This window comes from Petromyzon marinus, unplaced genomic scaffold (genome assembly GCF_048934315.1).
Source record: "Petromyzon marinus isolate PM22_M1 ecotype Great Lakes invasive population unplaced genomic scaffold, UKy_Petmar_22M1.pri1.0 PM_G_Scaffold_34, whole genome shotgun sequence".
Taxonomy (NCBI): Eukaryota; Metazoa; Chordata; class Hyperoartia; order Petromyzontiformes; family Petromyzontidae; genus Petromyzon; species Petromyzon marinus.
Genome location: NW_027422917.1, coordinates 304,270 through 375,749, shown reverse-complemented (window position 1 = coordinate 375,749; position 71,480 = coordinate 304,270). Strand labels below are relative to the sequence as shown.

At 50.6% G+C, this 71,480-nt stretch overlaps 3 protein-coding genes and 1 long non-coding RNA gene across 4 annotated transcripts in view; 2 read left to right on the top strand and 2 right to left on the bottom strand.

Moving 5' to 3' along the window:
• Positions 1 to 1,340: 1,340 nt before the first annotated feature.
• Positions 1,341 to 14,095, top strand: LOC142915720 (volume-regulated anion channel subunit LRRC8E-like). Its single transcript, XM_076061414.1, has 9 exons — positions 1,341 to 1,684; positions 3,594 to 3,751; positions 4,212 to 4,325; positions 7,599 to 7,903; positions 9,182 to 9,691; positions 9,948 to 10,095; positions 10,839 to 10,997; positions 11,648 to 11,797; positions 11,990 to 14,095. Exons 2-9 carry the CDS (start codon positions 3,608 to 3,610, stop codon positions 12,998 to 13,000), a joined length of 2,541 nt encoding a protein of 846 aa, XP_075917529.1. The 5' UTR covers positions 1,341 to 1,684; positions 3,594 to 3,607; the 3' UTR covers positions 13,001 to 14,095.
• Positions 14,096 to 24,190: 10,095 nt separating this feature from the next.
• Positions 24,191 to 35,545, bottom strand: LOC142915697 (uncharacterized). The gene is made up of 13 exons (XM_076061394.1): positions 35,445 to 35,545; positions 33,936 to 34,379; positions 33,648 to 33,845; positions 33,168 to 33,321; positions 32,349 to 32,537; positions 30,745 to 30,798; positions 28,717 to 28,854; positions 28,166 to 28,438; positions 27,480 to 27,635; positions 26,527 to 26,663; positions 26,252 to 26,394; positions 25,860 to 25,973; positions 24,191 to 25,526 (listed from the first exon to the last, which is right to left on the bottom strand). Exons 1-12 carry the CDS (start codon positions 35,543 to 35,545, stop codon positions 25,888 to 25,890), a joined length of 2,073 nt encoding a protein of 690 aa, XP_075917509.1. The 3' UTR covers positions 24,191 to 25,526; positions 25,860 to 25,887.
• Positions 35,546 to 48,145: 12,600 nt separating this feature from the next.
• LOC142915733 (uncharacterized) lies at positions 48,146 to 52,266 on the top strand. Its single transcript, XR_012936074.1, has 3 exons — positions 48,146 to 48,385; positions 48,834 to 48,993; positions 50,237 to 52,266. It is a non-coding gene; the product is annotated as an uncharacterized LOC142915733 (long non-coding RNA).
• Positions 52,267 to 69,429: 17,163 nt separating this feature from the next.
• Positions 69,430 to 71,480, bottom strand: part of LOC142915726 (uncharacterized) — a 5,597-nt gene continuing 3,546 nt past the window's right edge. The window contains exon 2 of the mRNA XM_076061422.1: positions 69,430 to 71,480. This exon is cut by the window's right edge and continues 117 nt beyond it. Within this exon, the coding sequence (XP_075917537.1) occupies positions 70,676 to 71,480 (805 nt within the window). The 3' untranslated portion in view covers positions 69,430 to 70,675.

The following is a 71,480-nucleotide window of genomic DNA, read 5'->3' as shown; positions in this document are numbered from 1 at the left end:
CGTTCATCCTATACATTATACTACACTATACACTACACAGCTGTCAACCCCTTATCAGTGCCCTACCTTATTACAGACCAATTCAGACCTTACTGATCACCCTGTGCCCCTTATAAATCTCAACGTTCATCCTATACATTATACTACACTATACACTACACAGCTGTCAACCCCTTATCAGTGCCCTACCTTATTACAGACCAATTCAGACCTTACTGATCACCCCGTGCCCCTTATAAATCTCAACGTTCATCCTATACATTATACTACACTATACACTACACAGCTGTCAACCCCTTATCAGTGCCCTACCTTATTACAGACCAATTCAGACCTTACTGATCACCCCGTGCCCCTTATAAATCTCAACGTTCATCCTATACATTATACTACACTATACACTACACAGCTGTCAACCCCTTATCAGTGCCCTACCTTATTACAGACCAATTCAGACCTTACTGATCACCCCGTGCCCCTTATAAATCTCAACGTTCATCCTATACATTATACTACACTATACACTACACAGCTGTCAACCCCTTATCAGTGCCCTACCTTATTACAGACCAATTCAGACCTTACTGATCACCCCGTGCCCCTTATAAATCTCAACGTTAATCCTACAAAGTCCCATCACAAAGAAGAAACACAAACAAATCGACACGGATTTGTATTGTTGTTTGCCCGTATTGAAACGGCTGTACGCCCCTACGGGCCTGAGAACTCACTTTGCCTGCGCAAAGACCACGACGGGGTAAAAGCGTGATGGGCTTCTACAGCTCCGCAATAGTCGAGTGTGAATAGTCGCCTAATAGTCGTTATTGGCTATCAGAGGTTCTCCCCAACAACCAGTCAAACAACGTGTGGGCGGTCACCTTGGGTAGGGGGGTGTGTGGTGGCTTCTCCCTTACCAAGATGGCAACCCCCCTCCCACCACGAGTCACGTAGTGTTGACATTTTGTGGGTGTTTTTTAATTGGTCAACTCCATTGTACGTGATATTGAACTTTATTTCATAGCCCGGATTAAGGCCCATGGTAAATAGCATAGACTAGATAAGGCGCTGCTGCGTTTCGGACTATACCAAACATAGCCCGGAAGAGGGGGAGGGGTATGAAAAGCATCAAAACTCAAGACGCGCTGAATAAATGTAGCGAATTTGTTTGATGTTTAATTATTTCATCCATAGCGACAAGAAGCAAGAGGGGCTCGCTAGCGTTAGTGAACGGTGGGGTTTGCTGTGTACCCCCCTAAATTAAAACAATTTAAGTTCGCCAGTTACATTCACCCCTTCCTCGCCCGCTGCTCGCGTTGGTTTCGCCCACGACCCTCTCCCTCCACCACCAAAGTGTCGCGTTTTGGCGGGAGAAGTCGGCTGTGTGTTCTGAGGAGACTAACAACCACCACCATCACAACATCTATAATCATAAGTATAACTACTACTATAATAACAACAACATCTACAATCATAACTATAACACTAATAATAACATCAACAACTTACAACAGCAATAATATAAACAATAATAACATCAACAACTTACAACAGCAATAATATAAACAATTACAATAGTAATAAAAACATGAACTGCTTTAATAACTAATACTGTAACATCAACAACTACTACGACTATAATAAAACAAAAACGTGAACGAGAGCGAGCGACACAACAACGAGGGCGGTGAGTGAGAGAGTGGAGCCGACCTCTCGCCCTCACAGCCTGAGGCCCACAAAGACGCGCGGGCTCTGTCAGCCTCACGCAGCCCGTCAGGGAGACTACACGGGGAGACATTTGTGTTGTGTCTCTGTGTGTGTTGTGTGTGTGTGTCTCTGTGTGTGTGTCTCTGTGTGTGTGTGTCTGTGTGTGTCTCTGTGTGTGTGTGTCTCTGTAAGCCTCACGCAGCCCGTCAGGGAGACTACACGGGGAGACATTTGTGTTGTGTCTCTGTGTGTGTTGTGTGTGTGTGTCTCTGTGTGTGTGTCTCTGTGTGTGTGTGTCTGTGTGTGTCTCTGTGTGTGTCTGTGTGTGTGTCTCTGTGTGTGTGTGTGTGTCTGTGTGTGTCTGTCAGCCTCACGCAGCCCGTCAGGGAGACTACACGGGGAGACATTTGTGTTGTGTCTGTGTGTGTATGTGTGTGTGTCTGTGTGTGTCTCTGTGTGTGTGTGTCTCTGTGTGTGTCTGTGTGTGTGTCTGTGTGTGTGTCTGTGTCTCTGTGTGTCTCTGTGTGTGTCTCTGTGTGTGTCTCTGTGTGTGCGTGTGTCTCTGTGTGTGCGTGTCTCTGTGTGTCTCTGTGCGAGTCTCTGTGCGAGTGTCTGTGTGCGTGTTTCTGTGCGTGTGTCTGTGTGTGTGTCTCTGTGTGTGTGTGTCTCTGTGTGCGTGTGTCTGTGTGTGTGTGTGTCTCTGTGTGCGCCTCTGTGTGTGTCTGCCTGTGTGTGCGTGTGTCTCTGTGTGTGCGTGTCTCTGTGTGCGTCTTTGTTGCCTGTGTGTGTCTGCCTCTGTGTGTGTCTCTGTGTGCGTGTCTGTGTGTGCGACTTTGTTGCCTTGTGGGGAGCGATAGTGTAGCGGTTAGCGCGCTGCGCTATGAACCTGGCGACCCGGGTTCGATTCCCGCTCACGGCCAACACCAGTGACGATTATCTGAACCGGTCCCGGGCCTCCCCTAGGTCGACTCAGCCTCAAATGAGTACCTGGTGCGGTGTGTAAACATTGCCACTAGGGAGACAAAGGCGGTCGGGCGTGGTGCTGGCCACCCACCCCCTCGTGTACCGTTCCGGCCTTCATAGTTGCTCGCTAACAGCACTTGCCCCTACAGTCTGTTAAGGCTACACAGGGGATCTTTGTCTTTGTTGCCTGTGTGTGTGTCTGTGCGAATGTCTCTGTTTGCGAGTGTCTCTGTGTGCGTGTCTCTGTGTGTGTGTCTCTGTTGCCTGTGTTGGTGTCTCTGTGTGCGTCTTTGTTGCCTGTGTGTGTCTCTGTGCGCGTGTCTCTGTGTGTGTTTCTGTGTGTGTGTCTGTGTGTGTGTGTCTCTGTGCGTGTCTCTGTGTGCGTGTCTCTGTGTGTGTGTCTCTGTGTGTGTGTGTGTCTGTGTGCGTGTCTCTGTGTGCGTGTCTCTGTGTGTGTGTCTCTGTTGCCTGTGTGCGTGTCTCTGTGTGTGTCTTTGTTGCCTGTGTGTGTGTCTCTGTGCGCGTGTCTCTGTGTGTGTCTCTGTGTGTGTGTTTCTGTGTGTGTGTTTCTGTGTGCGTGTCTCTGTGTGTGTGTTTCTGCGCGCCTGATGTCTGCGTGTGTGTCTCTGTGTGTGTCTCTGTGTATGTGTCTCTGTGTGCGTGTCTCTGTGTGTGTGTCTCTGTGTGTGTGTCTCTGTGTGTGTGTCTCTGTGTGCGCGCCTCTGTGCGAGTGTCTCTGTGTGCGTGTTTTTGCGCGCCTGATGTCTGCGTGTGTGTCTCTGTGTGTGTCTCTGTGTGTGTCTGTGTGTGTGTGTCTCTGTGTGTGTGTCTCTGTGTGTGTCTCTGTGTGCGTCTCTATGTGCGCGTCTCTGTGCGAGTGTCTCTCTGTGCGTGTTTCTGCGCGCCTGATGTCTGCTTGTGTGCAGTCTCGGCCCGAGTCATGATTCCCATCGGAGCCCTGACCTCCTCCTTCTCATTGGAGGGTCACCAGGACCTCAAGATCCTTCAGCCCTGGTGGGACGTGTTGTGCGACATGCTCTCCGTGCCCATGTTCATGATCGGCATCTTTGCCGGGATGCTGCAGGTGCGTCGTTCCAACAACGCTCCAGAGAGCCCCCCCACGCACATTCATCAATGTCGCCGCCTTGCTCATGGATATTGTATAACATCGCGCCACGGTGGCCGGGAGATATTGACGACCTCGCCTGGTATGTAGGAGGTCATAGGTTCCATCCCCGACCCCTGCTGCATATTCGGACTCTGCGTATGTCTCATCAGCACGGTGGCCGCGAGATGTTAACTACCTCGCCTGGCACGCAGGAGGTCGTGGGTTCCAACTCTGCGTGCGAGCTAACTCAAAGCGCTGGCTAGAGAGCGAATCTTGGGTCGATATGGGTTGCCCCCCCCCCCCGTACACACCGGGAATCGCGCAAAGTGAACCACCTGCGTGGAGCGGCGTCCTCCAGGAGACCACACAGCGTCACGTGACCATGACGACCGCTCCTCACGGTCACGCGGTACCCACTTCCCCCGCCTCCGCCCAGAACATGAACGAGCGCATCCTGTGTGTGCCGGTGCCGAGCGGCTTCGACGTGGATCTGAAGGAGTGGAACGAGACTGTGCTGAGGGACCTCGTGGCCAACCCCAGGGCCCACAGGGTGAGTGAGGGTCCCCCTCGGGCCGGCTCGGCACCACCGTGCAGGGGGGGAACCGCTGGTTGCCAGCGGAAAGGCCGGCTGCGCCACCGACAGTTGCCCGAGGAATAGTGTCATGTATAGTGTAGTGTATAGTGTAGTGTATAGTGTAATGTATAGTGTCTATAGTAGTGTAGTGTATAGTGTAGTGTATAGTGTAATGTATAGTTCATAATAAAGGTTTTTGGGTTAGATCGCGTTTATTTATAAATGTGTCGTAACCCTCCACCACCCGACACGGCCAATCAGCAAAAAAAAAAGTGTCACGTTGACAAAAGACAAATAATTCACTACTTTAGCCCACCGGTGTGTTGAAGAGTGAATCCACATTTACAGTTTGAGTACTGTGACGTTTCGCTGGTAGAGCTAATATTTACTTTTGGAACTTTGCTATTCCCAATTATTTTAGCAACCTCATGTCTAGTTATCTCTGCCTCATTATGTGGAAGGAGTCTAACTGCTGATTCTACCTCAGCAATTATCTCATCCACTGGAATTGTGCGTGGGGTAACGGCAAAAGCCTTAAGAGAGCTGCGTGTAAATAAGGATATCCAAATCCTAGCAGCTGATAAAGGCCGCACTACTGTAGTGATGTCACGAGCCGATTATGATAATAAAATTAGAAATTTACTAGAGGAAAGTACCTACATTAAAATTAAACGAGATCCAACTAATACTTTAGAACGTAAGACCACTGCAATAATTGCAAATTCATTAATCCCTAAAAAGGAGCAATACCTAATTAAGCCAAGGGCCTCAAAACCACCTAGACTCTATGGGCTACCAAAGATTCATAAAATCGGCATCCCATTACGACCCATAGTCAGTACAATTGGCTCTGCCACATATCAATTAGCAAAATATATAACCAAACAAATACAGCCCTACATCGGTAAGACATCTTCATTCATAAAAAATTCAGAACATCTTGTGAATGTGATTAAAGATATTAAACTTACTTCTGATGATATTCTGGTAAGTTTTGATGTGATTTCTCTATTCACTAAGGTTCCAGTGGACGAATCGCTTAAATTACTTGATACACTAGTAAAGAAAACCGGTTTACCAAAAGATATTCCGAAACTTGCTGGCCATTGTTTAAATAACACTTACTTCTTATGGAGAGGGGATTTCTTTAAACAAAAAGAAGGAGCAGTAATGGGTTCTCCTTTATCTCCTGCTATAGCAAATTTGTACATGGAAAACTTTGAAATAAGAGCACTTGCCTCGAGCACATTAAAACCATCCTTTTGGTTTAGATATGTGGATGACACTTTGGTTGTCTGGCCACATGGTAAAGATACACTTAATGATTTTCTAAATCATCTCAATGCACAAAACCCGGCCATCCAGTTCACCATGGAAATGGAGGTGAATAACACACTCCCATTCCTAGATATTTTGCTTGGACATGGCCTAAACGGTAAAATAACACACAGCGTTTACAGAAAGCAAACGCACACTGATGCCTATCTGAATGCAGAATCACATCATCATCCAGCTCAGAAATCCTCTCTTATCAAGACGCTCATACATCGGGCTAAAACAGTGTCAGATGGTGAGAGTCTAGTGAGAGAGATTAAACACGTTAAAGACGCACTACGACAGAATGGCTACAATAATGCTCAAATTAACAGAGCATTGAATGCCAAATCACGATCGCAAAGCAATACTGCTGAAAGCGACCAGATTGTTAAAACAATAAAAATTCCATATATCTCAGGAGTAACTGACAAATTAGCCCGTGTTTTGCAAAAGCAAAACATTACAGTAAGATTTGGTACAGTACACAATATTCAAAAACTAGTATCTTGCACTAAAGACGCATTACCTAAACTATCAACAGAAGGTGTATATCGGATTAATTGTTCATGTGGCAGCTGCTACATTGGGCAGACGGGACGTAACATCAGCGTAAGACTAAAAGAACATCAGAGAAATATTAAATTATCTCAAACACAACTGTCGGCAGTGGCAGAACATGCTTGTCAACAAGGACACTCAATTGATTTTGACAATGTTGCAGTGGTGTGTAAAACTAATTATTACTGGCAAAGACTAATTAGAGAATCCATTGAAATTGAGAGGAACAAGAATAACTTTAATCGCTCTGACAGCTACCGGCTTAGTGCGGCCTGGAAGCGTATTATTAAATAATACACATTACATTTTGATTTAAAGAATTACTAATCTACAACTCATTACTAATCATAACCAATGACTGATTACTAATCGATTATATAATTACAATACCCCCCCCCCTCCGCCTCTAATCACTGCACCTGATATGAGTTAAGTGATGACGTCATCCTGCTGCTCTATATAAAACCGGGAGCAAGCGAGGGCTTTACCATTCTGGCGAATTGCCCGATGATGCTGGATGTATTTACCAGCGAAACGTCGTACTCAATCTGTAAATGTGGATTCACTCTTCAACACACCGGTGGGCTAAAGTAGTGAATTATTTGTCTTTTGTCAACGTGACACTTTTTTTTGCTGATTGGCCGTGTCGGGTGGTGGAGGGTTACGACACATTAAAATAAACGCGATCTAACCCAAAAACCTTTATTAAGAATAATATTGGTCGCGAAAGCCTACGTGTTAAACTGTAATGTATAGTGTCTATAGTAGTGTAGTGTATAGTGTAATGTATAGTGCAGTGTATATTGTAATGTACATTATAGTGTAATGTATAGTGTAGTGTAATGTATAACGTGTGGTGTAATGTATAGTGTAGTGTAATGTATAGTGTAGTGTAATGTATAGTGTAATGTATAGTGTAGTGAATACTATAATGTGGTGTGTAGTGTATAGTGTAATGTATAGTGTATTGTAATATATAGTGTAGTGTATAGTGTAATGTATAGTGTAGTGTATAGTATAACGTGTGGTGTGTAGTGTATAGTGTAATGTATAGTGTAGTGTATAGTAGTGTAGTGTATAGTGTAATTTATAGTGTAGTGTATATTGTAATGTACGTGATAGTGTAATGTATAGTGTAATATATAGTGTAGTGTATAGTGTAATATCCTAGTACAGCACACCAGTGTGTTGGAGAGCAAAGCCACAACATTGACGATCTTGAGTACGGTGACGTTTTGCCAGTAATTACAACCGGCATCATCAGGCGAAAGCCAGATTTGAGCCAGCTCTGTCACCCTGCAAGGGAGGGGCATGCGATATCACCGCCACGCCAGTTCACTTTGCCCTTCTGCGTGCGTTCCCACACTCGCCCAGACCGGCTTCGACCAGTACCAGTACCGGTTGATCAACCAGTTCTGCTACGACAACGCGGTGCTGTGGATCAGCAAGTACTTCCCGCACCTCGTGGTGCTGCACACGCTCGTCCTGACGGCCACCAGAAACTTCTGGTTCAGGTTCCCGGAGACGAGCTCCAAGATTGAGCACTTTGTGTCCGTGCTGGGCAAGTGCATGGATTCGCAGTGGACCACGCACGCCGTCCACGAGGCCGCGCTTGATGGGGTGGCAACAACGGCGGCGGCGTTGCGGCCGTCGCTGCCCGCCACGGCGGGGAGCTGCAGGTCAGAAGGGGGCTGACGGAGAGACGGCCCACGGCTCCTTCCTGGTTATTATTATCCCCTCTCTTGCCTTTGTCATTCCTTCCCCCCTTAAGTAAAAAAAACCTAAAAAGTTCCCCTTTCTCCCTGCAGGGGGACCCCGCGTGGGTTTGGGGCAGCGAGCCCGTTCACACATATCTCTATCCCCCTGCGTTTCATAACCGGTTTGGCTTACGGTTGGCGGTGTGCGTGTGTGTGTACGTGTGTGTGACGTGTGTGTGGGGAGCGGTAGTATAGCGGTTAGCGCGCTGCTGTGGTATGAACCTGGCGACCCGGGTTCGATTCCCGCTCACGGCTAACACCAGTGACGATTATCTGAACCGGTCCTGGGCCTCCCCTAGGTCGACTCAGCCTCAAATGAGTACCTGGTGTGGTGAATAAAAACATTGCCACTGCGGAGACAAAGGCGGTCGGGCGTCGTGCTGGCTGCCCACCCCCTCGTATACCGTTCCAGCCTTCATAGGTGCTCGCTAACAGCACTTGCCCCTACAGTCTGTTAAGGCTATACGGGGGATCTTTGTTTTGTTTTTGTGGGGAGCGGTAGTGAAGCGGTTAGCGACCTGCGCTATGAACCCGGCGACCCAGGTTCGATTCCCGCTCACGGCCAAGACCAGCGACGATTATCTGAACCAGTTCTGGGCCTCCCCTAGGTCGACTCGGTCTCAAATGAGTACCTGGTAAACATCGCCACTGGGGAGACAAAGGCGACCAGGCGTGGTGCTGGCCACCCACCCCCTCTTGTACAATTCCAGCCTTCATAAGTGCTCGCTAACAGCACTTGCCCCTACCGTCTGTTAAGGCTATACAGGGGATCTTTGTGTGCGTGTGTGATGTGGGTGTCTGTGAGTCTGTATGGGTCTTTGTGGGTCTCTACGGGTCTCTGTGAGTCTCGATGGGTCTCTGCGGGTATCTGTGAGTCTCTATGGGTCTCTGTGGGTCTCTATGGGTCTCTGTGGGTCTCTGTGGGTCTCTGTGAGTCTCTATGGGTCTCTGAGTCTCTAAGGATCTCTGTGAGTCTCCATGGGTCTCTGTGAGTCTCTATGGGTCTCATTGAGTCTCTATGGGTCGCTGAGTCTCTATGGGTCTCTGTGAGTCTCTATGGGTCTCTGTGGGTCTCTGCGGGTCTCTGTGAGTCTCTATGGGTCTCTGAGTCTCTAAGGGTCTCTGTGAGTCTCTATGGGTCTCTGTGCTTCTCTGCGTCATGACGCGTTGCCCGATGTCCACGCAATCCCACGTACGCAGCGACCCGAGATCCGGCGAAATCCCCATGGAGAAGCTGCCTCCTGAGTCTCCGCCGGGACCGCCCCGGCCCTCCGTCCAGTTTGTCGACCCCGGCGAGGCCGCACCACCCGACCGGTCCCCCCCGGGGCAGAGCGAGGACCGGCGGACGCCATCGGATGATCGCATCCTGGACAAGAAGGAGGGCGAGCAGGCCAAGGCTCTCTTCGAGAAGGTGAAGAAACTCCGCGCTCACACGGAGGCGGGCGGCGGGCTCCACAGGATATACGTGTTGCAGACGGCGGCCCGCTTGCTGCAGGCGCTGGTGGTGCTCGCGTACACCGGCTACGCCTGCCCCAATATGCGCTACCACATCCACTGCGTGGAAGGCGAGTACATCACGGGCTACGGGAACTTCTACTGCGTCCACGGGCTGTGGCGCATCTTCCGCATGATGTGGATGGCCTACGCGACCACGATGTGTGTTTACGCGCTCACCTGTGCCTACGTCGTCTACTGGGTGGTGACCTGCAGGTGAGAGGGGGGGGGCGGCGGTGCTGCCGCAGAGCGGTTGTGTGGCACCGGATCGCCGTCTGGCAGCCTTCTGGCTTTGGCCTACGGGCTTTTCGGCGATCGTGGAGACGCGGTTAGCGCGGACGGCGACACTGCAACAAAGATCTAAATGTAACGTTTTACTATTGGCTTCGTGGGAGATCTTCCGCGTCGGGACAAGGGTCGACGGGCACTGAGTTCTCTGTGCTGGGGGGTGGGGGGGGCGCTGACACTGCAGGCTCAAGGAGTACAGCTTCGCGGAGACGCGCCAGGAGACGGGGGTGGACGACATTCCGGATGTGCGCAACGACTTCGCCTTCCTCCTGCACCTAGTGGACAAGTACGACCCCTGCTACGCATCCAAGTTCTCCGTCTTCCTGTCCGAGGTGAGGAGAAGCCGCTCGCAGAGCACGCTGTGCGCTGCACGCACGCCGTACACTGGACGGAGCCGACCGCGCTGATCTGAGATGCGGGGTTAGGACAACAAACTGTGGGTCTCTGTGTGGTGAGCGTGGTGCTGGCCACCCACCCCCTCGTGTGCCGTTCTGGCCTGGCCTGCATCGGTGCTCGCTAACAGCACTTGCCCCAACAGTCCATCGAGGCTATACGGGGGGATGTTGAGTCTTTGGGTCTCTGTCTGAGTCTATGGGCCGTGTTAGTCTATGTGTAATGACAGGGTGCCACCTGTCGGCCTGGAGGGGTAATTATAGTTATGGGCAAGTTATGTAATGACTAATTATAAGGGGGGGGGCGTATCGGTAGTAAAGGTCAAAGGCTGAGTCAGACCGCAAGCTCCGGGAACCTGCTTGAAGATTCTGGAAGGGGACGTGGCCGGAGGCGGGGCTTGGCCGCACCGGGGTGTACATGAGGGGGTCCTGAGTCCTGGCTGCGCTAAGTCAAGTAACTGTGTAGTTGGACGCCGACGATGGGGTTGTGTAGCTACGTAGAGATGTTTACATATACGTATCGTCCAGTGTGAGAATAAATAAGAAGGCCTCTACGCGATGTGTCTCGGAAGCTGCTCACTACATATGTATAACATGGGGCGGTACGGCTCATTGGGCCCTCGCTGCTGAAACAAATAAAATCCATCCACGCTTGGCTGCTGGTGCTGTTGCTGCTGCTGCAGGTGAGCGAAAATAAGCTGAGGCAGGTCAACGTGGATCAAGCGTGGACCCTGTCGCATCTGACGGGGCTACTGGAGATCAACGCGCAGGGCGAGAGCGAGCTACGCCTCTGCAAGCTGGCAGCGGTGCCAGTGGACACATACCGCCTCACTCAGATACAGGTGCCCGTGGACACACCCATGCACCCACCCACCCACCCACCTGCTCACTCACCCACCAATTCACTCACCTAGACACCCACTTACCCACCAACTCGCCCACACACCCACCCAACCACTCTCGCACACACCCACCCACTTGCTCACTCACCCACTCGCTTGCCAACACACCCACTCATGCACACACCCACCCACACACCCACTCACTCACTCACCAACCCACTCACCCACACACCCACCCACTCACCCATACACCCACCAACTCACACACCCACTGACCCACTAACTCACCCACACACCCACCCACTCATCCAGACACCCACTTACCCACCAACTCACCCACACACCCACCCAACCACTCGCGCACACACCCACCCACTTGCTCACTCACCCACTCACTCGCCAACACACCCACCCACGCACACACCCACCCACACACCCACTCACTCACTAACCCACTCACCCACACACCCATCCACTCACCCATACACCCACCAACTCACACACCCACTCACCCACCAACTCACTCACCCACACATCCACTCGTCTACCAACTCACCCACTCGCCCAACCAACTCACCCACATACCCACTGACCCACACACCCACTCACCCACCAACTCACTCACCCTCATACCCAATCCCCCACCGAAGGTGCTGACGCTGGACTCGATGCACGGGGTGGCGCTGGGGGCGGCGGTGGTGCAGTTGGTGAACCTGCACCAACTCCGGCTGCTGAACTGCACCGTGAGCGTTGACAATCGCGCACTCGCCTTCCTCAGCGAGGAGCTGCACCAGTTGGAGGTGCGTGGGTGGGTGGATGGGCGGGCGGGCGCGAGGGTGGGTCGGTCGGAGCGGTCCATTCGGCTCCACTGACCCGGCCATGACATCACCAAAAAGTCACCTCCCCCACCAAATGTATTTAAGTCGCAGTGTCGGGGACCGATATTCACCGTTGCCGTTCGCGGCGTCCGCCCCCCCCGCGCCCTCTTGCAGGTGAAGTTTGCGGTCAAGGCGGAGGTCCCGGGCTGGCTGCGTGAAATGCGCCACCTGGAGGAGCTGTCCCTGGAGGGGCCCCTGACGCCCGCGCTCCTTAAGCCGCTGGGCGGCCTCAGGCGCCTGCGGGGCCTGCGCCTGACGACAAGCGTCGCCCGCCTCCCGCCCGGCCTGGCCGCCGTCGCTGGCGGCGGCCTGCGCTCGTTCGCCCTCGACAACGGCGGCGTGCGCCTCGAGTCGCCGGCGCCCCTGAGCAAGCTGCGCGGCTTGGAGACGCTGCGGCTGACGCGCTGCGGCCTGGAGCCCGCCGAGCTTCCGCGGCCCCTGCTGGCGCTGGGACGCTTGAGCGACCTCGACCTGTCCCGCAACGGCCTCCGCTCGCTGGGCGACGGCGATGACGCGTCGCTGCCGGCGGCCGCCTGGGAGCGCCTCGCCGTCCTGCGCCTTTCGGACAACGCCCTCGTGAGCGTCCCACGGTTCGCGGCGGGGGCGGGGTCGCCGGCCCTGCGCTCGCTCTTCCTCGACGGAAATCTCATCGAGGGCGAGCTGCCCGCGGGGCTGCTCCGCCTGCACGACCTGCGCGTCCTCGACCTGAGCCGCAACGCCATCGCTGCCCTGCCGCCCGACGTGTGGCTGCTGACTCAGCTGAGCACCCTCCTTCTGTCGGGCAACGCCCTGCGGCGTCTGCCCGATGAGTTGTTCCGGTGCGAGGGATTGCGGACGCTGGCGCTCGCCAACAACGAGCTGTGCGAACTCAGCGGCCTGGTGGGGAGGCTGAGGAGGCTGCGCAGGTTGGAGCTGGTGGGGAACCGGCTGACGGAGCTGCCGGCCGAGCTGGGGGAGTGCGCGGAGCTGAGGCGCGGGGGGCTGGTGGTGGAGGAAGAGCTCTTCGAGTCGCTGCCCGCGCGGGTGAAGGAGGCGATGCGGGGCGAGCCCAGCAGAACGACGCAGAGCCCCTCTGGAAGCCGGGAGAGAAACGCAAGAAACTGGGAGGGAACCCCAAGACACTGAGATGCTTTTACCAGTAATTACAACCACGACCTCCTGTATATCAGGTAAGGTAGTTAACGTCTCAATTACCAAGGCGTAGACACCAATGAAGGTCCAGACGACCAGCGGACTGAGTTTGGGCCGAGTGGGTCGCACACGTCCAGTAAGTCTAGGGTGGGCCTAATAATACACGGTCTTGTGTCTGTGTTTTATTGATCGAACAGTTGGTTCATGTAGCCGCAAACTACAGTTATGCGCATTGAATAATCCGTGGCTGAAAGTCACGTGAAGTAGCTTGTCTGATAATTTGTATAATCTCCCCCTGTTCTATCTCCCCCTATTCTACAGTGAGAGTGAGTGGAGTTTGTATGATTAGGGGTTGACAGGTCTGGGTGTAGGCACTGAATAGGGATTGACAGGTCTGGGTGTAGGCACTGATAAGGGGTTGACAGGTCAGGGTTTAGGCATTGATTAGAGATTGACAGATCTGGGTGTAGGCATTGATTAGAGATTGACAGTCTGGGTGTAGGCATTGATTATAGATTGACAGGTCTGGGTGTAGGCACTGATAAGGGGTTGACAGGTCTGGGTGTAGGCATTGATTAGAGATTGACAGGTCTGGGTGTAGGCATTGATTAGAGATTTACAGGTCTGGGTGTAGGCACTGATAAGGGGTTGACAGGTCTGGGTGTAGGCATTGATTAGAGATTGACAGGTCTGGGTGTAGGCATTGATTAGAGATTGACAGGTCTGGGTGTAGGCACTGATAAGGGGTTGACAGGTCTGGGTGTAGCCATTGATTAGAGATTGTTAGGTCTGGGTGTAGGCATTGATAGGGGGTTGACAGGTCTGAGTGTAGTCACTGATAAGGGGTTGACAGGTCTGAGTGTAGTCACTGATAAGGGATCTAACACCAAAATAAATACAAAACCTGTATTAGGGGAAGCCACCGTTGACCAATTTGGACCCCCGGTTTTTTGTTTTTCTCCGTTGGCTCCAAGCGCTTGATCATAACCCCCAGCTTTTAAGGGCGGTCCGTGAATCGCTTCTTCTCGCCGCTTCCGCCGGGATGCTCGAGAGCGTGAATGCAAACATTAAAACGCTTCCCCATCTTGACCAGGCTGTCTTTGTTTGCTGCGTCCTGTTGATTTCGTTGCCTTGGGTGTTCTGATTGTCTCTGCGAGGCCATGCCGCCAGGACCCTCCTTGAAGAGACGCGCGGCCAAAGGAGATGCTGATACACATGGACCCAGAGCTGGAAACCCAGCATCTCGATGTCTCCGTCTTAACCATTGCAAATCCCCAGAGAGACACAGCCATTATGAATCCATTGAGAAAGAGAGAGAGCGCTATTATGAATCCCCTGAGAGAGAGAGAGACAACCATTATAAATCCTCTGTGTGTGTCAGTGTGTGTCAGTTTGTGTGTGTGATTTAATCCCATCTGTAAAGGATGTGATTCCTGACATGCAATAGCCTGTTGTCTAGAAACGGAGTTATGGTTGCGGCAGCAGTTACATTGGGGAAACGAAATGACATGTCTCGGACCGTGTTCGTGAACACAAGGCAGATCTGAAACACGGTAGGACCAATACCTCTGCCATTGCCGATCATTGTTTTAACGCTGTGGGCTCACACGAAATATATTTTTCCAATACGGAGTTACTCTGCAAACCTACCGGCTACCTTCAGAGATTTGCTCATGAAGCCATCCAGATATATAAACACAAACAACTTCAACCGAGAAGATGGGTACAAACTGAGCAATCATTGGAAGGACTTTATTAACCAAGTAAATTCTTAACTGACTGTGATCTTTCCCTCCTACCAGCCTATGTCAGCTGTTATTCCGACTCTCTGTGTGTCTCTCATCATGTGTACCTCTTGCTCTTAGGGGTTTTTGTTCCTGTTGCCCGGCTCTCTGACATTGGGCCATCTCACGTTGACATGCTAATCTCCCACATTTACATTTAGGTACAAATTCCTTCTCTAGCTCCACCCACTTATCAGTGGGTTGGGCCCACCAATATCCTATATAACCTCTTGTTGCAGCGGCTCTTTCTCCTACGTCAGCAGTCCGCCTGTGTTTGTTTCACACCTGAAGATGGTCGCTTGTGTTGCGATCGAAACGTCGTGATCTATTATATTTTTTCTACCTACGTGACTTTACCGAAAGAACCAAAGAATATGAATTCCTGCAGTCACGAAAGCTATAATACATGGACATGGCCGATATATAAACATAATATATAGATGATGGTTCTGTTGTTGGCGGCGTTTTAGACAATATAATACATGGACGTGGCCGATATATAGTAATAATAGATATATGATGGTTTTATTGTTGGCGGCGTTTTAGACAATATAATACATGGAAGTAGCCGATATATAGTAATAATAGATAGATGATCGTTCTGTTGTTAGCGGCGTTTTAGACAGATTTAATACATGGACATGGCCGATATATAGTAATATATATGATGGTTCCGTTGTTGGCGGCGTTTTAGACAATTTAATACATGGACATGGCCGATATATAGTAATAATGGATATATGATGGTTCTGTTGTTGGCGGCGTTTTAGACAGACAATACATGACATGGCCAATATATAGTAATAATAGATATATGATGGATCTGTTGTTGGCGGCGTTTTAGACAGATAATGGTTCTGTTGTTGGCGGCGTTTTAGACATATAATACATGGAGGATGCTGAAATATAGTAATAATAGACAGATGATGGGCGGCGTTTTAGACAGATATGATACATGGACATGGCCGATATATAGTAATAATAGAAAGATGATGGTTCTGTTGTTGGCGGCGTTTTAGACAGATATAATACATGGATATGGCCGATATATAGTAATATTAGATATATGATGGTTCTGTTGTTGGCGGCGTTTTAGACAATATAATACATGAAAGTGGCCGAAATATAGTAATAATAGATAGATGATGGTTATGTTGTTGGCGGCGTTTTAGACAGATATATTACATGGATATGGCCGATATATAGTAATATTAGATATATGATGGTTCTGTTGTTGGCGGCGTTTTAGACAATATAATACATGAAAGTGGCCGAAATATAGTAATAATAGATAGATGATGGTTATGTTGTTGGCGGCGTTTTAGACAATATAATACATGGACGTGGCCGATATATAGTACTAATAGATAGATGATGGTTCTGTTGTTGGCGGCGTTTTAGACAGATATAATACTTGTACATGGCCGATATATAGACATAATATATAGATGATGGTTCCGTTGTTGGCGGCGTTTTAGACAGCTATAATACATGGAAGTGGCCGATATATAGTAATAATAGATAGGTGATGGTTCTGTTGTTGGCGGCGTTTTTGACAGATATAATGTATGAACATGGCCGATATATAGTAATAATAGATATATGATGGTTCTGTTGTTGGGGGCGTTTTGAACAGATATAATGCATGGACGTGGCCGATATATAGTAATAATAGATATATAATGGTTCTGTTGTTGGCGGCGTTTTAGACAGATATAATACATGGACATGGCCGATATATAGTAATAATAGATAGATGATGGTTGTGTTGTTAGTGGCGTTTTAGACAGATATAATACTTGTACATGGCCGATATATAGACATAATATATAGATGATGGTTCTGTTGTTGGCGGCGTTTTAGACAGACATAATACATGGACATGGCCGATATATAGTAAAAATAGATATATGATGGATCTGTTGTTGGCGGCGTTTTAGACAGATGTAATACATGGACATGGTCGATATATAGTTATAATATATAGATGATGGTTCCGTTGTTGGCGGCGTTTTAGACAGCTATAATACATGGACATGGCCGATGTATAGACGTAATATTTAGATTATGGTTCTGTTGTTTGCGGCGGTTTAGACAGATATAATACATGGACGATGCCGATATATAGTAATATATAGATGATGGTTCTGTTGTTGGCGGCGTTTTAGACAATATAATACATGAAAGTGGCCGAAATATAGTAATAATAGATAGATGATGGTTATGTTGTTGGCGGCGTTTTAGACAGATATATTACATGGATATGGCCGATATATAGTAATATTAGATATATGATGGTTCTGTTGTTGGCGGCGTTTTAGACAATATAATACATGAAAGTGGCCGAAATATAGTAATAATAGATAGATGATGGTTATGTTGTTGGCGGCGTTTTAGACAATATAATACATGGACGTGGCCGATATATAGTACTAATAGATAGATGATGGTTCTGTTGTTGGCGGCGTTTTAGACAGATATAATACTTGTACATGGCCGATATATAGACATAATATATAGATGATGGTTCCGTTGTTGGCGGCGTTTTAGACAGCTATAATACATGGAAGTGGCCGATATATAGTAATAATAGATAGGTGATGGTTCTGTTGTTGGCGGCGTTTTTGACAGATATAATGTATGAACATGGCCGATATATAGTAATAATAGATATATGATGGTTCTGTTGTTGGGGGCGTTTTGAACAGATATAATGCATGGACGTGGCCGATATATAGTAATAATAGATATATAATGGTTCTGTTGTTGGCGGCGTTTTAGACAGATATAATACATGGACATGGCCGATATATAGTAATAATAGATAGATGATGGTTGTGTTGTTAGTGGCGTTTTAGACAGATATAATACTTGTACATGGCCGATATATAGACATAATATATAGATGATGGTTCTGTTGTTGGCGGCGTTTTAGACAGACATAATACATGGACATGGCCGATATATAGTAAAAATAGATATATGATGGATCTGTTGTTGGCGGCGTTTTAGACAGATGTAATACATGGACATGGTCGATATATAGTTATAATATATAGATGATGGTTCCGTTGTTGGCGGCGTTTTAGACAGCTATAATACATGGACATGGCCGATGTATAGACGTAATATTTAGATTATGGTTCTGTTGTTTGCGGCGGTTTAGACAGATATAATACATGGACGATGCCGATATATAGTAATATATAGATGATGGTTCTGTTGTTGGCGGCGTTTTAGACAATATAATACATGGACGTGGCCGAAATAAAGTAACAATAGATAGATGATGGTTCTGTTGTTGGCAGCGTTTTAGACAATATAATACATGGACGTGGCCGATATATGGTAATAATAGTTATATGATGGTTCTGTTGTTGGCGGCGTTTTAGACAATATAAGACATGGAACTGGCCGATTATATAGTAATAATAGATAGATGATGGTTCTGTTGTTGGCGGCATTTTAGACATATAATATATGGACATGGCTGATATATAGTAATAATAGATATATGATGGTTCTGTTGTTGGGGGAGTTTTAGACAGATATAATGCATGGACGTGGCCGATATACAGTAATATTAGATATATAATGGTTCTGTTGTTGGCAGCGTTTTAGACAGATATAATACATGGACATGGCCGATATATAGTAATAATAGATATATGATGGTTCTGTTGTTGGCGGCGTTTTAGAAAATATAATACGTGGACGTGGCCGATATATAGTACTAATAGATAGATGATGGTTCTGTTGTTGGCGGCGTTTTAGACAGATATAATACTTGTACATGGCCGATATATAGACATAATATATAGATGATGGTTCCGTTGTTGGCGGCGTTTTAGACAGCTATAATACATGGAAGTGGCCGATATATAGTAATAATAGATAGGTGATGGTTCTGTTGTTGGCGGCGTTTTTGACAGATATAATGTATGAACATGGCCGATATATAGTAATAATAGATATATGATGGTTCTGTTGTTGGGGGCGTTTTGAACAGATATAATGCATGGACGTGGCCGATATATAGTAATAATAGATAAATGATGGTTCTGTTGTTGGCGGCGTTTTAGACAGATATAATATATGGACATGGCCGATATATAGTAATAATAGATAGATGATGGTTGTGTTGTTGGCGGCGTTTTAGACATAATACTTGTACATGGCTGATATATAGACATAATATATAGATGATGGTTCTGTTGTTGGCGGCGTTTTAGACAGATATAATACATGGACATGGTCGATATATAGTTATAATATATAGATGATGGTCCCGTTTCGGCGGCGTTTTAGACAGATATAATACATGGACATGGCCGATATATAGTAAAAATAGATATATGATGGATCTGTTGTTGGCGGCGTTTTAGACAGATATAATACATGGACATGGCCGATATATAGTAAAAATAGATATATGATGGATCTGTTGTTGGCGGCGTTTTAGACAGATGAAATACATGGACATGGTCGATATATAGTTATAATATATAGATGATGGTTCCGTTGTTGGCGGCGTTTTAGACAGATATAATACATGGACATGGCCGTTATATAGTAAAAATAGATATATGATGGATCTGTTGTTGGCGGCGTTTTAGACAGATGTAATACATGGACATGGCCGATATATAGTAAAAATAGATATATGATGGATCTGTTGTTGGCGGCGTTTTAGACAGATGAAATACATGGACATGGGCGATATATAGTTATAATATATAGATGATGGTTCCGTTGTTGGCGGCGTTTTAGACAGCTATAATACATGGACATGGCCGATGTATAGACATAATATTTAGATTATGGTTCTGTTGTTTGCGGCGGTTTAGACAGATATAATACATGGACGATGCCGATATATAGTAATAATAGATAGATGATGGTTCTGTTGTTGGCGGCGTTTTAGACAATATAATACATGGACGTGGCCGAAATAAAGTAATAATAGATAGATGATGGTTCAGTTGTTGGCAGCGTTTTAGACAATATAATACATGGACGTGGCCGATATATGGTAATAATAGTTATATGATGGTTCTGTTGTTGGCGGCGTTTTAGACAATATAAGACATGGAACTGGCCGATTATATAGTAATAATAGATAGATGATGGTTCTGTTGTTGGCGGCATTTTAGACATATAATATATGGACATGGCTGATATATAGTAATAATAGATATATGATGGTTCTGTTGTTGGGGGAGTTTTAGACAGATATAATGCATGGACGTGGCCGATATATAGTAATATTAGATATGTAATGGTTCTGTTGTTGGCAGCGTTTTAGACAGATATAATACATGGACATGGCCGATATATAGTAATAATAGATAGATGATGGTTCTGTTGTTGGTGGCGTTTTAGACAGAATACTATACTATATATCGGCCATGTCCATGAATTATATCTGTCTAAAACGCCGCCAACAACAGAACCATCATATATCTATTATAATTATTATATATCGGCCATGTCCTTGTATTATATCTGTCTAAAACGCCACCAACAACAGAACAATCATCTCTCTATTATTACTATATATCGGCCAAGTCCATGTATTATATCTGGTGTTTGCTGCGTCTTAGACAGATATAATACATGGGCATGGCCAAAATATAGTAATAATAGAGAGATGAAGGTTCTGTTGTTTGCGGCGTTTAAGACAGATATAATACATGGACATGGACGATATATAGTAATAATAGATATATGATGGTTCTGTTATTGACGGCGTTTTAGACAGATATAATGCTATATTTCTAGATATCGGCCATGTCCATGTATTATATCTGTCTAAAACGCCGCCAACAATAGAACCATCATCCATCTATTATACTATATATCGGCCATGTCCATATATTATGTCTGTCTAAAACGCCGCCACCAACAGAACCATCATCTCTCTATTATTACTATATATCGGCCAAGTCCATGTATTATATCTGTTGTTTACGGCGTTTTAGACAGATATAATCCATGGATATTGCCGATATATAGTAATAATAGAGAGATGATGGTTATGTTGTTGGCAGCGTGTTAGACAGATATAATACTATATTACTATATATCGGCCATGTCCATGTATTATATCTGTCTAAAACGCAGCCAACAATAGAACCATCATCTCTCCATTATTACGATATATCGGCCATGTCCTTGTATTATATGTCTAAAACGCCACCAACAACAGAACCATATATCTATTATTACTATATATCGGCCATGTCCATATATTATATCTGTCTAAAACGCCGCCAACAACAGAACCATCATTTATCTATTATTACTATATATCGGCCATGTCCAAATATTATATCTGTCTAAAACGCCACCAACAACAGAACCATCATATATCTATTATTACTATATATCGGCCATGTCCATGTATTAAGTCTCATAGTTGTGATATTCCACCTTACTTTGAAAGCTAATCACACAGTGAGCAAAGCTTAATGAACTGAGAGATGTAATGCAATAAAGTCTTGTCAACTGATGATAATGACGATAATGATGATGGCAGCATTCCTCCCCCCCAAAACAAGCTCATATTATGTTGGAAGCTCTGAAATAGTGGTCACACATTCCACATTCTTATGGATGGAGCAAGCATTTTTATTACATAACCACTGCTGATTTCCCATGAAATCAAACTCATTTTACCGATGAAGGATGGTTAATGGGCTGAGTTGAACCTCAGCTTAGGCTCGAACTCGCAACATTCCCATGCTTAGCTCAACGCTCCAACCTTCAGCACCACCCAGCTGGATAGGCAGTTGCTTTCACCCCAATGAATTAGGATGTACATCGCCCTGCATGATTCAGTGCTTCGTGTTAATTTGCTAATATTCACCCGGCAATGTCCTAGAAACTGCTGCAAGTTTAGAGGATTTAACAGCGACATACAGTCGGAAGTATAAAAATTGGTGATCTTGAGTTTGATTTGGACTAAAAGGTGCAAGTTTCGACTGTACTGACTTTGTTTTATTTAACCTATAAAACTCATTTTTTTGTCTGTCTGTGTACGCTCGCTTGCGAGGGATTTGGCTCTCGGACCGCGGGGTTCGCGTGGAAATTTTTTTGCCAGGCGGCACGCCCTGGGCCCCCCGCTTGGTATAGGCTATTTCGTTTTCCCGTCCGTCGCCTTTAAAGTGTTTTAATTAACGTTTTGGTGCGATTTATCTTTATTTATTTACTTTTGCCGACCGGCTCACTGCTGCGCATGCGCGAAACGCCGTTGCCCCTGGCAATGCACAGACGCCGTCGCCGCAGGGGGGACGCCATTTCTCATTCAAAATGCAAAAAATTTACACGTGACGCTGAGGTAAATTCATCAAAGTGTCACGTCCTCTTCTGTCCCCCTCCACCCCAATGTGTGCACTTACTATTATAGGGTCGTAGATACTAAAAATATAGCGATTAAATAGGATTATTGTGGGGTGGGGGGGGGGTAGCGGCCCAGCCCACAGCCACGGCCGGCCGGGCAATCTAGGCGAGGCCGGAGGCTTTGCACGGGACTAGGCCTCGTCACGGCAATCTGTCAGGTGAGTACTTTGTGCTATAGAGTCGATATATACTGCTACTAGCGGGGAAACATTTTAAAACGTCTGAAAACTTAAAAACTTAACATACAAATGAAAAGATAACTCATTAATTTAAAATAAAATCCGTTTAAAATAAAATCCGAGCGCGCCAAGAATCGATTATTTCAATCGCGCAAAGGAATCAAAGGTTGTAGATTCCTTTAGAATCGTCTTGAAGCGACGACGCTCGCTTGCGAGGGATTTGGCTTTCTAACCGCGGGGTTCGCGTAGAAAAATAACATTGCTGGGCGGCAAGCCCTAAGCCCCCTGCTTGGCATAGGCTATTCCGTTTTCCCATCCCTAAACTTTAAGGTAGTTTAATTCACGATTTAGTGAGATTTTTACTTATTATTTTACCGCTCAGCGTGCGACAGCACACATTTGCACATGCGCAAAACGCTTATATATTCACAGCTCCATTAAAACATAAATTTAATGTTTACTAATTTGATTACTCTTAATTATTAGGTCAGATGATAGAGGTTGAGCAATGTTTTTTGTTTGTTGTGGTTGCACCCGATTCAAGAGCCGAATGGCTCACAGGGCTATACCAAAATAAAAAAAAAACTGAAATAAATAAACCACGACAAGGCAAATGTCCATGGGCCCAAAAAGGGACCAACGACAAAACCCAGCAAACGGATCCTGGGACACATTGCCCGGGGCCCCGGGAGGGGGGAACCGGGGGATGACGTAACCTTCCAGAATGTTCCAGAAGGAAGGCGTGGCTAGGGCGGAGCAAGCCACGAACCAGTATATAAGCCGGACCTCTCAGAGGTCTGGCTCAGTCATCTGCAAGCTGAAGAACGAAGACCTGGGCTGAAGAGAGGACCCTGGACCCCAAGCTCTGATGTCCTTCTAAGGGCCGGAGCTCAGTGAGGCCAGTGGTCAGAACCCACGGACCGGGACGGTGGGGTCAGATAGCCTCCCCTAGGTCCCAGCCGGAGGACGATAGGGAGCGAGTTGCCCAGTGTTAGAGAGCGAGTTGCCCAGTGATAGAGAGCGAGTTGCCCAGTGATAAGGAGCGAGTTGCCCAGTGATAGGGAGCGAGTTGCCCAGTGATAGAGAGCGAGTTGCCCAGTGATAGAGAGCGAGTTGCCCAGTGATAGAGAGCGAGTTGCCCAGTGATAAGGAGCGAGTTGCCCAGTGATAGAGAGCGAGTTGCCCAGTGATAGGGAGCGGGTTGCCCAGTGATAGAGAGCGAGTTGCCCAGTGATAGGGAGCGAGTTGCTCAGTGATAGGGTGCGAGTTGCTCAGTGATAGGGAGCGAGTTGCCCAGTGATAGAGAGCGAGTTGCCCAGTGATAGAGAGCGAGTTGCCCAGTGATAAGGAGCGAGTTGCCCAGTGATAGAGAGTGAGTTGCCCAGTGATAGGGAGCGGGTTGCCCAGTGATAGAGAGCGAGTTGCCCAGTGATAGGGAGCGAGTTGCCCAGTGATAGGGAGCGAGTTGCCCAGTGATAGGGAGCGGGTTGCCCAGTGATAGGGAGCGAGTTGCCCAGTGATAGGGAGCGAGTTGCCCAGTGATAGAGAGCGAGTTGCCCACTGATAGAGAGCTAGTTGCCCAGTGATAGGGAGCGAGTTGCCCAGTGATAGGGAGCGAGTTGCCCTGTGATAGGGAGCGAGTTGCTCAGTGATAGGGAGCAAGTTGCCCAGTGATAGAGAGCGAGTTGCCCAGTGACAGGGCTCATAGAGGCCATACCTCCCCAGGCATCGGGTTAAGGGACTGATACACACACTCAACACCGATAAACCCTTTGTGTTAGGGACCTTGTATAAAAGATGATACATGTGTTGCCTGATCAGAAGTTTTATTCGTAAATTTATAACCACCACAAATGTAACGGGATAATTTACCAACGTGCTGTATTGAAGTGTCATGTTTTTTTGCGTGTTTTACATATTTTTGGCATCACTTCGTTTGTTTTTTTTATTAACTTTTAATACACCGCTAGTAGTTTATTTTTTTGCAGCAACTTTTGGGTGCAAATGCCACCCATCGGGTAAAAGGGGGTGCATTGCTTTGCCAAATGCGGCACGTCAATATATAGGCACCGAGATGCTGTCGCTTAAAGTCTAAAAACGCAACCTTGGGGGGGGGAGGGGGGGGGGTGACTCAAGGCGCGTGCGTGCGACGATGGATTTGATTGGCTGACGCCATTCGTCGTCACAATGGACCACGTCACAACGGGCCACGTCACAACGGACACGGGCGCGCTTGAGGTCGGGGTGCGGCACGCGCATGTTGGGAGAGGGCGCGCGTCGCTGGCCCAACAAACAACCAACAAACAACCAACAAACAAACAACAACCGCTGCTCGTTGTCGAGGTGGCGGCGACGTCCGCCACGGCGTTGTGCGCCAGACGAGGTGGCGGCCCTCCTGAGGCCGTGACGAAGGGGACAGACCCAGGTGCCGCGTGCGTGGGTCGACTCACCCAGAGCACCCAGGACGGCCATAGAGAGAGTTACCTTCGCCAACCTCCACATTAAAACCCAGACATCGATATGGGCGTTGGGGGGGGGCTAAAGTCTCTTGCAAAAAAGGATACCTGGGGGTAAGAATACAATCAAAGGCCATTTTCTCCCCGCAGCGAGAGCATTTGAACAAAATGCGTGCGTCTGGAAATCGTCACGTGTTGTTATCCTGTCTTTGACGGTTGAGCATCGTCGTCATCCTCATTAATATTCCAAACGCAAGTGTGGTTATAAAATCGTTTGGGGGTCATTTTAAAGTTATCACCATTTAACGTGGGCATACAAACAGTAGCTCCCTAGGGTCGCTAAATCTACTGTACACTTTTATAAAATCTGCTAAGAATGCCGATACAACTTTCCCTCTCCCTTCTACGAGAATCGAACACTTGAAGAAACTCTTTGTGAGCGGAGAAGGGGCACCGCCCACACCACCTGCACCGCCCGCACCGCCACTTCTTCATCCGGTAACGACGCCGCTCGTCATTGGGGCTCTGTAACGATCGTCGGGATGACGACGGCGACAGACGCACGGCCGTTCGCGGCGGCGTCCTGCATTCTCCCCCCGCCCCCTCCTCCCCGTGCGGCCGCGTTCTCGCGGACACCTCTTCTTGTTCCCTTAATCGTCGTCGTCCTCTTCCTTCACCTCTTCCGCCAGGTGTATGACACCTGGGGGTGGGGGGGGGGGGTAGGGGATTTCAAGAGCAACGGTGAAACTGAGGGTACCACCGGCAACACGAGTACTCATGCCGAGATGTCAACCACAGCGGTGGCCGTGAGCCCGAGATTGTTCCGAGTGGGTGAGCGAGTGAGTGAGCGAGTGCCTGAGCAAGCGAGCGAGTGGGTGAGAAAGTCCATGAGCGAGCAGGTTGAGCGATTGGGTGAGCGTGCAAGCGGGTTATCGAGTGGGTGAGTGAGCAAGCGAACGAGCGGGTGAGCGAGCAGATGAGCCAGTGGGTGAGCGAGCGGATGAGCCAGTGGGTGAGCGAGTGAGTCTCTCACCGCTGAGCTGAGCGGAAACCTTGGCGTTTTAAACAAGCGTAGAATGGCTGCCGTCGCCGGGCGCCGATGCATCCTGGGAAGGGGACGCCTCCTTCGTCGGGGAAGCGACTTTGTCTGTCGGGCGGGCGGCAGGAAACAAAACCAGAGAGCGGAGCGACGGGCGTGAGGAACGCGGAGACTCGCTTCGGCCGGGTTGGTCACCCGGAAAATATATCCCCGCTCCGGCACACCGCGTCCGGTATACCACGGAGTCGAGCGCCACCTACCGCAGTTTACCGGCGACCCGGTGAACAAATGGCGAGGCGCCAAACCCCGTGAGGGGGACCCCTGGAATACCGCGTGCCAGGTGCCGCCGACGCGCGGCCGAGCCGCCCACGGCGGTGGCGCCGTACCGGCCTTGCTGCGCTGGCACGCCTCCTCGGCGAGGGCGCACGACATGCTGACGATGCGCTCCAGCTCCTGCACGTGCACCTCCGCCTTGCCCCGCGTCGCCTCGCAGCTCGCCGGCGACGGCGGCGGCGCCGCGTTCTGCACGCTGGCAACGCGGAGGGGGCGGGGAAATGTGACGGCGGGCGGTCGCGGCGGTGCGAAACCGGAAGGCGGCCCCGGTTAATACCGCGACGCACCGTGACGCGTGCGTGACGACGCGAGCGTGACGACGCTGTACCTGGACTTGGCGAGCATCGCCTTGATCCACTCCGTGTTCTTCTGCCACGCCTCCATTCCCAGGGGGATCGGCGGCTCCTCGGGGTCCTCGTCCACGTGGAGCTCGGGCACCGTCACGTGGCGACGAGGGGGGGGCACCTGCGGGCCGGGGGGAGGGGGCATAACCGTGACCGGCTCGTCATCAACATCATCGCTCCCGTTATCATCGGTAAACATCGTCGTCATCGCTCGCTGTCATCGTCACCATCAAATGCCGTTGCAAACATCGTAACCATGGTCATGAATACTGACATCGTCATGGCTCTCTTTACCACTGTCATCGTCATGACAATCGTCGTCGTAACTACGGTTATCATTGCTGCCTTTGCCATCATCATATACATAATTAGCATTGCTATCATCAAAATCATTTTCTACATCACAACGCTACCATTGCCTTTATGGCTGTGATCACCAGCACCTAACAACAGACACAGAACAATGCTCAGATTTGGATCTCTCTCTCCGTGACCTCCTGCCCGGGTCCAGCTGTTTTCGCTCCTGACCTCCGACTCCTGATTGGAACCCAGGCCTCGTAAGCCCAAAATCCCAGAACTCTCAGCAGCATTTGAAACATCACCGCCAAGCGCCACATCTCTCACCATCCCAACACCCCCCCCACCTCTCACTCATCAACCGGATATAGCTCTCAATCCAGACCCGGATCTCTACCCACTGATCTCTAACCCTGGATCACCTCTGACCTTGGCTGTGTCTCACCTCTGACCTTGGCCGTCTCTCACCCCTGGCCCTAGTGTGTCTCACTCCTGACCCCGGCTGTGTCTCAACTCTGACCCAGGCTGTGTCCCACCCCTATGACCCTGCCATCTCACCTCCCACTTTCACCCAGGATTTGGCTGTCTCTCACCTCTGACCCTCACCGTCTCTCACCCCGAACCCCCGGCTGCATCTCACCTCTGACCCCGGATCGTAGCTGCCGTCGAGCTCCGTGAATGCGGTGCGGAGCCGCGCGATCTCCTGCGCCGGCGTCTCGGGCGCCGGCGCGTCCTGCACAGCGCGCTCCATCTCGGCGATGTCCAGGTCGTCTTGGCGCTGCCTCAACTTCGTGAGCTGCAATGACGCGGCGGCGGTGTTGGATAAGGCAGGCGGACACCACACCACCACGGCCTCATGGCCCATGGCCTCGTGGCCCAAAACCTCATGGCCCAAGGCATCGCCCACAGTCTCGCCACGGTGTCTCCCCCGCGATAAAATGCGCCACATCGGTTGACGCCAGGCCCACCGAGTGGTAATGACGCGGAAATGGCGGCACCTCAACGTAGCAACGGCGCGAAAAGCCACGGCTCGTGGAACGTGTCGACTGACTGGGATGGCCGTCCTCTCTGTGCTACTTTGTACGTGCCATGGGTTGACTGACTGAGATAGACTGGCAAATGCACCACCTGTGCCCCCCTACTGGTGCCAACAAACAAACCGTCGGGGCAAACGCTGCTAGCGAGTAGCAGCACCTATGAAGGCCGGCACGGCACACGAGGGGGTGGGCTGGCCAGCACCATGGTCGTGCCAACACACACACAGGGCACGTGCCATCTTCAACCCACACATACAGGGCACGTGCCAACCCCAACACACTCACACACCCGCGAGACGTCCACGGACGCGGGCCGTGTGGGCGACCGCGCCGCCAGGACGGTCCGGCGATCGAGCGTCATCGCGTGGCCGCATCGGCCCGATCCCCCCGGGGTCACCGTCGTCGCCGCGTCCCCCCCGACGCCGCTCCCGGCCGCCGCCGCCGCCTTTTGATTAAGCTTGAGCCGCTCCAGTTGCTCCTCCGCGGTCATCTTGCCCCGGGCGGCACCGCCCGCGGGACCGCCCGCCGGGTACAGCGCGTCCATCGCGCTCTTGGGCCGCTCCTAGCAATGACAAAAACGATGGCCACGATGACGATGGCGGCGACGATGGTGACGATGATGACGACGGCGGTGACAAACAATGGGCGACGCTCGCAACAACGAGCAAACGGTCACAACAACGAGTGACGGTCACAACATTTGTGGCCAGGTCGCCTCTGATTGGGTGGGGGATGAGAGGGATGGGGGGGGGGGTGATCGGGTGGGGGATGGGTGGGTGGGAGGATGGGAGGTTGAGGGGATGGGAGGGTGAGGGGATGGGGCATGGGGGTCCCTCTCACCCGGCTGAGCCGGGCGCCGTCTGCACGGAGGTGCACGAGGTCGGCCTGCAGCAGCAGCCGTTGCTGCTGCTGCTGCTCGTGCGAGCGTCGCTGAGCGATCTGCAGGTGCAGCACCTCCAGGGACGACTCGATGCACGCCTGCGCCGCCACGCACACACGCACGTACCCACACATGTACGCAACCACGTACCCACACATGCACCCACACACGTACCCACACACGCACGCACCCACATACACACGCACGCACCCACGCACCCACGCACGAACCCACGTACCCATGCACACACACACACACGCACGCACGCACGCACACACGCACGCACACACACACGCACAAAGATAAAGATGCCTTCCATCCACCCGGGTAGCCTTTGCAAGCTGTCGGGGCAAGTGCCGTCACGGCGAGTAGCGTCGCCACGTCCCCCCACTGCCGATGATTCCACTTCGCACAGAGCACTCATTTAAGTCCGAGTCGACCTCGGTGAGGACCAGGACTGGTTCAGATAATTGCCGTCACCGATGCAGGCCTTGAGCGGGAATTGAACTCGGGTAGATGGGGTTTCAGCGCAAGCGTGGCCCTAATCACTGCACCATCGCTCTCCAAAATCAAATAAAAGTGCCTTGACAGACTGTTGGGGCAAGTGCTGTCAGTGAGTAGCAGCAGCAGTGCCTATGAATGAGACAAAGATCCCCCATATAGCCTTAACAGACTGTTGGGGCAAGTGCTGTCAGCGAGTAGCAGCATCAGTGCGTATGAATGAGACAAAGACCCCCCGTATAGCCTTCACAGACTGATGGGGCAAGTGCTGTTAGCGAGTAGCAGCAGCAGTGTCTTTCCTGGTCTCAGACTCCGGATCGCCTTCTGTACTTCCTCAACAGATGGCACCTCAGCCAGCCACTCACAGGGGGTGACTTCTTCCAATATTTCGTGCCACGATGTTTTCATGGCTGAGGGATTTCCCATCCCCCAGGGGATTGGTGGGGGAGGTTTCATTTGTCGCCGAATATTTTTCCGCGCTTGCCGATAACACCGCGATTTCGGCGGCACGCAGCCTCAACGAGGGCGCTGGGGCGAGCGCCGCTGCAGCTGCTCGCTGCAGCGGCGCCTGCGAAGGCCGGCACTGTGGCGCACGAGCCGGGTGGGTGGGTGGCCGGCACTACCACCGCCACCATGCCCGGCCGCCTTTGTCTCTCCCCCTACCCCTCCAGTGAAATTATTTTCCAACCCAGCCAGACCCGGCGGGGGGCGGCGGCGCAATCGAGCTTGCGCGACCCCGCCGTTCGTGACCCTCTCGTGACGTAGGGCGGGGGGGTAACTAAACGACGGGGTAAAGGGATAACGCGGCCTCAGCAACGCGACGTCAGGCATGCGATGGGCCCCCGAGTGGCGTAGCGGCGCAGGTGGCGTGGACCCCCCTCCACCAACCCCTTCACTTCCTCCCTTCGTCAGCCTGGCACCTGGGCCTCACCAACGGTACGACTGCACCGCCTGCAGCACTCGCGACGTTTGCTCCCGCTGTGTGACCACTTGGGGCTCCCCCCCCCCCCCCCCGCGGTCGGCCCGCCCCGCACATGCCACCGGCAGCTACGCCGCTGGGCTACTGGGTAGCTAACGGGCAGGGGGAACGGGGGGGGGGGGGCGGAGGGGGGTTGGTGTGACGGCACTTGAAGAGGTACGTGACGAGGTCCGTGACGAGGCACGGGACGAGGGGGCACCGTGCGGGTAACGAGGTGACGATGGGGCTGGGGGGCGATGGATGGGGGGCTGGGGGTGTACTGGCTGCAACCATGGGGACGGTGGGGGCCATGCAGGTGAGAGATGATGATGGTGGTGGTGGTGAGGATGATGGTCGTGGTGAGGATGGTGGTGAGGATGATGCTGGTGGTGGTGGTGAGGATGATGCTGGTGGTGGTGATGATGGTGGTGGTGAGGATGGTGGTGAGGTTGATGCTGGTGGTGGTGGTGAGGATGGTGGTGGTGGTGGTGGTGAGGATGCTGGTGAGGATGATGCCATACTGCCTCACCTGGCTCTCAATCAAGCGCAGGTTCCTTTGCAGGTGCAGTGGTGGTGCCAACGACTGAGCAGGCAGCGGGGCACGGGGGAGTCGTGGGTGGCACAGCAAAGACACGGGATGGCGAGCGCGGTGAGCGTGGCCAGGGAGTGTGGTGAGAGTGGTGGGTGGTGGTGTGTGGGAGGATGGCAGGGTGGTGTGTGTGTGTGTTTTGGGTAGTGTGTGTGTGTGTGAAATACGATATAAGGGGTAGAGCATGTGTTGTGAGTGGGGCATGTATTATGTGTAGGTAGCGTGTGTCTTGAGTATATAGTGCTAAGCATGTGTCTAGAGTACAGAGAATCGGGCACGTGTCTATAATATATAAAGTACTAAGCGTGTGTCTAGAGTACAGAGAATCGGGCACGTGTCTATAATATATAAAGTATTAAGCATGTGTCTTAGAGTACAGAGAATTGGGCACGTGTCTATAATATATAAAGTATTAAGCGTGTGTCTAGAGTACAGGGAATCGGGCACGTGTCTATAATATATAAAGTATTAAGCATGTGTCTTAGAGTACAGAGAATCGAGCACATGTCTATAATATATAAAGTACTAAGCATGTGTCTAGCGCAGAGGCAGTGAATCGATCTTGCACCTCGTGTGCGTGTCGAGCACGTGGCTAGCGTGCCGCTACCGTGTCAGCCGTCCTCGTTCCGATGTGGCGCCCCATCCCCACGCCCCCCGTGACCTCCGATCCCCCAAGACCCCCGTGTGACCCTGTGACCCCATCGTGTGACCTGGAGACCCGCCTGTGACCCTCCGTGACTGTGTGTGACCCCCGTGTGACCCCCCCCGGTGGCCCCGTGACCTCCCGCGTGACCTCGTGACCCCTCCCCCCCCGTGCCGGACCTGTGACTGGTTTCTCTGCAGCTGGATGAGCAGCAGGGTCAGCTCCTCTGGCTGTGCGTAACCACCGCCATCACCGTCGTCGCTGCTATCATCATCATCATCATCGTCGTCGTCGCGTCAGCATTATCAACACCGCCATCGCCGCACAAACGGAGCAACATCGGCCGCCACCCCGTTACCATTGCACCGGCGTTGTCCACCCCGATAGCGGGATTGCCGTGGACGCACCGACCAGACGGCCACCGGGTGGCGCAGCCGTCGGGCGGGGCGAGAGCGGTTTGACTCGCCGTCGGAAGGAAAGGTCAAGAGGTCAAGAGGTCAATGTTCGTTGAACTTCTTTTGCGAAGGGTGGGGGGGCGTGGGGGTGAGCGGGAAGGGTGAGCGGCGAGGGTGAGCATGGGGGTGAGCGCGGGGGTGAGCGTGGGGTGAGCGGCGAGGGTGAGCATGGGGGTAAGCGCGGGGGTGAGCGGCGAGGGTGAGCGGCGAGGGTGAGCGTGGGGGTGAGCGCGGGGGTGAGCAGGGAGGGTGAGTGGGGAGGGTGAGTGTGGGGGTGAGCGGGGAGGGTGAGTGGGGAGGGTGAGTGTGGGGGTGAGCAGGGAGGGTGAGTGGGGAGGGTGAGTGTGGGGGTGAGCGGCGAGGGTGAGCGGCGAGGGTGAGCGCGGGAGTGAGCGTGGGGGTGAGCGGGGAGGGTGAGCGGCGAGGGTGAGCGTGGAGGTGAGCGCGGGGGTGAGCAGGGAGGGTGAGTGGGGAGGGTGAGCATGGGGGTGAGCGGCGAGGGTGAGCGTGGGGGTGAGCGGCGTGTGTCTCACCGTGCGGCCCTGCAGGCTGGGCGGGGTGGACTGCGGGGTGGACTGCGGGGTGGACGTGTGCACCATGGACGGTGTGGGCCTCCTATCCAGCGTCTGCGTGCACTGCGAGACCATAGGGAAAGACAGCCAGACAGTCAAACAGCCCGATAGACAGACAGCCCGATAAACAGACAGCCCGATAGACAGACAGCCCGACAGACAGACAGCCTGACAGCCAGACAGTTAGACAGCCCGATAGACAGACAGCCCGATAGACAGACTGCCTGACAGACAGCCTGATAGACAGACAGCCCGATAGACAGACAGCCCGATAGACATACAGCCCGGCAGACAGACAGCCTGACAAATAGCCAGACAGTTAGACAGCCCGATAGACAGACAGCCCAATAGACAGACAGCCCGATAGACAGACAGCCCAACAGACAGACAGCCTGACAGACAGCCAGACAGTTAGACAGCCCGATAGACAGACAGCCCGATAGACAGACAGCCTGACAGACAGCCCGATAGACAGACAGCCCGACAGACAGACAGCCTGACAGACAGCCAGACAGTTAGACAACCCGATAGACAGACAGCCCGATAGACAGACAGCCCGACAGACAGACAGCCTGACAGACAGCCAGACAGTTAGACAGCCCGATAGACAGACAGCCCAATAGACAGACAGCCCGATAGACAGAAAGCCCGACAGACAGCGCCATACGTGTGTGGGGGGGGGGGCAGCCGTACCCGCGCTCCGTGGCCGTGGCTGAACTCGGCAGCGCGTTGCCGGCGCGCCCCCGGGGCGGCCGCCGCCACGTCCACCCCCCCGGGAGCGCCCACCACCACCAGCGACTGGCGGTAGCTGGGCATGGACCTGGGCAGCGTCTGGGTGGACGCGATGCTACGGGGGGGAGGAGGGAGAGGGGAGAGGAGAGGGGAGGAGGAGGATGGAGGGGGTCAGGGCCCATTCCTTGCTCGAGGTTTCACAGCGACGCCTCACCGCTGCGACCCGCAGGGTTCACAGCCACGCGTGGCCATCCCCCCCATCTCGTCTCTAACCATTCTCCACCTCCTCCCCTCCACCTCCTTCCCTCCACCTCCCATCTTCACCCCCCCCCCTCCTCCTTCACTCCCTGTCACCAATCTTTGAGCTGCTCCCCCCCCACCCCTCCTCTACCCCCCCCCCCAACCGCACCCCGGCGTCTCCCTCACCTCAAGCGGTCTCACTCGTTCTTCTCCTTCAGCGACCGCATCATCCACTGCTCCAGCTGCACCGTGGAGTCACGCGTCTGCCTCTCCAGTGCCGCCGCCGCCCGGTGGCCCTCGCCGGCGCCGTCAGCCGCCCCGTAGCCAAACTCGTCCTGGTTGAACGCCGACAGGCTGCTGCTGCTGCTGCTGCTGCCGGCAAGCCCCATCCTGTCCGTGCTGTGCCGCTGCAGGCGCAGCTGCAGCTGCAGCGGCTGCTGCGGCTGCTGTGGCTGCTGCTGGTTCGGGTGACATAGAACCACGCCGGACTTCGCCGCCGCTTCCGGCCGTAAGATCGCGGCGCCGGCGGTGGGGCGATCGGCGGCCTCCGCGGTCGTTCGGCCTGGGCCCGCCGACGGGTCGAACCTCTCGTCGCCGTCCCGCCGCTCCGCGGCCGCCCCCCTCTCGCCATCGCCGTCGCGCAGCTGCCGCCGGAGCTCCTCCGCGGCCACGGCTGCCGCCGCAGCGTCGTCGTCGTCGTCCGTGCCGGCCCGCGAGCGAGCCGGCCCCTCCTCTGTCACGATCTCCACATCGCCACGAGGGCCGCCCCCCCGTTCGTCGTCGTCGTCGGAGCGCGGCGGCCTCCACCGGGCCGGCGCCGCGACATCTCCCGGCGCCCCACGGAGCCCGTCGACGAGCACCTGCCCCCCCGCCTCCTCCTCCGCCGCCGCTCGCCCGCGTGAGCGGTTGCCCCCGCCGCCGCCACCGCCGTTGCTGGACGTTGGGATCAGATCGCGTGAGACGCCGCGGTGGCTGGGAGATGTTGACTACCTCGCCTGGTACGCGGGAGGTCGTGGGTTCAATCCCGACTCTCTCTTCCGTGGGTTACGTGGATTCTTCTCCACATTTAGAATTGATATCCCAGGTTTTTTTCTTGGGTTAGATCGCGTAAATGTGTAAATGTTGTGTCGTTAAAACCCGCCACCACCCGACACAGCCAACTAGTAAGGGTTGTCATGTAAACAGAACGTGGCCAATTCGTCACTAGTACAGCACTAGTGTGTAGTGTATAATGTAGTGTATAGTGTAGTGTATAGTCGTGTAGTGTATAATGTAGTGTATAGTAGTGTAGTGTATAATGTAGTGTATAGTGTAGTGTACTAGTACAGCACACCGGTTGTGTGTTGGAGAGCCAAGCCACAACATTTAAATTCTGAATATCGTGACGCTTCGCCAGTAAATACAACCAGATTCATCAGGCGACAGCCAGATTTGTGGAGAAGTCCTCCACCTGCTACGTTCCTTATATAGAGGCGTAGATGTGGTGACCACACTTCTGCGCTCTTGCGCAAAGTGGGGGGGGGATTACTGAGTCAACCTAAGAGCCTACGCGTTAAACTGATATAAATATGGCGTTGAACCCACCAGCCAACCGACATTGAGCAAGGTTTGTCACCTAAATCGACGGTTTAGAGTGTATGGCTTGCGAGAAATGTCCACTTCGTTGAACTATCGTTTGTGGCCACGTCGCTGTGAACTCCCAGGCGGTGTACGTGCCGGGCGGTGTACACCCTGTGCCACCCTGCGCCACCCTGCGCCACCCTGTGCCACGCTACCATCCGATATTGGGAAGCCGCTGGAGCCGCTGGAGCTACGCAATTTTAAATCATCATCATCTAGATTGACAAACTAAATTCTTGAGAACTCCTCTTTGTGTATAGGTTGCTGTCCTTCCCCCGCACCTCCGATTAGCACGGCTGGCTACGTACGTTGCGTTCAACGCACACGCACGCGCGCGCAAACGCACGAGGGGGGGTTGGAGGGGAGGAGGTGTCTCACCCCTGCGGGATCTCCATCTGCAGCTGCGACGCCTGCGCCATCGCCTTCATCCACACGCGCATTTCCTCCAGCGAGTCGGCGGCGAAGTAGTAGGTGCACATGCCAGCGTGCCGCGCCTGCCACGGCACACGAGTCAAGTGGCGCCCCCCCCACCCCCCGCCGGCTTCTCGTGCCTCTGGCTCGGAGGCCCAGCCTGTGGAGGGAGGGGGGGGGAGAACAGAGGAGGTGGGCACGCACGCACGCAGGCAGGCAGGCACGCAGGCACGCACGCAGGTCAGCTGCATTATAACCCAGTCAGCTGCATTATAACCCAGTCAGCTGCATTATAACCCGACCAGCTGCATTATAACCCAGTCAGCTGCGTTATAACCCAGTCAGCTGCGTTATAACCCAGTCAGCTGCATTATAACCCAGTCAGCTGGATTATAACCCAGTCAGCTGCATTATAACCCAGTCAGCTACGTTATAACCCAGTCAGCTGCATTATAATCTGGTCAGCTGCATTATAACCCGGCCGGACTTTACGTCGTGAACTCTGTCGCGATTGTATTTCCCGTTTTTGCCTGCATTGCTTTGATGCATTCGAAGTAACGGCGAGGTGTAACTTCACTGTTGCAGTTGTATTCGTCTGGCATTTAACTTATGAGATTAAAAAAAATACATACTTTGCGTGAATGCGTGAGCGTGCACGAACACAGACATCGCACGCGTGTACACAAGTGCGTATTTGTTCGCATACAAGTGAGGCTTTCCAGAGCACCAAAATTACATCGTAAATAAATATTCATTAATGTCATCGATTCATCAATGAAAGCCCATTAAAATAGCCATTGTTATCAACTCTTCGTTTTGCCAATCCACTGCCGGATGAAGCCCTCCTCATGCCGTGTCAGCCACGGGGGTTGTTTGGCCATACTTCACCGCTCTGGAAAGCCTCGGGCCCAGCGAGTCTCCGAAACTCCATTCCTCAGGAGGGTCCCTGCCCCCCGACCTGATTGGCCAACAGCTTCCTCTCGAGTAGCTTTGCATTTTTTATTGTTTTAGCCCCGTGCGACGACGTGCAGGTCAGCTCGTCTTATAAAAAGAAAATTCGACGCGAGTATTTTCTCCCGTCGGCTTTCCCCCACGTCTTATAAGGGTTTCATTTATTTTTTAATCGACGTACGGCAACGTCAATAATTTCCGCTTTTGAAAAAAAATCGTCGCCGGTTTTTGAACTCCTTTGGAGACGAGAGAGAGCGGCATCCGCCAGTAGGAGCCCACCGCGGAAAGCGCCTAGGCGTGTCCGGAGAACGCCACGAGGAAGGAGGCGTCCCAGAACCACTCCCGAGATCCAACGCCCCATGGCGACCGCACGGAAATTTTTATCTGAAAAGCCGAGGAGCTGTTTTGGGCTAAAAACAAAATGCGGCAAGAACCCCCCCCCCCCCGTCCATCCCCAAATCCTCGCGACCCCTAGCCCAGCCATGCGGGCGCGTACCTTTGTCCGGCGAGCGAAGCCGCCTTGCGAGCGAGCGGCTCGCGAGGTCGGAGTGAAAGGAGCGACGGTCCAACCGAGAAGACACCCAGAGAGGCACGGAGAGGAGGAAGAGGCGTTCCCAGAGTTCCCAGGGGGTCACGCGGCACGGGGGGGGGGGAACACATTGACGACGGCGACGCACGCACAAGCAGCCACGCGCATCACACCCAGTCCCCGCATCGCACCCAGTCCCCGCATCGCACCCAGACCCCCCCGCACCGTCTCACCGCACAGCGGCGGTTTCTCAAACTCGCGCGCTGTACGGGGCGTAGCAGCTGCAGCAGCCGGCTGCAGCACGGAGACCGTGCAGGAAAGGTAATTTCTGAAAGTGCACGGAGGGGGGGGGGGCAAACCGACGTCGCCTCGGTGGCCGTGCCGTTACTACCACGTGCGTCGAGACGCAGCGTCGCTTTGAGAGCAAGCCGCAACGCCGATCGTTAGAACAGTCTAGACGTGTGGCGTGGGGTGGGGGTGATGGAGCTATCCAGAATTTCCCAACGTCCACTTTGAACGAAGCAGATGGTGCGTGGTGATTACTGCGGTTAATACCACACACACACGCACACGTTAATACCACACACGCGCGCACACACGCTAGTACGTCACACATCACGCCTTCTACGTGAGCGAGGGGACAGCATGAGCGGCGTAGCGGGCAAGCGGTCGCACCCCCCGCACCCTCCACCCGAGGCCCCCACCCCTGCCCACCTGAGCAGGGCATTAGTGAGCGCGCGGCAGGGAAATCCGTTAGTGGGCGGGCAGTCGAAAAGTTAGCGAGCCGAAAAAAATTAATAAAAACAACCCCCCCCCCCCCCCCCCGTGCAACGACGAGCACGCTGCACATTCACGTCATGTTGCATCCGAGAACACAAAGCACACGTGACCAGCGGCCACTTAAAACGATGGTGAATATTATTGTTGTGATGACAATCACAAAAACGAGAGTGTGCGGGCGTTCGTCAATCCGCCGCGGGATGAAAGGCTCCCCCTCCCACTGCCACCTCCCACGTGCCGCGGTCGTTGTCTCGGTGACCGTACTTCACCGCGACGGTCGGTGACGCGAGTGAGCGGCGGTGACCCGGCGCCGTGGGCCCCCCGCGTGCGAGCGGAAGGGGGCATCCCGGCACACGACGAGGGTGTGGGTGGCTGGCACCACGCCCGGCCGTCTTCGTCTCCCCAGTGGCGATGTTTACACGCCGCACCGCCAGGCCCGCCCGCTAGGCCCCGCCCGCCAGGCCCGCCTGCTAGGCCCACTCGCTTGCCCACCGTACCTTGAAGGCGAACTTGCGGTTGATTTTATCGTCGGCTTCCACCGGATTCACCTGGAAGCTGGGCAGGGAGATGCTGCCCAGGACACCCTCTACCTTGTTGCCTGCACTCCCCCACGGCAGGGGGCCACGGGGCGGGTGGGGGGGGGCAGAGTCAGCATGGTTGGGAGGGCAGGGGGGGGGGACAGCGAGCCCGTTGCCAGGGAGCTCCCGTGGCGCGGGGCGGAATGTCGGACATCGAGGCCCCAGCGACGGCACGACGGCGGAGCGACCGGGCCCGCCCACTCGTGGCGACTCGGCTCCCGGCACGTCACAAGTAACCGGGGTAACGAGATGGTGAGGGCTCGGGTTGAGAAGTCAGGGGTCAGAGTGCACCACTCACCTTTGTAGTAGAACAGGCAGAAGTCGGACAGCACGAACCAACGCTGCTTCCACAGCTTCATCCCCGTGCTGTCCTGTGGTGCCGACAGCCACACAGCCACTGCGTTAGGACGAGACTCCTCTATGTGAGTCTATGCGTCTCTGTGTGATGAGTCTGTGGGTCTCTGTGAGTCTGTGGGTCTCTGTGTGAGTCTGTGGGTCTCTGTGAGTCTGTGGGTCTCTGTGTGAGTCTGTGGGTGTCTTTGAGTCTGTGGGTCTTTATGCAAGTCTGTGGGTCTCTGTGTGATGAGTCTGTGGGTCTCTGTGTGATGAGTCTGTGGGTCTGTGTGAGTCTGTGGGTCTCTGAGTGAGTCTATGCGTCTCTGTGTGATGAGTCTGTGGGTCTCTGTGAGTCTGTGCATCTCTGTGTGAGTCTGTGGGTCTCTGTGTGAGTCTGTGGGTGTCTTTGAGTCTGTGGGTCTTTATGCAAGTCTGTGGGTCTCTGTGTGATGAGTCTGTGGGTCTGTGTGAGTCTGTGGGTCTCTGAGTGAGTCTGTGGGTCTCTGTGTGATGAGTCTGTGGGTCTCTGTGAGTCTGTGGGTCTCTGTGAGTCTGTGGGTCTTTATGCAAGTCTGTGGGTCTCTGTGTGATGAGTCTGTGGGTCTCTATGTGATGAGTCTGTGGGTCTGTGTGAGTCTGTGGGTCTCTGAGTGAGTCTGTGCGTCTCTGTGTGATGAGTTTGTGGGTCTCTGTGAGTCTGTGGGTCTCTGTGTGAGTCTGTGGGTCTCAGTGAGTCTGTGGGTCTTTATGCAAGTCTGTGGGTCTCTGTGTGATGAGTCTGTGGGTCTGTGTGAGTCTGTGGGTCTCTGTGTGAGTGTATGCGTCTCTGTGTGATGCGTCTGTGGGTCTCTGTGAGTCTGTGGGTCTCTGTGTGAGTCTGTGGGTCTCTGTGTGAGTCTGTGGGTCTCTGTGTGATGAGTCTGTGGGTCTCTGTGAGTCTGTGGGTCTCTGTGTGAGTCTGTGGGCCTCTGTGAGTCTGTGGGTCTTTATGCAAGTCTGTGGGTCTCTGTGTGATGAGTCTGTGGGTCTGTGTGAGTCTGTGGGTCTCTGTGTGAGTCTATGCGTCTCTGTGTGATGAGTCTGTGGGTCTCTGTGAGTCTGTGGGTCTCTGTGTGAGTCTGTGGGTCTCTGTGTGATGAGTCTGTGGGTCTCTGTGAGTCTGTGGGTCTTTATGCAAGTCTGTGGGTCTCTGTGTGATGAGTCTGTGGGTCTGTGTGAGTCTGTGAGTCTCTGTGTGAGTGTATGCGTCTCTGTGTGATTGGTCTGTGGGTCTCTGTGAGTCTGTGGGTCTCTGTGTGAGTCTGTGGGTCTTTATGCAAGTCTGTGGGTCTCTGTGTGATGAGTCTGTGGGTCTGTGTGAGTCTGTGGGTCTCTGTGTGAGTGTATGCGTCTCTGTGTGATGAGTCTGTGGGTCTCTGTGAGTCTGTGGGTCTCTGTGTGAGTCTGTGGGTCTTTATGCAAGTCTGTGGGTCTCTGTGTGATGAATCTGTGGGTCTCTGTGAGTCTGTGGGTCTCTGTGTGAGTCTGTGGGTCTCTGTGAGTCTGTGGATCTTTATGCAAGTCTGTGGGTCTCTGTGTGCTGAGTCTGTGGGTCTTTATGCAAGTCTGTGGGTCTCTGTGTGATGAGTCTGTGGGTCTCTGTGTGAGTCTGTGGGTCTCTGTGTGATGAGTCTATGCGTCTCTGTGTGATGAGTCTGTGGGTCTCTATGAGTCTGTGGGTCTCTGTGTGAGTCTGTGCGTCTCTGTGTGATGAATGTGTGGGTCTCTGTGAGTCTGTGGGTCTCTATGTGAGTCTATCGGTGAATCCACCCCACCTGTTTGTGAAGCCAACCCCGGATCATGACGGGCGCGTTGGGGTTCCGCCGGATGGAATGCGAGCGTTTGCCGAAGTTCTGGAGCTTCCTGGAGACCTTGGCGTTCTGCGTCACACGCGTAACGTTCCGTCACCACCACCACACGATCGCACAAGCACGTGCAGTCCTCTTGCCGATCCACTGCCGGATGAGGGCTTTCCCAACGAGCCCCCCCCCCCCTCGCTGTGTTCTAGCCGCCCGGCGCTGCGCTCGTCGTTGCGAGAGTCGCTCCTCTACCCTCCGCTGTTGCTGTCGGGCTGCTGCCTCCAACTGCCCAGTAGTCTCAGAGCGCACCTAGCCCGGCACCGCCCGGTAGCATCCTTAACGAGCCTCCTCCGCAGAGGCCGATCTTCACGCCGCTGGCAACACAAGGGCCCGTCCCTTCTCACGCGCGTCCCTTGCGTCCGTTCAGCCCCCCCTCTCTATCCAACAAATCGTAAGATGCCTGGGCGGGTTTGCGGTGGCCGGACACGCGGGCTACATGACTCCAGCCAGCTTGCTCCTCGCACAATCCGGCCTGATTAAACCGTGACGGATCGTAGGTGGGGGGGGGGGGGGGGGGGGGGGGGGGCAGGGAGCCGGCCTGAATGTTTGCGCAACCGGCGCAACCGGCGCTCGGGGACAAAGAGGGTCCCCGTTGTCACAAGCGTAGAGAAGAGGGGGGCGCGACCGTGGCGCGACAAGCCCCAAAGCGTCGTGCGGAGACGGGCACGGCAGGTCCCGCGCGGCGTCACGCGACCTGGTGAAAAGATAACGCCACTCTAACGGCCTAGAGAACCGCCGGGGAGCTTCTGCTGCCAAAGCAGAGGCGGTGTGCGAGAGGCACGCCGCCCAGGTGTGGCAACTCGTCAGCCCTCTACGCGAGCGCAGCCTCGACTCGCGCAGAGCGCAGTGGGGGTCGGAGTGTCTGATGGGGCGCAGCGTAGAGGCAAATGGTGGGGGGGGGGGGGTTGTTCGTTTCACACGCAAGAAACTTTCGCAACCAATATTATTGTTGATAATCAAGGTTTTTGGGTCCGATCGCGTAAGTATAAATGTGTCGTAACCCTCCACCACCCGACAGCCAATTAGTAAGGGATCTATCACGTAAACAAATGCCAATTAGTTACTTATATAGTGTGGTGTATAGTGTAGTGTATAGTGTAGTGTATACTACTTCAGCCCACCGGTGTGTTGGAGAGTAAATCCACAACATTTACAATTTGAGTATGACGCTTCGCTGGTAATTACATCAACCATCAGCATTGGGTAATTTGACAGAATAGTGAAGCAATCCACCTGCTTCCGGTCTCAAATAGAACAGCAGCAGGACGACGTCATCACCCCCCCCCCCACCGCCTCCGAGTGGCATGCTCCAGGTTCGGCAGATGAGTTAAACGACTCTCAGAGTGAGCGTCAATTACCAGATTATCAGCACACACAGAGTGGTCGACCGCGAGGGAGCCATCCCTCAACCTCACCCAGGGATCAATCGCCTGATACACACACACAGCTGTACCTACGACAGATTCCCCGTAAAGCCTTCACTGACTCTACGGGGAATCTGTCTAGTCAGCAAGTAGCACCTAAGAAGGCCGGCACTGTGGCACACGAGGGGGGTGGGTGGTCAGCGCCATGCCCGACCGCCTTTGTCTTCCCAGTGACGATGTTTACACACCGCACCAGGTACTTATTTGAGGCTGAGTCGACCTAGGGGAGGCCCAGGACCGGTTCTGATAATCGTCAGTGGTGTTGGCCGTGAGCGGGAATCTAACCCGGGTTGCCAAGTTCGTAGCGCAGCGCGCTAACCGCTACACTACCGCTCCCCACACACACGCACACACACACGTGCACACATACGCACACGTACGTACAAACACGCACACGTACACACACGCGCATGCAGACGTACACACACACGCACGCACGCACCTTAGGCACGGGGCTGGGGGGGGCGCCCCCCCCGTCGTGCTCTCCCCCTGCCGAGTGGCCGGACATTGCGCGGTGGCGGCGGCGGTGGCGGCGGTGGTAGCGGTGGCAGAGCTCCCGCTGGAAACGCTGACCGGGCGCGCCGGCGCCGCGTCACACACCACCAGCAGCTCCTCCTCCCCTCCTCCGTTGCCTCCGCCCAGCTGATGCTGCTGCTGATGATGGTGTTGGTGCTGCTGCTGATGTTGCTGATGATGTTGTTGCTGTTGCGGCGGCTGCTGTTGTTGTTGCGGTGGTTGCGACGATTCGGAAATCCTGGGGGAGACGTTGGTTCTGCCACTGCCGACAGTTGTGTTTGAGATAATTTAATATTTCTCTGATGTTCTTTTAGTCTTACGCTGATGTTACGTCCCGTCTGCCCAATGTAGCAGCTGCCACATGAACAATTAATCTGATATACACCTTCTGTTGATAGTTTAGGTAATGCGTCTTTAGTGCAAGATACTAGTTTTTGAATTTTGCGAACTGTACCAAATCTTACTGTAATGTTTTGCTTTTGCAAAACACGGGCTAATTTGTCAGTTACTCCTGAGATATATGGAATTTTTATTGTTTTAACAATCTGGTCGCTTTCAGCAGTATTGCTTTGCGATCGTGATTTGGCATTCAGTGCTCTGTTAATTTGAGCATTATTGTAGCCATTCTGTCGTAGTGCGTCTTTAACATGTTTAATCTCTCTCACTAGACTCTCACCATCTGACACTGTTTTAGCCCGATGTATGAGCGTCTTGATAAGAGAGGATTTCTGAGCTGGATGATGATGTGATTCTGCATTCAGATAGGCATCAGTGTGCGTTTGCTTTCTGTAAACGCTGTGTGTTATTTTACCATTTAGGCCATGTCCAAGCAAAATATATAGGAATGGGAGTGTGTTATTCACCTCAATTTCCATGGTGAACTGGATGGCCGGGTTTTGTGCATTGAGATGATTTAGAAAATCATTAAGTGTATCTTTACCATGTGGCCAGACAACCAAAGTGTCATCCAAATACCTAAACCAAAAGGATGGTTTTAATGTGCTCGAGGCAAGTGCTCTTATTTCAAAGTTTTCCATGTACAAATTTGCTATAGCAGGGGATAAAGGAGAACCCATTGCTGCTCCTTCCTTTTGTTTAAAGAAATCTCCTCTCCATAAGAAGTAAGTGTTATTTAAACAATGGCCAGCAAGTTTCGGAATATCTTTTGGTAAACCGGTATTCTTTACTAGTGTATCAAGTAATTTAAGCGATTCGTCCACTGGAACCTTAGTGATTAGAGAAATCACATCAAAACTTACCAGAATATCATCAGGAGTAAGTTTAATATCTTTAATCACATTCACAAGATGTTCTGAATTTTTTATAAATGAAGATGTCTTACATCAGCGTAAGACTAAAAGAACATCAGAGAAATATTAAATTATCTCAAACACAACTGTCGGCAGTGGCAGAACATGCTTGTCAACAAGGACACTCAATTGATTTTGACAATGTTGCAGTGGTGTGTAAAACTAATTATTACTGGCAAAGACTAATTAGAGAATCCATTGAAATTGAGAGGAACAAGAATAACTTTAATCGCTCTGACAGCTACCGGCTTAGTGCGGCCTGGAAGCGTATTATTAAATAATACACATTACATTTTGATTTAAAGAATTACTAATCTACAACTCATTACTAATCATAACCAATGACTGATTACTAATCGATTATATAATTACAATACCCCCCCCCCCCTCCGCCTCTAATCACTGCACCTGATATGAGTTAAGTGATGATGTCACCCTGCTGCTCTATATAAAACCGGGAGCAAGCGAGGGCTTTACCATTCTGGCGAATTGCCCGATGACGCTGGATGTATTTACCAGCGAAACGTCGTACTCAAACTGTAAATGTGGATTAACTCTTCAACACACCGGTGGGCTGAAGTAGTGAATTATTTGTCTTTTATCAACGTGACACTTTTTTTGCTGATTGGCCGTGTCGGGTGGTGGAGGGTTACGACACATTTTTAAATAAACGCGATCTAACCCAAAAACCTTTATTATGAATAATATTGGTCGCGAAAGCCTACGTGTTAAACTGACTAACCTCTATGGGGAGGATACTTTTCTTAAAACCAGAAAATTGGAGAAGCTTCGCATTAAGCGGATGAAATTGATATCTTCACTGGCGTTCCTCAAAAGGTGCAGAGATTCAAAGGTAATACCAAACGCAGTTAAAATAACACATCACATAAAGTCTTCTAAAGCTAACCAAATACTACACAAAGCTAGCGAATTATTATTAATAGAGAGAATACAGCACAATAGGAGTGAATTATCTTACATTTCGGAATCGCTAAAGCAGTTACACTTAGATATAAGCAATAGTGTATCTATGCATTATTGGAATATAATCGATAACATAACACAACAATCGGCTGATAATGTGTTTAAACTAACAAAAACTAACCAAATTAATAAATTTTCTAGACTACATAATAAACAAATCCCTACTGAAAACCAAAAATTTAAAAACAAAACTGTACTGAACTTGACCAACACTGTATTAACCGGTGACATGGTCTCTATCCTTTCTAAAGGCCTTAACTTTGCCGTTACCCCACGCACAATTCCAGTGGATGAGATAATTGCTGAGGTAGAATCAGCAGTTAGACTCCTTCCACATAATGAGGCAGAGATGACTAGACATGAGGTTGCTAAAATAATTGAGAATAGCAAAGTTCCAAAAGTAAATATTAGCTCTAACGAGGCAAAAGCCTTAAGAGAGCTGCGTGTAAATAAGGATATCCAAATCCTAGCAGCTGATAAAGGCCGCACTACTGTAGTGATGTCACGAGCCGATTATGATAATAAAATTAGAAATTTACTAGAGGAAAGTACCTACATTAAAATTAAACGAGATCCAACTAATACTTTAGAACGTAAGACCACTGCAATAATTGCAAATTCATTAATCCCTAAAAAGGAGCAATACCTAATTAAGCCAAGGGCCTCAAAACCACCTAGACTCTATGGGCTACCAAAGATTCATAAAATCGGCATCCCATTACGACCCATAGTCAGTACAATTGGCTCTGCCACATATCAATTAGCAAAATATATAACCAAACAAATACAGCCCTACATCGGTAAGACATCTTCATTCATAAAAAATTCAGAACATCTTGTGAATGTGATTAAAGATATTAAACTTACTCCTGATGATATTCTGGTAAGTTTTGGTGTGATTTCTCTATTCACTAAGGTTCCAGTGGACGAATCGCTTAAATTACTTGATACACTAGTAAAGAATACCGGTTTACCAAAAGATATTCCGAAACTTGCTGGCCATTGTTTAAATAACACTTACTTCTTATGGAGAGGAGATTTCTTTAAACAAAAGGAAGGAGCAGCAATGGGTTCTCCTTTATCCCCTGCTATAGCAAATTTGTACATGGAAAACTTTTAAATAAGAGCACTTGCCTCGAGCACATTAAAACCATCCTTTTGGTTTAGGTATGTGGATGACACTTTGGTTGTCTGGCCACATGGTAAAGATACACTGAATGATTTTCTAAATCATCTCAATGCACAAAACCCGGCCATCCAGTTCACCATGGAAATGGAGGTGAATAACACACTCCCATTCCTAGATATTTTGCTTGGACATGGCCTAAACGGTAAAATAACACACAGCATTTACAGAAAGCAAACGCACACTGATGCCTATCTGAATGCAGAATCACATCATCATCCAGCTCAGAAATCCTCTCTTATCAAGACGCTCATACATCGGGCTAAAACAGTGTCAGATGGTGAGAGTCTAGTGAGAGAGATTAAACACGTTAAAGACGCACTACGACAGAATGGCTACAATAATGCTCAAATTAACAGAGCACTGAATGCCAAATCACGATCGCAAAGCAATACTGCTGAAAGCGACCAGATTGTTAAAACAATAAAAATTCCATATATCTCAGGAGTAACTGACAAATTAGCCCGTGTTTTGCAAAAGCAAAACATTACAGTAAGATTTGGTACAGTACACAAAATTAAAAAAACTAGTATCTTGCACTAAAGACGCATTACCTAAACTATCAACAGAAGGTGTATATCAGATTAATTGTTCATGTGGCAGCTGCTACATTGGGCAGACGGGACGTAACATCAGCGTAAGACTAAAAGAACATCAGAGAAATATTAAATTATCTCAAACACAACTGTCGGCAGTGGCAGAACATGCTTGTCAACAAGGACACTCAATTGATTTTGACAATGTTGCAGTGGTGTGTAAAACTAATTATTACTGGCAAAGACTAATTAGAGAATCCATTGAAATTGAGAGGAACAAGAATAACTTTAATCGCTCTGACAGCTACCGGCTTAGTGCGGCCTGGAAGCGTATTATTGAATAATACACATTACATTTTTATTTAAAGAATTACTAATCTACAACTCATTACTAATCATAACCAATGACTGATTACTAATCGATTATATAATTACAATACCCCCCCCTCCGCCTTTAATCACTGCACCTGATATGAGTTAAGTGATGATGTCACCCTGCTGCTCTATATAAAACCGGGAGCAAGCGAGGGCTTTACCATTCTGGCGAATTGCCCGATGACGCTGGATGTATTTACCAGCGAAACGTCGTACTCAAACTGTGAATGTGGATTAACTCAACACACCGGTGGGCTGAAGTAGTGAATTATTTGTCTTTTGTCAACGTGACACTTTTTTGCTGATTGGCCGTGTCGGGTGGTGGAGGGTTACGACACATTTATAAATAAACGCGATCTAACCCAAAAACCTTTATTATGGTTAATCACACTGTGTGTGTGTACACCATGTTAACCATACTCTGTGTACACTATGTTAATCACACTGTGTGTGTGTACACCATGTTAATCACACTGTGTGTGTACACCATGTTAATCACACTGTGTGTGTACACCATGTTAATCACACTGTGTGTACACCTTTTTTAATCACACAGTGTGTGTACACCTATATTAATCACACTGTGTGTACACTATGTTAATCACACTGTGTGTGTACACCATGTTAATCACACTGTGTGTGTACACCATGTTAATCACACTGTGTGTGTATGTACACCATGTTAATCACGCTGTGTGTGTACACTATGTTAATCACACTCTGTGTACACCATGTTAATCACACTGTGTGTGTACACCCATGTTAACCACACTGTGTGTGTGTACACCATGTTAATCACACTGTGTGTGTACACCATGTTAATCACACTGTGTGTGTGTATGTACACTTATGTTAATCACACTGTGTGTGTACATTTATGTTAACCAAATGCCAACGTTGGCTCAACGTTGCATGTTTACTGGGTTTGAATTGAAATGTTGTGTTCTCGATGGAGTAATTTCTGCCCCTCTAAATTTTTCAACGCTTTTACCGAACTTAATTCCCCTGTTTGTCGTGGTCAAATTCTTGTAATAAAAATGTAGTCTACTACATTTAATACAGGCTATGACAATGCATAGCCTGTATTAAAATCGGCGTCAATTAATCAATTCATTGCCTCCTTTCCAGCTTATAAAAATAAGATTTATGGACGGCATCTTTAAAAAAATTTGTGCGGGTGGGAAAAACGCCGCGGTCCCTAAACTGCGGAATCGTCTTGCGCGGCGAGCAGGCGCCGCGTGTCTTAGGCGCGCCTGCCCCGTGCGCGTGTTAACGAGTTACGGACAGCATCTCACACACACACAAAAAAATAAGTAGCACGTTGAAGATTAATTTATAAAGTAATCGATCAATTAAGAGGCTCTTTTAAAGCAATTTACAATTTTTTTGTATGGACGAATGATTTAATTTAATGTTTTTTTGGCTAGGTCAATGAAACGCCGCGGTCTCTAAAGTGTGGAATCGCCTCGCCGGGGAAGCAGGCGCCACGTCCTTCTCTCACGGCGGTGAGTTATAAACTATTTCATTATTGTTGTTATTATTATTGTTATTATTGTTAATCTTTAAAGCTTGTGATCAAAACGTCGTCCACTTCCCGTTGCCCACTCGACTTTTTCTTTACCTTTTCGCTCACTTTAAAATAAGAAAGCGTTGTTTAAGAATAAAACGTTGTTGTTGTTATTGTGTGTAAGGCGTTTCCAGGGTAGTCCTCGACTTACGACAGAGTTGCGTTACAGCGACCAACACCGTAACTCGGAAATATCGTCCTTAGCCTAGCCGGGAGTCTTACAGAATGGTGATAATTTAGCAAAAACAGAGATAATTTACAGTAGTGCAGTATAAACTATATACCGCATGTATTTATTACAATACTGTATTGCACAGTGAAATGTTAGCCCCAACAGTCTGTTAAGGCTAAACGGAGGGTTTTTGTCTTTGTTTGTGTGTATGCAGACCACGTATTCCTGAGTTTCCGTCCATCCGTGGTGGCGGCTGCAAGCATAGCATTGGCCCGTATAGAAGTAAAGCTGCCCTCTGCGTGGACTCTGTACATGCAACACTTCACTGGCCTTGCCTGGGAGATGATCCTGCCATGCGCGGAGCAGCTGATTTGGTGATTTGCACGACAAACAACACAAAGCTCTCCTAAGTGACCGTTTAAGAGACCTATTAAGGCTGAGTTGTGGCTCACGAGGCAGCAACGTGCTCTTTTCTCTCCACAATTTTTGTTTACAAACCAATACCAGTTACCCGTTAAAGCCGAATTTACCCAAGGGAAATTGAATACAGGTTATGCATCGCTGCCCAAACCATCACTGCTGCCCAAACCATCACTGCTTTAAGATTAACTGTTAGTCACAGGAAGGTGAAAGTGTCTCCCAGATCAAATGAGCAATGTCGGTGGGACCAAGGTATTCGTGTCGATTCAACATTCACACGGTGGAGGCCAGTATCTCCAGAGGACAAATACTGTTGTCAAGTTGGCATGACGAGAGACTACTAAAAAAACCAACGAGTATGCCATTGTGCAACAGATGGCAAATATTTTAAACAATATCCATGACGACTAAATGAAGCTGATATGTGGATTCCTGTGCGTGCGAATTTCACGTCCTAGTCCATCACGGATGCCCTGAGACTCGGTGAGGGGCCCCAGCATTACCCATGGTGCCTTGTGACTCATTGGTAGATGGGCCCTTATGGTTGAGGTTTCGCATCACCTTGCTGAATTAAATAAGCAGATGAAGACATTCTTACGGTGCTGTTGCTGGCTTCTTAGCATTTTGGGCCTGTGCTTAGCGACCGTTATTTAAACTTAACAACATTAAGTTGTACACTCTTAATTTTTAGAGATTGGGAAGTATGCTTTTCAGATTTTGCCCCAGGGTTGTTTCCACTTATGCTATATTGAGGACAAACTACTACAAACGACAGTACTATGCAGTGGTGTTAATTACTGCAGTACATCCCATGTGTTTTTATTGATGTCAAATTATTATATTGCTGTCAAGGGCACGGTGTGATATTGGGTTCAAGGATTACAAGATGGCTTGAACCTAACATGATTAGACACACAGGCATGGACCTGTGTGTGTCAAGATGGGCTTGAACCTAATATGATTAGACGCACAGGCATGGACCTGTGTGTGTCAAGATGGGCTTGAACCTAACATGATTAGACCCACAGGCATGGACCTGTGTGCGTCAAGATGGGCTTGAACCTAACATGATTAGACCCACAGGCATGGACCTGTGTGTGTCAAGATGGGCTTGTACCTAACATGATGAGACCCACAGGCATGGACCTGTGTGTCTGTACTAACTCTACGTCCTCCCCCTGTGTTCGAACTCTTCAGTAAATACAACTTCAACAGGAAGCAGGTCATGGAGCTTCAGGAAAATCCTGCTGTCCACTCTGAGCAGCCCTCCCACTCAGCCTCAGCCATACCACGTGTGCCTCGTCACCAGTCAACTCAACAGCAGCAGCAGCAGCAGCAGCCACAGCCACTACAGCAGCCACAGCAACAGCAGCAGCAGCAACAGCAGCAGCCACAGCAGCAGCAACAGCAGCAACAGCAGCAACAGCAGCAGCAGCAACAGTAGCAACAACAGCAACAACAGCAGCAGCAACAACAGCAACAACAGCAGCAGTAACAGCAGCAGCAACAGCAACAGCAGCAACAGCAGCAGCAGCCACAGCAACAACAGCAGCAACAGCAACAACAGCAGCAGCAGCCACAGCAGCAGCAGCAGCCACAGCAGCAGCAACAGCAGCAACAAATGATGCAGCAGCAGCAGCAGCCACAGCAGCAGCAGGAGGAGCAGAAGCACTGAGTGCCCACGCCGTGCCCCCCACGCCGTGCCCCCCACGCCGTGCCCCCCACGCCGTGCCCCCCCCCACGCTGCCTCGTGCCGGCCAAGCATCTGGTGCCCAAGTCGGTGCAGACGCCACCTGTGGAGGTGGGTCAGGAGATGGAGTCGTCGTCGCCGCCGCTGCTGCTGCCGTTCAGCAAAGAGACACTTGGCAACATTTGGGATGACCACGATTTGGCCGCGCAAGCCGCGTGTCAGCAGGAACCTGGCCATCGAGCCGCACAACAGATAGATCAGCAGGCTGTGCGGTGATTGCTGTTGCGTTTTCGGCAGGGCACCGATTTCAGGAATGCAGAACACGGAGCGAGTTGTCGGTCAAAGCTGCTCAGCTCGTCAGAGCTTTGGTCGGCAAGCTGTGGGGGGGTGGGGGGTGTTCAAGGAGGCTGTAGATTCATACTCTTTGGTTCTATTGGGTAAAGTCACGTAGGTAAAAAATAAAATAAGAAAATTCTCACGACGTTTCGGCCACAACACAAGCGGCCTTCATCAGGTGAAGGGACGAGACTGTCTGGAGGACAGCGCTGGAGTGAGCTGTAGATTACCGGCAACGAAAGCGTCGCAGAATCTTCGCGACGGTTGCAAATTTCAATTAATGAGGCGTCGTGCCGCACGCAATCCCGTGAATATCGCAAACCGACTTCCGCTGGTCAAGAGGCCAGCCGAACGCCGACAAATAGTGGGTCGGCCTGCAGTTAAAAGCCACGCTGTTCGGGCCCAGCTCCACTCTGGCCATTTTATGTTTGGCCATGAATTCAAATGGCCAAAGAGACATAGTAAGAAAATGTCTTCAAGCCTAAGTGAGCATTGGTTGATGCTTATTTTCACGGGAGTTTCTCAGCCAATGAAGGTATTTTTTAAGGACACGTCTGTGAAGCGATCGTTGCCGTTCCACAAAGCGGCACTTACTGCGTCAATCCCGGAGGAATAATTGGTCGCGAAAGCCTACGTGTTAAACTGGAATAATTGTAGAATCTACCTCTTGTGTGGGAATTGAACTGGCGACTATCTGGTTATAGGTTGGACACTTTTATCACTGCGCTACACTGAACAACATTACCAAATACACTGAACATAATGTGCCACCTGTTTAGCCGTTAAAATAATTGAGAAACAAAAATAACCATGCGTGGAATATGTACCAATCTCATGTCTCTGTTTTGGGGCATAGTGTTAGCTTCTATTGATTTATTTATTATTTAATTTTTGCCTACGTGACTTTACCGAAAGAACCAAAGAGTATGGATCCTTGCAGTCACGAAACTTCAAATCTAGAAAGAAAAAAAAAGCTACGACGTTTCGATCGCAACACAAGCGGTCCTCTTTTTGTTGGCTTCCTCCTGATGACGATTGCGTTGCGTTGCCATCGAAACGTTTTTGATTAGTTTCTCTTGAACCTATCTACGTGACTTTACCGAAAGATCAAAATAATATGAATTCCTGCAGTCGCACAAGCTTTAAGTCAAGGTTTAAGGTGCATGGTTCTTTCTGAAAATAAATGCGTGATATTTTATGACAATAATTTGATCGTTTCCATGAAACTTTTGGCTGGGTAGAGCTGTGGCAAAGTGCCTCTATGTGCTCTTGAAAGAATTGTGATTTCAAATCCCTGTCTGGACTTCTCATTGTGGAAATAACCTGATCACACGAGCCCAAACCAACATGATCCCCCCACAGCTTGACTTAGTTGAGTTCATCCCTGTTAGTCTTTACTCGACATGATATAAAGATTACATTGGTTTGTTGCAACTCAACATGATTGTCCAACAAGACAAAGTCATGGCCTTCAGCTATGCCAAGTCACCATGAATGTGGTCATTTGTGCCCAACCTAGTTGGAGCTCAGAAACTAAAGAGGGTCAAACTAGAGGATATCAAGTTTGGGGCCGCATGGGGCTGCAGGTTGTGAAGTCACCATGAAATTTAAGTACGGGAATAGACTCAATCTGCATATTTATTGAATTGATGTGTTTGTGAATTGAAACTATCAGTGCGGAACCTCAGTTGTTATCCCATCACGTGCGCGGGTTTTCTCTGAGTACAGTTCAGCTGATCGGCTTTATTATTAAGTGTCAAACACTCTTTAGTGCTATTGGTCAAACATCCAATTGCAGGACCGACCTAAAAAATGGTTTTGAGACTCGGTGAGACTTCGCCATCACCGCCCGGCGACGAGGTGGGGCCCGAGCCTTCCCTCGGCGGCGGCGACGGCGGCGGCTGGGCTGTTCCCACTGCAGGCACGTGTCACCATCTCCTCTCACACTCCACACCCCAGGGGTAGGGTACTGGGGAGGTCCCTAGCACACCCACAGGCTACCCTAGCCTGGTGCCAATTTCCCCCTACCCTGGGTCCCAACTTCCAACTTCACACGTCCCTGGCTCCTCGCGACGACCTCGCTTATGTCACGGGTCCCAACCCAGGGGGACATGACGTCACCGTCCCGCCCGCCGTGCATGACGTCACTCTCTGACGTCACTGCACGTGACGTAACGTCATTAGTGACTGCAAAGGGATGAACACGTGTTCAGGTAATTCCAATAGTGGGATAAACAGCAAGCGTTCTCGCAGGTGCAAACACCCCTTGATGAACATTACTTGGTCATGAAATAGACTCCATGAGTCATAATGACATAATAATAGGGTTTTTCCCCTTTTTTCTGGCAACAAAACTGAAGCCTTTTTACAAGGATTCATGTCTGCATTAACCACAATACCTGCAGTCAAAATGCAAAAATAAAAACATACTATGATAATATATATGTGGCATTGTCCTTGAAATTGATTGGTCCACACCAAGGGACGGCTTTCTTTTGAGCCTCGACCCAATTGGTGCCTTTTGGCGTCATGTGGTCGAGCACCAATTGGGTCGAGGCTCAATCAGTTTCAAGGACAATGCATCATATATATTATCATAGTATTTGTTTTTTGTTTGCATTTTGACTGCAGGTATTGTGGTTAATGCAGTAACATGAATCCTTGTAAAAAGGTTTCAGTTTTGTTGCCAGAAAAAAGAGGAAAAACCCCTATTATTACATTTTGGTACTGGCAAAGGAGGTTTAATGATCATAATAACACGCCAGAACCCCGTTGTTTAAAGGAGTCCTCAATGCCCTCCGTCTAACCGCCCTCGTAATCAATGGCACGGGATTCATCTAAAAATATATCTCTACGTGGCAGTGAGTTCTGCTCCTCGAACATCTTCGTGAGCCAGACAGCAGCACCAAGTGCTGCTGGCCACATGCTGCAATGCAATACCCATACTGCTCTGTGCTGTATGCCTTTTAAATATGTGTAGGACACACACAATTTATCGTGTGCAAGTCTTCTTATTAGTATGGTTACTACTCACAGAAGTTTAGAACCACGAAGAATGTCACGTGCTGCATGGGAACACGTGCAGCTGTTGCTCATTGTGAGCCATGATCTATCCGCTGCGGGGTAGAGGCCTCCACAAGCCGTTCCCATCGCGCTGTCTGGCGATGCGACGACCCGTCTAGAATGTGGGGGGGGGGGGGGGGGGGTCAAGCCCGAGAGAAGGGGTCAGCGGACTTTGTTGTCTCTCAAAGTAATCCGTTTATTTTACAACTTTATTTCTGTTCTAGATTTGAAGCTTTCGTGACTGCAAGGATCCATACTCTTTGGTTCTATTCGGTAAAGTCACGTAGCTAAAAAATAAAACAAAAATCACGACGTTTCGGCCACAAACACAAGCAGCCTTCATCAGGTGAAGGGACCGGACTGTCTCGAAGACTTTCACTCCAGCGCAGTCTTCGAGACAGCCTGGTCCCTTCACCTGATGAAGGCCGCTTGTGTTGTGGCCGAAACGTCGTGATTTTTGTTGTTCTATTTTTTACCTACGTGACTTTACCGAATAGAACCAAAGAGTAACTTTATTTCTGGCCACGTGGGGGAGTGAGTCACTGACTCTCAACGAGCGAGGAGCGACATCGTAACGAAGCCGGCACTCCCGCACGAATGTTTGGTTTTTCCCTTGCAAGCACGAGGAAATCCGCAACAATAATATTGTCAGATTCTTCTTAATCGGTTCAATAGGAACACCGTAACCTGTTCACGGGCAAGACATTCTTAGCCTCGGATGGTGTTAATAAAAAAAACGAATAACTTAACCCTTGATTAAATAATTTAATGTTGATAGACTTAAGTCATCATATAAATACATTATTTGGAACATTTCACTCCTGAAAGAAAGTGGGCAGCCTTCGTGTACAATATTTAATTTAATTTGGGATATTGACAATTCATCCAATTCAGTTTTTATTATTTATATTATTAATATTTCTGGACACTGGTGTAATAACCTTATCAAAAACAATCTCTTGCCCTGTAACCTGGCCACCTGTTCATGATTTCTTAATAGGTGAAAGCAGAAAATCAGAATCAGAAAGGGTTTTATTCGCCATGAAAGTTCACACAGACACGGAATTTACTTTGGCAGGATGGTGCATACATTCAACATGTAGGAATCTAAAATCTTAAATAAGTGGTAAACAAGTCTTACTATACTAAGGGTTCAAAGTGTAACTAACACCAAGGGGCTAAAGTATATAAAATTGAATAAATATAAAATAGCTATAAGATACAATCTAAAAATAAAAAAATACAAATAGGGTAACATGGTTAATATTGGCAAGGTGTCATTTTGTAGATAAAATGATAAAGTCAGTGTTAGCCCTTGGCCTTGTTTAAGAGGCCCGCAGCGGATGGGAAGAAACTGTTTTTGATGGTGTACGTTAGCCTCTGCCTGGCTAAATGGCGAATTACGTGACGGCTGAGTGAGCTGTGAGAGCACCGTTCTGTCACGACAGCTTCTCTCTGTTGTACATTGCGGTGGAGAAATGTGCGTGCGGTGGGGCTGCGTGTAACTACCGCCAGAGGCTGGGCCTGTTGACGGCTCGGGATGATTTCTGACGGGTCCATTACACGGAGCAAACCAGGACAACGTAGCGGACCTCATTCTCCGCCGCCGCCGCACCGATGGCTCTGAGGTGTCTATTGGACGATTGCTCCAGCAGCCATTGGACTGTGGAGACTGATATTTTTAGCCGGGTGGGTAGGATGTGGAGAGTCTTAACTGTGGTGGTGGATGGGTGTGTGTATGTGTGCGTGTGTGAGCCGTCAGAATGGGGAGCCGTGTGGTGCAGCGGTTAACTGGCTGCGCTAAGAATCCAGCGTCCCCGAGTTCGAACCGGCTCTGGGCCTCCCCTTGGTCGACTCAGCCTCAAATGAGTGCCAAGTGCGGTGTGTAAACATCGCCACTAGGGGAGACAAAGGTGGCCAGGCGTGAGCTCCGTGGAGGATGTCCTCACTCAGGCCCTCTTTGTATTTTTGCCAGAGTCCCATGGGGTTAGATGGGCTGCAAACTTGAAGATTTATGCAGAAGAGCAAAGTCAGTTGGAAAGGGGACTGACCAACAGAAGCTTCTGTCATAGCTTCCTGAAGACGATGATCACGCGCAAGAATTGCACGAAGACTGAAAGCTTCCCTGTATGTTTCACAGACAACTCCTTCCACTGTTTAGAGGTCTTGGAAAGATGTGTGCCCTTTGGCAGCATGGAGAAGCATTGGGAGGGAAGCAGCACTGCCGATTGTTGGGATGAACCGTGTAGACTCGTCCCAAGGCATCAGATTCACCGTCAGCAGCACGTAGCTTCCATTTATTTTTTTAGCAGTCCATGTGTTGAGAAGTTCCCGACGATGACTCGGAGACGGCTTGAAGGTAAGGGCTTTCGCCAAAGGTTTATTAAGTGTATTACATTAGCACAAAGGGTGTGACAACTTCCCAGGGGTTAGGGGTCCTACACTAAGTCCTGGTCCAGCCCGGCTAGCTCCGGTCTCTCTCCCTCGAGTCTGATGGGGGCACTAGCCAACCCCACCGACCGGGAAGAGCAGCACCTCCTACGGCTACCACCGGCTTCACTCTTGGAGGCGAAGTGCCAAATGGACGACTGTGCGGGGAACGGTCATGGATGGGGAAGCCAAGAATTCTGCAAATGGCCTCATTGTTGCTGATGAATGCTCCTTGGAAGTAAACTCCTTTACAAAAAGTTTTCTAAAAAAACAACAACGGTTTTATTAACAACTTCGTTTAACTCATGGTCGACAAGTACGTCAATGGCCCCTGAGACACGTGGCGCCGGCTTTTTGTGCGAGCCGATTTCACAGTTTAGGGACCGCAGCGTTTTTCACGTACACAAATATATATAAAAAGGCGTCCATGCAAAATGTAAATTTCTTTAAAGTAGCGAATGAATTGATTGATGCCGATTTTGATACAGGCATGCATTGTCACCGCATCTGAGTACCGTGTGCAAAATGTGGAATTGATTGGACGGCGGGAAGTGGATGAAATTTTCATCACAAGATTTGGCCACGACAAACAGAGGAATCAAGTTAAGTAAAACCATTTTGAACGCAAATGAGAAATCCCCCCCCCACCCTCCACCGATGACGCGCGAGCATTGCTAGGGGCAACCCCCGGGCAGCTTTAGCGGCGCAAGGAAATACTTAAATGCGAAATAGCACTAAATTGTTAATTTAACAACTTTTAAAGTTTACGGATGGGAAAACGGAATGCCGCTGGCTCACCACGGGGCTTACGGCGTGGTACCCGGCTACTTTTTTTAAAAGTAAACTCCACGGTTCGCGAGCAAGTGTGCGTCCACACAGAGACAGACGGACAGACACACAGAAAAAAATGTCTTTTATAGGTAAGAAAAGAAAAACGATGACAAGACTCAGTGTGTGAAGAACACAGGATTTATTCGGTTCACAAGTCAACGGATATAACTTCAAAACACTTTTATCGGTCATCTTTTTATCGAGACACATTTATTTTACTCATCCTGGCAGACACACACACAGACACACGCCTCTGTCTGTGTGTGTGTCTGTGTCTCTGTGTGTGTGACTGTGTCTGTATGTCTGTGTGTGTCTGTGTGTGTGTCTATGTGTGTGTATGTATCTGTGTGTGTCTATGTGTCTGTCTGTGTCTGTGTGTCTATGTGGCTCTGCGTGTGTGTGTCTATGTGTCTGTGTGTCTATGTGTCTGTGTGTGTGTCTATGTGTGTCTGCGTGTCGATGTGTCTCTACGTGTGTGTCCATGTGTCTGTCTATGTGTCTGTCTGTGTGTGTCTGTGTGTCTGTGTGTCTATGTGTCTGTGTGTGTGTCTATGTGTGTGTGTCTATGTGTGTGTGTCTGCGTGTGTGTCTATGTCTCTGTGTGTGTCCATGTCTTTGTGTGTGTCTATGTGTCTTTGCGTGTGTGTCTGTGTCTTTTCGTGTCTATGTGTCTCTGCGTGTGTGTCTATTTGTCTGTGTGTCTATGTGTCTGTGTGTCTATGTGTCTCTGTGTGTGTGTCTATGCGTCTCTGTGTGTCTATGCGTGTGTCTATGTGTGTCTATGTGTCTCTGTGTGTGTGTCTATGTGTCTCTACGTGTGTGTTCATGTGTCTATGTGTCTGTATCTATGTGTCTGCGTGTGTGTCCATGTGTCTATGTGTCTGTGTGTGTATCTATGTGTCTGCGTGTGTGTGTCTATGTGTCTGCGTGTCTGTGTCTATGTGTCTGTGTGTGTATCTATGTGTCTGCGTGTGTGTCTATGTTTCTCTGTGTGTGTCTGTGTCTCTGCGTTTGTGTCTATGTGTCTGTGTGTGTGTCTATGTGTCTCTGTGTGTGTGTCTCTGTGTGTGTGTCTATGTGTCTGTGTGTGTGTCTATGTGTCTCTGTGTGTGTCTATGTGTCTCTGTGTGTGTCTATGTGTCTGTGTGTCCATGAGTGTCTGTGTGTGTATCTATGGGTCTGCGTGTGTGTGTCTATGTGTCTGTGTGTGTATCTATGTGTCTGCATGTGTGTCTATGTTTCTCTGTGTGTGTCAGTGTCTCTGCGTTTGTGTCTATCAGTCTCTGTGTGTGTCTATGTGTCTCTGTGTGTGTGTGTCTGTGTCTCTGTGTGTGTGTCTATGTGTCTGTGTGTGTCTCTGTGTGTGTCTATGTGTCTCTGTGTGTGTCTGTGTCTCTGTGTGTGTCTGTGTCTCTGCGTTTGTGTGTCACTGAGTCTGTGTGCTTGGAAAGTCGTCATCGGTTTCGTTGTCTTCGTAGACCGTTTTCCAGACGTACGATTCCAGAGACAATATCTGCACACACACACACACACACGTACACACACACATACAAACGTACACACACGTACACACGTACACACACGTACACACACGTACACACACACATGGTCATACAAAGATTCCCTATTATAGCCTTAATAGAATGTAGGGGCAAGTGCTGTTAGCGAGCACCTATGAAGGCCGGAACGGTACACGAGGGGGTGGGTGGCCAGCACCACGCCCGACCGCCTTTGTATCCCGAGTGGCGATGTTTACTACACTGCACCAGGTACTCATTTGAGGCTGAGTATACCTAGGCGAGGCCCAGGACCGGTTCAGATAATCGAATCCAGTTCGCCGGGTTCATAGTGCAGTGTGGCACTAAACGCTACACTACTGCTCCCTACACACGTACAACAACAACAACAACCGCCATTCGCCACTAAGTGGCGGTGACGTCACCACGACGCTTGTGCCAGGCTATGTGCACCCTGAGGCCACGTGAAGTGTCGAACGCCCGCTGGCAGGAGGTCACGGGGCAGACCCAGGTGCCACGGGTCGACTGACTGAGATGACTGGCTGATGCACCACCTGTGCCCCCTACTGTGCCAACCTGCTGTGCTTTAGCCACCCGGCGCTCCGCTCGCTGTTGTGAGCGTCGCTCCTCCGCCCTCCGTTGTTGTTGGAGGGCGACTGCCTCCAACTGCCCAGTAGCATCCTTCACGAGCCTCCTCCACAGAGGCCGATCTTGACACCGCTGGTACCAGTCATCGGCAAGTCCACTCAGCTCCACGTCCTCCTGTACCACATCACTCCATCTCTTCTCTAGCCCGTGCCGCGCCCGCTTAGCCCCCTCAATCCGGCCAAACAAAAGCTGTTTCGGCATGCGGTGGCTGGGCATGCGGGCTACATGACCCAGCCATCGCAGCCTTGCCTGCCGGAGGAGCTCACCGATGGGACCCTGCCCAGATCTTTCAAGGATTTGTGAGCTCCTCACACAATCCAGTCTGGTTAAACCCAGGATGGATCGTAGGCAGGTCAGCCTAAATGTTTCTAACCGGCGAAGATGTTCCATTAGGGGGGTCCACGTTTCGCAAGCGTAGAGAAGGGAAGGAATGACCGTGGCCGAGAAGACCTGAAGCTTAGTGCGGAGCGACAGACCAGGTAGCTTCCACACAGCGTTACGCAACCGATGAAAAGATATTGCCGCTCGACTGATTCGGAGTGAGACCTCTGCTGTTAAACTGGAGCCAGTCATAAGCACACTGCCCAGGTATGGGAAACTCTCCACTCTCTCCACAACTGCCCCATCACCGATTGGGAGTTGTGGGGGTGGAGTGTCCGATGGTACAAAATACCCAGGCAGGTGCTTAGTTTTGGTGGGGCTGATGGTAAGGCCCCACCTCTTAGTGGCACGCTCCAGTCTCAGCAGCAGCGTCTCCAACTCCTCCTCTGACTGAGCAGCTATTACCAAGTCATCAGCATACATAACGTGGTTGAGCAATAGGGAGCCATCCCTTGACCGCACCCGGGCATCGATTAGCCTCCCGTTATATCTGTACCATATGGAGATTCCCCCGGTACAGCTATTGAAGGCTTCACGAACTACGTGGTCAAAATAGATGTTAAATAATGTGGGAGCCAGAGGACATCCCTGTCGCACCCCAAGGTGTACAGGGAATGGCTCTGACTCCCGGCCACGTAGTTTTACCCGGGCCCGCTCACCATCATGAAGGTCCTTAATGATCGTGAGCAGAGGGTCAGGTACTCCAAAAGCACGAAGAACGACCCAGAGCCCAGGCCTACTGATGGTATCATAGGCCTTGACCAGGTCAATAAAGCAGAGATGTAGGTCTTGTTGGAATTCCCTACACCTCTGCTGTAGCAGACGGACAGAAAATATGGCATCTGTGCAGGACCGCCCTTTCCTGAAACCGCATTGGGGCTCCGCAAGCCTCTCCTCAGCGTGCCTGGCAAGGCGATGCTGAATAATCCTTGCCAGGACCTTTCCCGGCACACTGAGGAGTGAGATGCCCCTGTAGTTGTTACAGTCTGTGCGGTCCCCCTTCTTAAAAAGGGGGACCACCAGGGCATCCTTCCAATCCTGCGGAACCCGTCCAGTGGTCCAGACTGTTGTTATGATGTCATATAGGGCAGTCTGTGCACAAACGCCACCCTCCCTCAGCATTTCGCTTGGGAGATCATCTCTGCCCGCTGCCTTTCCTGGTCTCAGACTCCGGATCGCCTTCAATACTTCCTCAGCAGATGGCACCTCAGCCAGCCACTCACAGGGGGTGACTTCATCCAATATTTGAGGCACCGCAGCCTCAGCAGGGTCATCCTCACTTTGTGCCACGATGTTTTCCTGGCTGTGGGATTTTCCCTCCCCCAGGACCTCACAGAAATGCTCAGCAAATCTGCGAACCTGTTCCTGGGGGTCGGAAATTGGATCACCGTTTTTTCCCCTAATGATGGTAATAGGTGTGGCGCTGCAGGTTACTTTTTTGATGGAGTTAAATAGCGATTTGTGATCACGGGCCACTGAGGCAGACTCCATCTCCTCAGCAACCCGCGACCACCACCCATCCTTGCAGCGCCTCACGGCTCTCCGAACCTCCGAGCGAAGGCTGCGGTAAGCCTCCTCATTCTCTGACGTGGGATTCTGTAGCCGATGACAGTGGGCCTGTCGCTTTTTCTCAACCATCCTGAACAACTCCTCTGTCATCCAGGGTGTCTGGGGAGGTCTGGACCGCGTACCCAAAGCAGCCATTGCAGCTGCATGAGTCACAGTCCTAAACCTCGCCCATTTACCCTCGACATCAGGAGGAGTCGGGGACGATGCCAATCCCAGCCGCAAGCGATGATGAAATTCTCGTTTGCAACTTTCATCAGATAACTGAGACCAGGCCACTTTAGGTTGGAATGGGGTCCTGGGTGTACACCCACCACCGGAGTGGAAGAATGGCAGGCGCATCTTACAGATGACTAGTCGATGGTCAGAGGGCAGATCAGCTCCACGGTAGGTCCTGGTGTCAAGGACATGGGCTCGCATTCGCTGGTCCGTCACTATGTAGTCCAGCAGATGTTCTTGCTTGGACCCGGCATGCATCCATGATGTTGTGTGGATGCGCCGATGCCGGAACAGCGTGTTGGTAATTACAAGCCCATGGGCTGCACAAAAATCTAGCAGCCTCCTACCGTTGTTATTGAGCTGATCTGGCCCATGCCCTCCAATCACTCCAGACCAGGTGCCAGTATCATGACCAACTCGGGCATTGAAGTCACCCAACATGATGACTCTATCCCGAGGGGCCACTTTAGCCAGCACCTGTGACAGGAGGTCATAGAAGGCATCTGACTCATCGGCTTTGCCTGCATCCCTCCACGGATGTTCATCTTCGGTGGGGGCATAAGTAACCACGACCACCATTCCTCGCCTCCGGTTGATGGGAAGGCGAGCCCAAAGTAGCCTGGGGCTTACAGCTTCCCACACCTCACCGCCACGCTCCCACGCCCCCTTCATTCTTTTGTTCAAAAGAAGACCCACACCCTGTTGTTTGGCAGTCTGCTGCCCCGAGTAGAGGACTGTCCACCCCTCATGGTGGCAGGAGCCAGAGCCGGTCCACCGGACCTCCTGAATGCCGCATAGATCCAGGCGGTACCGGTCCAGCTCCCGACAGAGGAGTGGCAGCCTCTCCTCTGCAGTGAGCGTTCGAACATTCCACGTGGCCACCCGTAGTGGCTTTTCGTTGTTTCTGGAGTAGCCCCGAGGGTAGGTATTCAATCTCCTGGCTCCGCCAATTGGGGTTTGGCCAGGAGACGTCATAGACGCCTGGCCCCCCGGGGCCTCCGGCACAAGCTTAGTTGTTTTCACTTTAATTCGTGGTTTTGTGGTAATTAATTGAAGGTGGAGGGGTTACCAGCCCCTCGCACCCGTCCAGAGCCCCCGTTTAGCCCCTGTGGTGGACACATATGCCATGAGGGGAGGAGCCAATCAAAAATTGGAACTCCCCCCACAGCACTGTCCACGACAGAGTTGCCCGTCCGGCACCGCGAGGAGGTAGGGGGTTGTTTTGCCGGACTACGTGTGTGTACACACGTACACACACGTACACACACACACGTACACACACACACGTACACACACACGTACACACACACACGTACACACACACGTACACACACATACAGACCTTAGAGCCGGACAGTAGCCCCCAAGTGCGTCTTTGTTTCTTCAACCACATTCCTCGGCCGAAGACGGGGCTGTGGGTAACCACATTGACAACACTCACCCACAGTGACACTCACCACACAGAGACCCATAGACATCACCACACAGAGACATATGTATGTTTATGTGTGTATGTGTGTATGTATATGTGTATGTGTGTGTAATGACAGGGTGACGCCTGGTCTCAGCGAGCTGATGAAAGTTGCAAGCGAGAATTTCATCATCACTTGCAGCTGGGGTTGGCATCGACCCCCACTCCTCCTGATGTCGAGGGTAAATGGGCGAGGTTTAGGACTGTGGGTCATGCAGCTGCAATGGCTGCTTTGGGTACGCGGTTTAGACCTCCCCAGAGACCCTGGCTGACAGAGGAGGTGTTCAGGCTGGCTGAGAAAAAGCGACAGGCCCACTCTCATCGGCTACAGCATCCCACGTCGGAGAATGAGGAGGCTTACCGCAGCCTTCACTCGGAGGTTCGGAGAGCCTTGAGGCAATGATGGGTGGTGGTCGCGCATTGCTGAGGAAATGGAGTCTGCCTAAGTGGCCCGCGATCACAAATTGCTCTTTAATTCCATCATTAGGGGAAAGAACGGTGATCCAATCTCTGACCCCCAGGAACAGATTTGCAGATTTGCTGAGCATTTCTGTGACGTCCTGGGGGAGGGGAAATCCCTCAGCCAGGAAAACAACGTGGCACAAAATGTGGATGACCCTGCTGAGTATGCGGTGCCTCAAATATTGGAGGAAGTCACCCCCTGGGAGTGGCTGGCTGAAGTGACATTTGTTGAGGAAGTACTGAAGGCGATCCAGAGTCTGAGACCAGGAAAGGCAGCAGGCAGAGATGATCTTCCAAGCGAAATGCTGAGGGAGGGTGGCGTTTGTGCACAGACTGCCCTATATGACATCATAACAACAGTCTGGACCACTGGACGGGTTCCGCAGGATTGGAAGGATGCCCTGGTGGTCCCCCTCTTTAAGAAGGGGGACTGCACAGACTGTAACAACTACAGAGGCATCTAACTCCCCAGTGTGCCGGGAAAGGTCCTGGCAAGGATTATTCAACATCAACTTGCTAGGCACGCTGAGGAGAGGCTTGCGGAACCCCAATGCAGTTTCAGCAGAAGGCGGTCCTGCACAGATGCCATATTTTGTCCGTCTGCTAGAGCAGAGGTATAAGGAAATCCTACAAGACTTACATCTCTGCTTTATTGACCTCGTCAAGGCCTATGATGCCATCAGAAGGCCTGGGCTCTGGGTTGTTCTTCGTGCTTTTGGAGTCCCTGACCCTCTGCTCACAATCATTAAGGACCTTCATGATGGTGGGCAGGCCCGGGTAAAATTACGTGGCCCGGAGTCAGAGCCATTCCCTGTCCACCTTGGGGTGCGACAGGGATGTCCTCTGGCTCCCACATTATTTAACATCTATTTTGACCACGTAGTTCTTGAAGCCCTTCAATAGCTGTACCGGAGGAATTTCCACTTGGTACAGATACAATAGGAGGCTGATTGATGCCCGGGTGCGGTCAAGGGATTGCTCCCTATTGCTCAACCACGTTATGTATGTCGATGATCTGGTAATTGCTCCTCACTCAGAGGAGGAGTTGGAGGCGCTGCTGCTGAACCTGGAGTATGCCACTAAGAGGTGGGGCCTTACCATCAGCCCCACCAAAAACTAAGCATCTGCCTGGGTATTTTGTACCATCGGACACTCCACCCCCATAACTCCCAATTAGGGATAGGGCAGTTGTGGAGAGAGTGGAGAGTTTCCCATACTTTGGCAGTGTGCTCATGACCGGTTCTGGTTTAACAGCAGAGGTCTCACTCCGAATCAGTCGAACGGCAATATCTTTTCATCGGTTGCGTAACGCTGTGTGGAAGCTACATGGTCTGTCGCTCCGCACTAAGCTTCAGGTCTTCTCGGCCACGGTCATTCCCTCCCTTCTCTACGCTTGCGAAACGTGGACCCCCCTAATGGAACATCTTCGCCGGTTAGAAACATTTAGGCTGGCCTGCCTACGATCCATCCTGGGTTTAACCAGACTGGATTGTGTGAGGAGCTCACAAATCCTTGAAAGATCTGGGCAAGGTCCCATCGGTGAGCTCCTCCGGCGGGCAAGGCTGTGATGGCTGGGCCATGTAGCCCGCATGCCCAGCCAACGCATGCCGAAACAGCTTTTGTTCGGCCGGATTGAGGGGGCTAAGCGGGCGCGGCACAGGCTAGAGAAGAGATGGAGTGATGCAGTACAGGAGGACGTGGAGCTGAGTGGACTTGCCGATGACTGGTACCAGCGGTGTCAAGATCGGCCTCTGTGGAAGAGGGTCGTGAAGGATGCTACTGGGCAGTTGGAGGCAGTCGCCCTCCAACAACAACGGAGGGCGGAGGAGCGATGCTCATAACAACGAGCGGAGCGCCGGGTGGCTAAAGCACAGCAGGTTGGCACAGTAGGGGGCACAGGTGGTGCCTCAGCCAGTCATCTCAGTCAGTCGACCCGTGGCACCTCGGTCTGCCCCGTGACCTCCTGCCAGCGGGCGTTCGACACTTCATGTGGCCTCAGGGTGCACATAGCCTGGCACAAGCGTCGTGGTGACGTCACCGCCACTTAGTGGCGAATGGCGGTTGTTGTTATGTATATATGTATGTGTGTATGTATGTACCTTTTTCTCTGCAGCTCCAAGTGTGGGAAGGAAACATGGCTGCCCCTCCCCGTGTAGCTCCGCTGACGCTTGATGACGGTGTGGGAGGAGGAGGCCACCACCTCCTCACTCTTCTCCTCCACCTCCTCACCCTTCTCATCCACCTCCTCACTCTTCTCCTCCATCACCACCTCCTCACTCTTCTCTTCCACCTCCTCGCCCTTCTCCTCCATCACCACCACCAACCCCTCGCCCTTCCTGGTGCCGCCAGCGGCCACGGCACCGCCCTGCCGGTCACCGGACGGCAGCGGCCGTGGGGCGACGACGACGACGCCGCCGCGACCGGTGCCGCCAGTGCCGACGACGCCACCGACGCTGTCGCCGACGCCGCCCAACGTTGCCCGGTCGCCGATGATGACAGGCGAGGTAGTTAACACCTCCTAGTCACCGTGATGATAACAGGCGAGGTAGTTAACATCTCCTAGTCACCGTGATGACAACAGGCGAGGTAGTTAACATCTAATAGTCACCGTGATGACGACAGGCGAGGAAGTTAACATCTCCTAGTCACCGTGATGATAACAGGCGAGGTAGTTAACATCTCCTAGTCACCGTGATGACGACAGGCGAGGTAGTTAACATCTCCTAATCACCGTGATGATAACAGGCGAGGTAGTTAACACCTCCTAGTCACCGTGATGATAACAGGCGAGGTAGTTAACATCTCCTAGTCACCGTGATGATAACAGGCGAGGTAGTTAACATCTCCTAGTCACCGTGATGACGACAGGCGAGGTAGTTAACATCTCCTAGTCACTGTGATGACAACAGGCGAGGTAGTTAACATCTCCTAGTCACCGTGATGACGACAGGCGAGGTAGTTAACATCTCCTAGTCACCGTGATGACGACTGGCGAGGTGGTTAACATCTCCTAGTCACCGTGATGATAACAGGCGAGGTAGTTAACATCTCCTAGTCACTGTGATGACAACAGGCGAGGTAGTTAACATCTCCTAGTCACCGTGATGACGACAGGCGAGGTAGTTAACATCTCCTAGTCACCGTGATGATAACAGGCGAGGTAGTTAACATCTCCTAGTCACCGTGATGACGACTGGCGAGGTGGTTAACATCTCCTAGTCACCGTGATGATAACAGGCGAGGTAGTTAACACCTCCTAGTCACCGTGATGATAACAGGCGAGGTAGTTAACATCTCCTAGTCACCGTGATGATGACAGGCGAGGTAGTTAACATCTCCTAGTCACCGTGATGATGACAGGCGAGGTAGTTAACATCTCCTAGTCACCGTGATGATAACAGGTGAGGTAGTTAACATCTCCTAGTCACCGTGATGATGACAGGCGAGGTAGTTAACATCTCCTAGTCACCGTGATGATAACAGGCGAGGTAGTTAACATCTCCTAGTCACCGTGATGATAACAGGCGAGGTAGTTAACATCTCCTAGTCACCATGATGATAACAGGCGAGGTAGTTAACATCTCCTAGTCACCGTGATGACAACAGGCGAGGTAGTTAACATCTCCTAGTCACCGTGATGATGACAGGCGAGGTAGTTAACATCTCCTAGCACATTCCAAACACTGCACAGCAATCGAATCGCTGGGGATGGGAGGGGGTGGTGTAAAACGTCGTATTTCCAAGCAAAGTAAAATGTTGTGGACCCCATGAGGCTGATGAAAGTTTCACCCTCACGAAAGCGACGCTGGGTCGTGGCTCACAGCGTGATACCAAATAAAAAATAAAATAAATGAAATAAATCCATCACCTCACAACTTTTTACAGTTTCCCGCTCTTTTTTTCTATGAGGCGACTTTTAACCCGCCCCCCCCCCCCCCCCCAGCGTGTAATATTGTTTTTGTTATTTATAAACACTCGGATTCCCGCACTTTTTATCGCTTGTTTCGTGACCTTCAAGGGGTGAGAAAAAAATTAAGAACAAAAAACCCCCCTCAGACGTAGCAACTCCGAAGTCTTAAAAAAAAAGACGTGTAAAATTGTATTTATAAATAAACTACTCGGCAACGTAAAATAACAGCCGCCCCACGTCCTCTACTTGATATAAACCCCGAAATGTTTAATATGATTTATAGAAAAATATATAGTTTTGTATTGTTTTTACCTCAGCCAGCCACACGCTCGGTGACGTCACCCTGCAGCTGCGCTCGTGACGTCACGGTGCGGGGTTGGTTGCAGGCGTTCGTGACGTCACGATACGGGAGAGTGGTTGTGGGCGACCGTGTGACGTCACGGACCCCACCCCCCCCGCGTGACGTCACCCCTCGCACTCGTAACCTTAATAAGACAGTTGTTTTAGGCGTTACTGGTTGCTATTTTGATTTATTAAATTGTTTTAGTTTAATATGTGAGACGAGCTTTTTTGCCCGTCCAAGGACGGGTGTATATTGCAGTAAGTCTTAAATATTTAATAGAAAAATTGTTCAGCTCGTGATTATTAATCGTGGGGGGGTGGGGGTTGCCCCATGTGGAGTGACGTCTCCGGCTCATGGTTGTGGAGGGGTGCGGCATGTAGAGTGACGTCACCCGCTCATGAATATTCATGAAGGGAAAGGGGTGCGGCATGTGGAGTGCGCGACCTTCTTGTGCGTCAGTGTAAATTTCCATGCGTGCGTGAATATTAATGAAGGGAGAGGGGTTCATGTGGAGTGACGTCACGCGGGGGGTAGGCCTCCTGTGTAGTGACGTCACGCACGGGACGGACAGACATTTCTGGGTGATTATAGCAGGTAATTAATGTATTATATTAAGCTCCTAAAGTAGGCTACTGCTGATTAAACTATATATTTTACTAGGTAAAGCCAGAAACTACCCGGTTATCACAAATGATAGCTGAACGAAGGGGCTTATATGAAATGTGGAAATCTATAGCAGCTAAATACTCCCTAATACTGCGTATAGTGAACATGTTTAATGATGCTTTAAGACGAAGGTTTTCACGAGGGATTGGGGTCAACAGAAGTTCAGGCTGCTCCTATTTAGCCCCCTCTACCCAACACACACAATCCACGTGTAATGACTCGCAGACACACTGACTGGTGAGGGTTCTCTTGACAGCGACGACTTGCGACACAGCAACGACCCCTGACTCCCACGGCAGCCCAGAACCTCGCTCCTCGCCCCCTTTTTACCCCCAGCGTGGCCATCCACCCACCCCTGGCCACGCCCCTACTTCTCGAACTCTCTCGAAGGTTCTTGAACCTTCCTGAAGATCCAATATCGCTCCCTCTCTGCTACCTAGCCTGTTATTACCACTCGTGACCGCTAGCCTTATATACTGTCTTTTATACTGCAACACTTGTGCAACGAATCTTCACCAGTGGTTGAACAGGAAATCTATGCCTTTTGCAGTGCCAATGATTTGGAGAGAGCCAACAGATCATATCGGCAATTGTTACTTCTGCATGGCGCCTCCAGTTAGGAAAGGTTTGTCAAAGAATTAAAAGTGGACTGGGCATTATCCAAACATTCCATCAGCTACACGCCCAGGACCCCACGGAGAAGGACTGCCGATTCCTGATGCACCAGAATCATTCTCACTAGACGAGGAAGAGGATGAAACTTCTGGTCCTCAACCATCAAGGTCACGTGACCCAGATTTTCTCCCATCCTCATCCTCTGAACCACACCTCATAACACAAGGTAAACTGAAAGATAATAAGTCGTGATAAACTTTATGCATAACCGCAAATAATAATATACATACATATTAAACAAGAATATCAATCACAATGATACACACAACACACACGTTTGTAATGACACTTTAACACATCGTTCATTACATTACACAATTAACATTTCAGAAAAATTTAGAATTTTCACAATGCAATTATTTTATTACAATGGGTCTCTGTGTGATCAGTCGACTGTCTCTGTGGTGAGTCTGGGTATCTGTGTGATGAGTCTATGGGTCTCTGTGTGATGAGTCTATGGATCTCTGTGTGATGAGTCTATGGGTCTCTGCGTGGTGAGTCTATGGGTCTCTGTATGATGAGTCAATGGGTCTCTGTGTGATGAGTCTATGGGTCTCTGTGTGATGAGTCTATGGGTCTCTGTGTGATGAGTCTATGGGTATGTGTGATTAGTCTATGGGTATCTGTGTGATGAGTCTATGGGTCTCTGTGTGAGTATATGGGTCTCTGTATGATGAGTCTATGGCTCTGTGTGAGTCTATGGGTCTCTAAATAGTCTATGGGTATGTGTGATTAGTCTATGGGTATCTGTGTGATGAGTCTCTGGGTCTCTTTGTGAGTCTATGTTACATTATACACTAGCGAGCAACACATCTGAAGCCCCGAATGGCACTGAAGGGGGTGGGTAGCCAGCACCACGGCTGACCACCTTTGTCTCCCTAGGGGGCGATGTTTACAACCCGCACCGGGTATATATTTACGCAATCTATAACATCCCCCCCCCAAACAAAAAAAAGTAGCACAAATGTGGCCAAAGTCCTTTTCCAGTTTAATAGACAAAGAAATCACGAAAGCTTCAAATCAAGATTAGACAAATGGTTATTTTTCCCAGTAATGCCGACTGAGCTACACGACGCCTTTTACTGGTAGGAACTTCCTGGTTACACCACCAGCCCACAGGGGATTATTGTGTCTGTCTGTCCGTCGTGCATCCAAAAATGAGAGGGGTGGGGCTGGGTGGAGAGGGGAGGGGCTGGGTGGGGCTGGGTGGTGAGGGGCTGGTCACCCCGTGGTGCCCTTATAAAACTCAACGTTTAACCTACTCACGCCGGCTTGTGCCAGCCCTCACAGTCGGGCATATTTGCGGAATACACCACGTGGTGGCGCCGCCGTTGACCCTGGCCATTGACGGGGCAACCCAACGTTCCTACTAGCTCCCTCCGCAGGAGAATGTGTTCAGAAGCGACCGGGCAATCACAAGCGACAGTCTCAGTTCTCCTCTTCCCGCTTGACGCTGACCCCATCCACCAGGAGGTCACCACCTCGAGTCGAACCCTGACCTTCACGCTTCACCGTTATCTCTTCTTCACACTCCACCATCACTCCTGGCCACGTAGCAAAGTTGTCATTTTCTTCCGGTTCTTGTTTTATGAGAGATGGACTCATGGCAGCGGCACTTTGGCCTTCACAAGTAGATTTCACCCTCTCGTGGATCTTTTCATGCATCGTTCGTTGTCCTGACGCGATAAACCCTTTCCCACACACGGTGCACTTGTAGGGCTTGTCGCCTGTGTGTGTTCTCTGGTGAATCCGAAGATAGTTTGAATAGGAAAATGCTTTCCCACACACACTGCACTTGTAGGGCTTCTCGCCCGTGTGTGTTCTCTGGTGAATCCGAAGAGAGTTTGAATAGGGAAATGCCTTCTCACACACGGTGCACTTGTACAGCTTCTCGCCTGTATGTGTACTCTGATGATGTTGAAGAATTTCTAAACGAGTAAATGCCTTCATGCACAAAGTGCACTTGTAGGGCTTCTCACCCGTGTGCATTCTCTGGTGAATTCGAATATATGATGAATGCACAAATGCCTTCTCACACACGGTGCACTTGAATGGCTTTTCGCCCGTGTGTGTTCTCTGGTGAATTTTTAGATTTGTTAAACAAGCAAATGCCTTCTCACACACGGTGCACCTGAATGGCTTTTCGCCCGTGTGTGTTCTCTGGTGAATTTTTAGATTTGTTAAACAAGCAAATGCCTTCTCACACACGGTGCACCGGAATGGCTTTTCGCCC

Coding starts and splice junctions, on each gene's coding strand:
- LOC142915697 (XM_076061394.1), bottom strand. CDS start 35,545: ATGTGCACCTACTACTTCGCCGCCGACTCGCTGGAGGAAATGCGCGTG. Junction 33,846..33,935: donor CGGCCGGAAGCGGCGGCGAA/GTCCGGCGTGGT, acceptor GCAGCGGCACAG/CACGGACAGGATGGGGCTTG. Junction 25,974..26,251: donor GTGCCAGCGCAGCAAGGCCG/GTACGGCGCCAC, acceptor CCCGCCCGACAG/ACAAAGTCGCTTCCCCGACG.
- LOC142915720 (XM_076061414.1), top strand. CDS start 3,608: ATGATTCCCATCGGAGCCCTGACCTCCTCCTTCTCATTGGAGGGTCAC. Junction 10,998..11,647: donor ACCGCCTCACTCAGATACAG/GTGCCCGTGGAC, acceptor CCCCCACCGAAG/GTGCTGACGCTGGACTCGAT. Junction 11,798..11,989: donor AGGAGCTGCACCAGTTGGAG/GTGCGTGGGTGG, acceptor GCCCTCTTGCAG/GTGAAGTTTGCGGTCAAGGC.